Source organism: Xiphophorus maculatus, chromosome 12 (assembly GCF_002775205.1).
Source record: "Xiphophorus maculatus strain JP 163 A chromosome 12, X_maculatus-5.0-male, whole genome shotgun sequence".
Lineage (NCBI taxonomy): Eukaryota > Metazoa > Chordata > Actinopteri > Cyprinodontiformes > Poeciliidae > Xiphophorus > Xiphophorus maculatus.
The window spans coordinates 19,698,552-19,752,256 of NC_036454.1; the positions used below are offsets into that span (position 1 = coordinate 19,698,552).

Genomic DNA, 53,705 nt, shown 5'->3' on the forward strand with positions numbered 1-53,705 from the left:
ACTATGGAAATGATAGTCTTCAGAACTTTGATTCTAATCTGCTTTCCTATGATTATTTTTTAATATGATTGGTTTTCATTGCAGATACTCACTCAGAAGTTAGATAAATGCTGCATCAGGTGATTTCCCAGTACAGTGGCACTGGATCCAGTCTGAGCACATACTTTAGTTAGAGGACCAAACAACTCCTCCTTTTCTAACTGGATTTTTTTTCTGTGCAATATGATTTTTCTTATTTCTGAATTCTGTTTTTGACTGAAATTATAGCAGAGGTAGAATATTTATGAATCTGATGAAGAACTGTAAGACTTGGCTACATGAAAATCAAACAATGGAGGAAGTTTACCTTCACAGCACTAGATGATTTTCAGCAGGATAACAGCAGTATAAGAAATGATTTCAGTGTATTTTGAATGTTTACCATTTAATGTTTTAATTTTTTTCTTCCTTCTAAAGAAATCCAGATTTATGTAAATATGTAGCTACAATCAAAAAGTAATACTAGTATGCTTCAGTTCCCCACTCAAACAGGTGCATATCAATTCTCAAAGAAAAACATTGTATAGATTAATATAACAGAGACTGGTGTTGCCATGCCTTTCATTCTGTTAATTATGATAATTTTCCACTTACAGCTTGTGAAAAAACATTTAAATTCTTTAAAGGTCTGAACCCATTGAGTGGGTTCAGACTCAATGGGTTGTGGTGGCTGATCCAGGTCTGAACTTGATGCTGTTTCACAGTTTCAGCTTGATGGACTTTGGCATTGTCATCAGGGAAGAAACAATTGAATAAATGGAATAACCTGGTAATTCGGTATCTTATATTTGTCAGTCGATATCATAATGTTACTGAACCTTCAACTGCAACAACCTCAGATCATAGTACAACACCCACAAGCTTGCACAGTAGACACTAAGCATGATGGGTGCATGACTTCATTTGCCTCTCTTCTTACTCTGACACAACCATAATTCTGGGAGAGAGTGAATCTGGACTTTCTTAAATCGCTGCTATCTATCTATCTATCTATCTATCTATCTATCTATCTATCTATCTATCTATCTATCTATCTATCTATCTATCTATCTATCTATCTATCTATCTATCTATCTATCTATCTATCTATCTATCTATCTATCTATCTATCTATCTATCTATCTATCTATCTATCTATCTTTATGCTCCCTTGTAGTTTAAAGCCTTTTTCTCCAGTTAGCCTCACTGATTAGTGGTTTTTCTTGAGGCTACACAGCTGTTTATTGCCAATTCCTTAAGTTCCCATCACATTATCCATGTGGAAATGCTCTTACTTTCATTATTAACCATAGCATTGATGAGTTCTGCTGTTTCTTTTAATCCAATTGATGTCACCAAACATTTATAAGCGATCACCAATCACTGTCATTCCGAATTTTTTTCTACCACAATTATTTCTTAAAGAGGATGGTTCCTTATTGTCCTTCCAGTTTTTAAGAATGCATTACAGTTTTCACTCCGATTTTAGTTGTCTCTACAATCTCATCAGATGTTTATTCTGCTTGTTACTAAATGATTAGATCCTGAACAAAATTCTATTTTAGTCCAGGCAGTGTTTAACAGGATGTGGAAGCAGATTTTCATCTACTATTCTTTCTAACTTTTCAATATCTCATGATCACTATATCAGGCACACAGATATTCCTGGAATGAGCCCTCCTTGGCGTTTAATAGCCAATGATGGGGAGCATAAGATGACCCAGCCTCCCCTCCTCCCCTCTTGGAAAAGCACAGCGCAGAGTTTCCAGTGAATCACTGTGAAGCAGACGGTTACCCATCTTAGCTGATCAGTTTCAACTGATAAGCACGTTTTCCCGATCGACAAAATAAAATAAACTAAATCTGTATTGTTCACATGTCGTGGTCTACCAGCGACAGCAGTGCCGGGGGTGTTGTGGAGGATTGTGGCATTGGAACAACCAGACTGTTATGACTCGAAATGTAACCAGAGAAATGTCTGCACTACGCCGTTCGCAGGGCGCACCCTTTGGTTATGACTGCTGGACTTTCCAAATGGCACGAGATTTTCAGCATACTGATTATGATATATTTGGGGATCCTTTTAGGTAGTTTAAACAAGCATAAAAAAACCCAACAATGTTTCATTGAATGTATTTTGTGCTGCTTGCATGCTCGGAGTGAAGTGCGATCACCCAATAAAACAAGGACAACCTACAGAGGAGACCATTTGTGCCACATTAGTCTGACTAAGTGAGGAGCCGCTTCCTCTCCTGCACATGGTCAATTGGAGACTGTTCCCTCCTCCACAAGGTGTCTCATTCACTTTTTAAATGAGCTCCTCCTCTGTGACGAAATAACAGCGTGGCTTAGGCAAAATTGAACTTGTTTCTTGCCAACATTCACGGGATACCGTCGATGCGCTCAGACCAAGGAACACGCTGGAGTAGGACCGCGCATCACCTAAAGAGAGGAGTCAGGCTCACTGGGAAGAGGAGAAAGAGGTTTTACTGCCTCAACTTGGAGTGGACCTATCCAGGCACTGTTTTACGCACGCATGTGGTGCGCTGGGATTAGCTCGATCTAAGGATTTAGTATCTATAAACAATTTTCTTTGTTCAATGGAATAAAATTAATTTAAACGTAAGTATTTCCCCCCACTTTTTAGACTATCCTGCAAACGTTGTATAAGAAACTGGGCTCCTCTTATCTCTGTAGATGCTTTTCTAAACATATTACTTCGTATTGATAATGTAGTTCTGATAAAAGCAAATCAGTACGCATAAGACAACTTATCATGTTACAAATGTACCCAGTGATGCGTACTGTCCTCAGATAACTTCTCTGTCCCGCTTATTAAGGATTTAATTTAAAATATCAAATCATCCACTTTCAGGGCTTTAAAAAAAAATCATATCGTATTTTTCTTTTTTGTTCCACATTAAATGAGGTCTATTAATGAAAATGGCGCACTGGCAGTCTCACAATCAGTCCCTAAATAAATGACGTTGGCAGTCATACTGGCAGTCTTTCACAGTGAGGAGCATCCCTGCATAAGGGGCCACAGGCTTTAAAAATCTGTAAACAATTAAACCCCTCTGTGATGCTGCAGTAGGCTGCAGTAGGGGACCTCCTTTGAATTATTCTTATTAGGATTTTCTAGAAAACCAAGTTCAACCAGCTGAAACCCATTGTCTCAATAAGTATTATGACAAATATTGACATTTGTCAGAACCAGTGACTTAAATAAAAAGCCACAGATTTTGTTTTTTCAGTTTAAGGTGACTTTCAGCCTTCTATCATGTTGTATTTACTGATGGTGGTGATTTAGTAGTGCTAATTGCCTTTCGATAGAGGGTTCCCACAGTTTTCAGCTCTTACTGATACCCGACCCCTTGTGTTTATACTGTGGGGTGCTAATGAGGGCAGGGGGTCTGCTGCTCCTGCCCTCCTGTCTCCAAAACTCCTGGTTTGACCTCACAGGAAGTTTTACCTCTCAGCTTCACCACCCACATGTTCAGTGAAAACATGAAATTCTGTCTGTATATAGCTACAACGTCTGACTAAAGACTAACAAAAGGGTTAGCTAGTGATGCTTTCCACATTCTCACCATATTAAAAAAATGTCTTTTATGTAATACTATTTTTTATATACATATTTGTAGTATTAACTTATTTTTTTTAATCTAATATGATTAATCACTTTCACTGAAAATACTTATGATGACAAAAAACTCAACAACTCAGAAATTGTTTTCTAATGTAACATTTTTCTTTTTTTTTTCTCTTTTCAGATGATTCTAAATATTAAGCATATCCTGTGGTTATATTATCTGTGTGATGCTGCATATGCAACAAGTAAGTCCTCTTCTCTTACTCTTGGGCACTCTTCTGTTGACCCTCCCCCTGCTTTCTTTATGTATTTTGATCATGCATCCGCATAAAATCCCAATATTCTTCATCTTGTCTTTTTAAAGTGGACTCATTCATTTGTGTACCTACACACATGAAGCGTCAACATTAAACTGGCATGTGTTCAGTATGACATTTTTTATTATTATTTATTTTGGGAAAAGAGATAGTTACATGAGTGCTCTGGTTTATACATTTGGTCAATTCAACACCCATATCATATTAGAAGGAGCCACTGGTTTGAAGACAGAACAGCTGCTAACATCACACATGCTAATATGGCCTTCTATTAAAGCACATAAACTCATGCCTCTAGGGCTGCTTCACCAGTGTTTCCTAAGCATTCTCTACATTGTCCCTTGTGAATGCCAACTCCTTCTTTTCCTCCCCCTCAAAAACCTTCCAAAAAGAGAAAAAATGGTAATTTGGTTCCTCTCTGTAGAGCTTTGTGTGATACAGCCTACTGCTATTGATTTGTGTCTGGCATCTATTCCCACTTTTTAAAACACAAGACTTAAACATGAGTTCATGCGTATTAACAATGGAATAAATGTGATTGCAGTTGTGCAATTTTGCATTGTTAGCAAAAATGTTAATGTAAGACATATGAATGAACTTTTGCTTTGATCTTCTGCACTATGAGTGGTTATGTCATGGTAGTTGAGGGATTACTGACCTAACGGTTCAATTCATAATGTGTGTTAAAAAAGACTATGAAGAGTTAAAATATATATTTGTAGCCAGACCCAGATTTAGCATGATGTAAGACCCTGAATTGTTACTAAAAAGTTTAAGTTTTCGAGAAATGTCTTCATCAGTACAAATACATTGTTAAGGCCACCAAACAGATTCTATGTGGCCAAATAACATGAACAAACAAACAAAAAAAAAATCACAAAACAAAGGATGAAATTAAAGATTTGTATAAAGTGGAATGTCCTTATACTTATCTTTCTTTAAGTTCAGGGTTAGGATTTAGAGAAGTGTTGTGTTTTTCAACGCTGGTCTTCAAGACGCACTGTCCTGCAGGTCTTAGATCTTTCCCTGATTCAGCAAACATGATTTCAATTGGTGACTCCTTAACAGGCTTTTGGTGAACTACAATTATCCGGATCAGATTTGTTAAATCAGCTAAACATCTCTAAAGCATGCAGGGCAGTGTGCCTTGAGGACCAGGGTTGAAAAACACTGTTATGGAGGTAGGGCCATCAAATCTCCAGGAGTCCTGACTACTGCCCTGTTAAGCCACTGATAAAGTCTGGATTGGCCTGCAGCTGATTAGTCTCATGGCATCTTTATTTTAGCTAGTCCAACTTAGGTCAAAGGCAAAGAGGACTTCTACTGTATTACAACAATTTCAGAATCTAAAACATTAGTGGTTCATTAGTATTTCATAAATATTTAGAACTTTATCAAGTCTGCATTCAGTGGGTATTAACAAGTAAGGCAATGAATCTTTACATGGCATATGAAGTATGTGCCCAATAAAAAAAGAAATATGGTGTAAAAGGAAAATATTAAACAGTTAATAGTTAAACTGAACCCTCATACAAAATTGGAGATGACCATTTTAAAATATTTTCATAGTCAAAGTTTATGTTAATTTTATTTCTTGAACATTTAACCTGTCACTAAGTTTGCAGTGAGTGGTTATTACATAGAAAATGATGATTATCTACACAAGAAATTAAACTAGGAGGTGGTGTATCATCAATAATCTTCCTTTGCAAATTGTACATATGGAAGTAAAATGTGAAAAAGGCAAACTTATTGTAGAAGTCACATTATTTTGTTGATTTCTACTTTAAGATAGTTTTACATCAAAGTTACTGTGACTGAAATAGTTTTGCATGTTCAGTCATCAGTCCTTGTTTCACACATAAAGATCATTGGTGATTGGTGAGTATTTCTTGTGCAAATATTTAGCATATTCTATGTACAAAAAATCACCCAGTACCAATATTGTCATGAAATACTGTTTGAACAAACCATAAGTACTTTTTGAGATTGTTTTAAGATAATAGAAGTTAGCTTTATCTTGACCTCTTGGCTAGCCATTAGCATGAGCCTGAAATAATCTGGATTAATCCTAAACAAAGGAATTAGGAGAGATTACTTCAAGTAAAATGTTTACACATTCATACTTTACAACTTTTCATTATTTTTTTAGATATCCTTTTAACATTGTCTGATGTGTTGGTTGTCATATTGACATCATTCTAGTTTAGACTAATCTTAGTTTGTCCAAGCATTAGATGTCAAGAACTTACCAGAGCTCTAACATGAAATGATTTAGCCATGTGTCCTTGTTTTAGCAACATAGTTTAACTCCATTAAAACATTGTACATGCACTGCACTCAGTGGGGAATTTGTTCCCACACCCATCATTTTAAAGATGAGGTTGAACTTTCCAAGAGTCACTTTCAAAACATGATGCATGTTGTTTTTTCTTTTTTTTTTTATTAAGATGGGTGTAGTTGTCACACCCTTTCATTGCAACTGAGGCAGTGTGTGTTGTCTTCTATGTTCTGAGGAAAGAGTAAACAGAATATAATAGGATGGGAAGTAAAAGGTACTAATAACTACATTAACTCTTTTGCCTTTTTTGCCTTTCAGCATCCAACACATTATCAATAATCCAACCAATCTCTGGATCCCTCTCAGGGAAAGTAAATCTTCCCTGCTTCTTCTCCACAATCCCAACATCAGCGCCAGTCATAGGTACAAATAGAACAGCCAATTATGGCAAAGATTACTTACGAATCAAATGGACCAAAATAAAAGGACAGGAAAAGTCTACAGTGTTGGTGATGCAAAATGGGGTCATCAAGATGAACCCCATCTACAGGAACCGTGTGTCAGTGCCCAGTCACCCTGAGGATGTCGGTGACGCCTCCTTGACTATGGTCAAGCTGCGAGCTAGTGATGCTGGGACTTACAGTTGTGAAGCCACATACGGCATTGAAGATACGCATGATATTGTTAACCTTGATGTCAGTGGTAAGCTATTTATAGTTTCCTTGTTTTCGTGTTATGGAATTAGATGATTTAGATGAAAACCAAAATTTGCAGAAGTGAATTACTAAAAAAAGGTTAATAAGAGAGAAATTGAATACAAGTGGTGATAGAAATGTAAACAGGATGTGAGAGCAATGCTTTGGTAGCTGCAGCTACCTAGTAGTTACAGAGAGGTAACTACAACTTTAAGTTGTTCTTGCTTCAGAGAGAATGCCCTCCTTAAAAAAGATTTAATAGACTTTTATGAGTTAGTTTGTGATGAATTCCCTATAAAATATGTTAAGGTTTGTGGTTGTGAAAAAAGTGGAATATTCAGTATTTTACTTTATGGCTTTCTCTGTTTAAACCCAGTCAACAAAGATTTAATATGGGCAAACTTCCATATATTGTATACAAACTTTGGTGCACATTTCATGGGTGTCTTGTCATTACCTTGTGTCATCCCCCCCCCCCCAACACTGACAGTATTACCAAACAAACAGTGTATTTCACTACTGTGAAATACATGTGTTAATGCAGGTCACATGATAACATATCTTCACCTTGTTCAGTTGTTTTAATTTTATAGGCTTTTAGAAAATTAATGTGGGTGATACTGTATAACTTTTGTGGACGCATGGGTGGGGAGAAACTGGGATAGTTTTGGTTTACAATCTGCCTGACCTCTTTTCCAACAATTTGCAATGTTAATTGACACCATCAATCAAATCTGAAGCATCTGTTTACCGTCCACAAATATGGGGATTTCAGGGCCATGGCATCACATGCAGTTATCTTGTTCATTTGTGGTGAACAGTGTGAGTATTTCACATATCCTCTCGGCTTATTGCAAACCTCCTTGTTTCCAAAGACGCTAAGAGACTCATTTTTTTTACCCTCAGAGAGTGTTTTACAAGACACTTGCCAAAATTTACCACCCTGGATTTATGCTAACGAATTGCAGATGACTATCTTCAACTATGTATACAAAATTTGATTGTCTCTCATCTTTGAATGGTGCTTACTTTTTGTAACTTATTTGTTGCCAGGTGTTGTTTTTCACTATCGAGCAAGCCCCAGCAGGTACACCTTAAGTTATGAGAAAGCTGTCCAAACTTGCAAAGATATTGGAGCAAGCATAGCTACCTATTCCCAACTGAAAGCAGCTTATGAAGATGGATTTGACCAGTGTGATGCTGGCTGGATTGCTGACCAGACAGTGAGGTCAGCTTTATCACTCAACACTACTGTTGATACACATAATGAACATATGTACTGTATATACAGCAAATGTAAAAAATGTGCACATTACGACATTATGATTTTTAATACTAAGCCTTTTTCTATAGATACCCAATTACCAGACCAAGAGACGGCTGCCTTGGAAACCTTAAGATGATACCTGGTGTTAGGACATACGGAGTTAGAAACCCTTCAGAGACCTATGATGTATACTGTTACGTCGATAAACTTGACGGTAAGCTATTGGGGCAGTTTTGAGAGCGTGAGTTTAAAAAGGCTTCAGCTAAAACTCTTATTGTACCACGATTACCATCATGGTAATTGTACCACGTAATCCTTGTTTTTACACAATTTTCTGCACAAATAAGCTTCACATTTTGTAAAAGGAAGATTGCAGAGAAGCTTCTAATAACTGCACATGAAAGAATGGCTTTAGTGGTTTTTTTAAAAGTCCCCAACAAAAATATGATAATTAGATTTTTAACTGTGCCAAAGACAGATTTTTAACTGTCTTTGGCACTGCTCAGCAATTTTTTTTCTCTCTTCATCAACTAGTTTAGTATGTTACTGTTCTTGGATTAAATTGCACTACAGTATTTTACTGTGATTAATGTCCCTGTTGTCAAATAGAAATTCCAATCACCTCTCAGCATTTGCTCTTCTATCTGGGATTTGTTCAGGGCAATATTTTGAGCGCATGGTATTTAATATCACTTAATGAAGATTTGCAAACAGATATTAAACAAATAGAGGTAATATACTAGGTCTTCAGTTTAAGCTGCTGAAGACATATGCTACACTGTAAATAATAAACCAGAACCCTTCTTTATTAGCATGTGATCATTGTTGATAATGACTGTAGAATACTGCCAAAAACGCTTGCTGTATTACCCAGAGATTGTAGTTTCTGTTCCACATTTAACCAGACTTGTGTGACACACCAGTTTGATTATAAGTGAAACAATGCAATTACTCCTTATCGTGAAACTAAGCCCCAAATCAGCATTTTTTTTTACTGACAAACTGTCTAAATAGGTTATTTAGGATTCTATCTCTATGCCTCTGTGTGATTTTTAACATTTTCTTGTATGTGTAGTTCTGCATTATTTTGCCTAAACCGTCTCACTGCTGGCCTCATTTGGTCGAACGTCCGGACTAGATAAAGCTGTATACAAGTACAGTCCATGCTTTGCTTTTATAAAGTCTTCATTATTTTTTCTTTCTTTCAGGTGAAGTCTTTTATGCTCCTGCGGCGGGTAAGCTAACTTTTTTAGAGGCCACTGAGGAGTGCAAAAAACACAAAGCTGTCTTGGCGTCCACTGGCCAACTCCACGCTGCTTGGAGAATGGGACTGGACAGATGTGACTATGGCTGGCTCTCTGACGGGAGTGTACGACACCCTGTTGTGCATCCTAGAATTCCATGTGGCGGAGGCCTAATGGGTGTCAGGACTCTGTATCGCTACAGAAATCAGACCTGCTTTCCAGAACCTTCCATGAAGTTTGGAGCTTACTGCTTTAGAGGTAAAAACTATTTTTCCTTGAATTCTTGAAATTTAAACTGAATGTGCAGTGCATGTTTTTTTGACAGAATAATCAAATTTTTAGCACTGAAGCAAACGTTCATATAGCATGGAAAATTATCTCAGAAAAAACATTCAACCTTTCCCCCTTTTGTTTATTTTGCTGGGTTCATGCTCTTTGTTATAAAACACCAAGTACTAGAAAATATGAATAATTAATTTCTTTTCAAAGTTAAGAGAACAGTTTAAAGTTGCAGTGTGTATGTAATATTTGTTAAAATTGTCACTATGTTGTGACAATATAACATGAGACAGATAATCTGTGAAAAGATCAAACTTTATCACTTATTATTTATTTGTTATACTTTTGCCATCCTTGCCTGGCATTCGAGTGTTTCAGGAACTACATCAGAAAGCCAGGTTGATTAATTTCTAATAAGCATTGTGCTGCTTGTTGTAGATGCTAGTGGGGTCAGTGGACTACAATTACATAAAGAACTTTTCTTCTAATTGACAAAAAATGAGTAATGATATTTCTCAGGAGCTTGAGGTCAATGAACTGTCGTTTAAATTTATTATGCTTCATTACTTCCAGTTGTCCTAATTAAGGTTTATTTTTCATTTAAAAAGTCCACATGTGTAAATGATATCTTAATTAAATAAATATTAATTTAACTGTAATTTTAGTCATAATAAATGAAACCCAACTGTTTAACTTGAAAATGTTCAGGTTAAACTAGTTATGTCACAGGGGACCTAGGTTTACAGAGAGATTATCATGAGAATAGAAGCAAATGCAGAATTGGATCTTTACTAAAAATCACATTAATAATGGCCCTTTATGGTACGCTAAATGATATCAGAATGATAAAAACCCTAAAATTATGATAGTTTCAAAATTGCTAGGGTAGCACCCACAGATAGATAATAGAAGTAACTTAGAAAGGGCAGTAAAAGTGCCCAATGCTGCAGCCTTTTTAGACGCACTAACCGACCCTCCCCTTGCAGCTTTCATCTCTAATTTCCATTGTCAGTTTTGGTTCTGTCATTCTCACTTGTAGTTATCTGAGTAGACATTTGGATAATGGACAAAAACTACTGCTGGACTTCTAAATTCAGTCATCCTTGGTGACCTTTGACATGGCCTTTCCATCTTCACAAATGAAAGGCTGGACAGATAAGCTGACCACTGCCTGGTCATTTAATGCCTCTTGGGCCATGCTGACTCTCGCAGTGATAAGTCTTCATGGAGTTCAGAGGGCACACAAACATGCCACACTCACCTCCTGCTCTGTGTGTGTCATGTTAGCTCTCTCACCCAAGTTGTATTTACACCTTAGTGTAAGTGAGCTTTAAGTGCCACTTTTTGGCGGATCTCTGTCCTATCTGTCTTTACAGCCTGCAATACAGTCTCTGTAGGAAAATATTATCTAACCCAATGTCACGTAAACTACAGAAAAACACATAGGAGGGGGCGCTAGATGCAGTGAGAAAATGTAATGATTATTTGCTAAGTAGACTTTGGATTCCCCTGAAAGAAACAAGGGTCTCTATAACAGCAACAGTTGAAATGGATTTGTGATATAATGCAATATTTCTGAGAGCAGACCCTCATTTTCCTGTAATGGAAAATGTGTCTCACTCCTTATGTCACTTATGCTGTAGTTTCATGAGCAAAGGGCTGATGCGTAATGGTCAACAGCTGCCTTTTATGCAGTCTGTCAGTGCAACTAAGGGTGGCTTTAGATTGGTTTTTATTAGTATGAGTAAATGCAAGAGACTGGGAGTACAGAGGAGCAGGAAGCAAGAGGACCCTTTCGAAAATAATTTATGAACTAAGTGACTTATTAAAATGCTTATGCTTAACTTATCTGATTTGGTATTTGCTGCTCTACACTCAGCCAAAGAAAATGAAAGCAGTCATATATGACAGCTAGATTATAGTAACAGAACCAACAGAGGATGGCAAAGATGAAGAAACAGTAGCAAAACCACAAGACGTGATCCCTTCAACTATACATACAGCTTAATTCCTCTGTTACGCACATTGTGGCGCTTTTAGGCAAATCTGGAAATGTTTGGAGAAACTTTCAAAGTGCACATATGATAAAGACTGTTTGAATAATTACCTATTTTTCCACGAATATCCTGTTGTCATGTCATTCAAGACCATGAAAGCTGATTAAAAGTTCAAACTTAATGTCTTGAGTTATTAGCTCTGTATCCTTAGAAAAAATGGCTACTTATGACTGGTTGGAAATTGCAGTAAGAGTTAACAGAGGAAGTCGTCTTCACTGAAGTTTCTAGCAAACATTAGAAGTTGTGAACGCATATGTTAGCTGTTGCTGTTATTTACTTTTTGTTTCCCAACAATTGAAATGGTATTACAGCAACACTAGGAACTTAATCTTGCTACACCACTCTACAAAATAAATACAGTTTCACACATTTTCAATGTGAAGTATTTACTTTGTGCATGAAAAAAGGCTTATTTGGTGCAATATCAGTCACACAAACTCAAATCACATCAATGCTACATTTGCAGGACATCATAGTCTGAAAAATCTCTTACAATTGTTAGTCATCAAATTCCAATGCAAATTCTCAATACATTTGTTTACTGGCTTTCCAAAAGTTTTAATATTTTTTTTTTTTACATTTTTTGTGTTTTTTATTGTTTACTCTATAGGAGGGAGAGACACAATCAACCAGACTTTCCTTGTGGATGTATCTGTACAAGAAGTCATTACTACCACCACCACCACCACCAGATCCACCACTGTTTCCACCACATCATTCGACACAACAGCAGAGGCAGAGAAGTCTTCAGACTATGATCCCACATATGTTACATCAATGTTCTCTGTCAGTATGTCTCCTCCTCAGCCCACTCCCCCAGACCAAGATGCTCAATTAATCACAACAGTTGCACCAACAATTATAGAGGATTCTGATGATAAAGATAGTATAAGCGACATATACATAAATTACTCTAACAGCTTTGGTACTGTTGGACCTGTTCCTTCCCATGGTGAAGAGATCACTGAAATTCACATGACGAAAGAGACCACTGGTTCTACAGCATCCTTTGAAGATCCAGATTCCCACTCGGTGATTGAGATCAGCACAATCAAACCTGATGTACTTCTACCAGATGACTCTTTAAATACAGCAGGCAGGTTTGCAGAGGGGAAGACAGAGAAAACTATTGTGACTCATAGGATGATCACAGATATTTCCTCTAAAATCACAGATGCTCCTACAGAATCTACTGAAATGACCAGGAAAGGAGCATTTATTTCCTCTGAATCAACACCATTCATCGCAGCTCCTGGTTTCCAGTTAACAACACCAGGAGATTATGAAGATGGGACTATAACTGATATTTTTCTCCAGGCTACTCCACCATTCCAGCCATTCCCACAGATCATAGATCAAACTGCCATGGAAACATCAACCCCAACTACAAGTGGCACTACCTCTAGGTATAACACTGTGCCAGAAGATGAGATAAGCACCACAGAAATAACAGAGACCCTTGACATTGAAAGGCAAACAATACAAAAAACACAGGAAGCAGATTCTCTTGCTACATCTGGTGATCCAAATGTAGCTTCCAGGTTCCCGGTTGACAGCCGAGCGTTTACTGAAGAAGTGGCATTGTCAACAACTGAACACACCCTCAGTGAGTCCAGCAGTCGGAGAACAGAACATACTGCAGAAACTCTCACAGAGGATGACACTTTGGGAAGCAGTGGGGCAGAGAGATTTACATTCTCTTCTACGACATCAGCTGAAACCAGCACGCTCAAAATCACACCTTCAGTGGTCACGGAGGCACAGATTCAGAATATTTCAGGTAAGATTAGCATTTTCTTACATTTTTAAACAGAGGACAAATAAGGAGGGAGATGTAACAAAAGGGATGTAATACAATGTGTGTGTGTGCCAAGGTTGTCTTTGGTTTGAATATGGTCTTCTGCATAGATTATTTCTTTCCTCCAGTGGAATTAAGTGTATCATTTGAGACAAGCGCCACAGAAATAACAGAAATATTTGCAGTTACTTGCTTGAACAAAAGCAGTTTGTATTCATGGTAATGCATTTTCTGTAGGTGATTTGTTTCCTATGTTGTTTTGGCACATGATAGTATTCATAATGACTAGGCCCCTCTTTTACTGCCGAATTAGTTCTGACCAGTCGAGAAAAATAGCATGCAACATCTAGGGTTCCCTGTGGGTTCTGGTACTGGCTTTAGAGCAATAGATTCTTTGGACCTTGTGAATTGTTGTGTGGAGTCTTTGTGGATGGAATTGTTTCCCAAGGATGTCATTACAGCTTATCAAATGATAAGATGCAATAATTTGATAAGATCTTCTGACTTTGGAGTTATTTGCAGAGTCCCCTGCCATGTTCTTTTGAGGGCTGTCTTGCCATGCACTGCACCTGGTCCCTAAAAAGTAGTTTTCAGTACTTTGTAGTTTTTTTTTCCTATCACTATGTGTTTCTACATCTTCTCTTGTGGCATTCATTGGTACCATACAGGCAGAAAAGAAACAAAAAACCACTGACAAATGCAGTTTATATTTAAGCCCTTGTTTTATAAAATATAACATCAAAATAAATAAAACTTACAGTAGATAGGCTAGCCTTAATTAGGCACAACGACTTACACTTCAAACTAAAACATGTATGACTTCAACATTATGAAAATCATAATAATAGTAACTATTATTATATATGACTTTTACATTATGAAAGTCTTAATGCGACTTACTATACATTTCACACGAATAATGTGACTTTCATTCTATGAAAGTCACATTATGACTCATAGTCTTACATGTGAAAGAATGCAGGTTTATTTTGTGTTGTTTAACTACTTCTATGCATTTACATTATTCCCCTAACTGAGTGTGACCATCTGACTGACAGCCAACCTGGCAATAACTAAAGTGTGATGGCAGTCTACCGCCTTAAGCACAGTAAACACAGACGCCTGTCTTCATCTTAGACTGGACACCACCTCATAAGGTGATGTCATCACTAACTCACAGTCCCTGCCCTTTTTGTCAGTACAGCTGGAGGCTGCCTGACCAAAGGAAGTGATTATAGCTACTTTTGCTGCTCATGTGATTGACTGAGACTTTCTGGGTCTCATTCTGCCCTCCCAGTGTGTATGGAAAAAACATGCAGAAAAATTTGTGGTGACATTGAAAAGTTTGTCTGCATTGTAACAAAATAAAATCTCATTTGGGTTTAAAGAAAATCACTTCACTAATGTTTTATGGGCGTAAAAACATCACTTAGCAAATTTGTTGTGTGGCTCCAGATTATTGTGTTATAGTGAACTTTACGCTTGTGTTTTAGATTAATTGATGACAGCTAAATACACTGTTTACCAAGTGTTTTAGTTATTGCGACTTCTTAAATTATTGATCATCTATGTGTCAAAGAAAAAATTTACAGAATATTTCACAAAATCCCAAATAGTACATTCAGACTGTGTTTAAAGTTCTGTTTTAAATTGGCTGTTCTCACCTTGATAAACTGATTTTTACACATTTTGTGGAAAACACCAGAAATTTTGAACATGCATGTATTCCAACCCTCATATTTTCTGTTGCTAGACCTACTCTACAGATTGAAGTCTGCATTGTAAAGTATGTATTTAAATAATTCTGAGGATTAAAAATATTAGAATCAATAAATGCACTTTTTTTTTTTCAAACAATAGTTATATTATTACTCAAAACCTAAAAAGCATTACAATGCCTGCAGAGACAAAGGACATAGTATCCAAAGCCCTGCTTTTCTTTGTATAATGTATCTTCTGGAGGTGAGTGTGGAAAAAGCAAGAGATTACTCAGCTATTTATAGTCTTATAAAAATTACAAGGAGGATGGAGAAAAATAATCCAAATAGACTACTAAATTTAACTGTCATCTATATTACTTTCTCATCTACATTGTCAGTGCCTGATTGCTTGTCTTTACATTCTATTTTAATTCATTTGTTCTTTTCTGCAATAAAATTAAAAATTACAGGACTTGTTTTTCACACATTCCTGAAGAGGATCTAATTTTAAACAACCTGTGTCACTTTTTTCCCTCAAATTGAGGAATAGAGGAAATTGAGGAATTGAGGAAATTGAAGAATTTTACTCAAAAACAATATTTCTATGCTATAGTGAACTTTGCTATGGAAGAATTTATGTAAATAGTTGACTACATCTCTTGGCTTTTTAATAATAGCATTTCCACATTCAATGAAAGTAGGCTGCACTGGAATTTTTCTAAGCACACAATTTCGAGTTTTCCACAGTTGTTTGTGATCATTTTTAATTTGCGCTGTCAGTATAATTGACTTAGCTGTAAATGTAACTGACAGTCTGTGATATTCTGGGGTTGGAAAGAACAAGCAGAGGAAATGTGGAGACGAAATCTTTTAATGGTGGAACGCAGCAACAGAACAGCTACTACAGTACAGTTTTTCTGGCTAACCTAATCCTACTAAGAACTATACCTAGAACAGGTATATCTGTATTTCTACCACTAGGGGCAACAAACCACTCTATTACACAGTCATTACTCTCTTGAACCAGTTTTATTTTATTTTATTTTATTTTGTAAGTTGGTGGCATGCAGGCATCTGCTTGTTTAAGTGTAGAACAAGTATGTGTTTGAGTGGGTCAGTAAGGCCAGGAAATTGCTTAAGTTCCCAGGCGTGACCTTCTTTGTAACAGGTGTCTTTCAACATGGTTGAAAAGCTACAGGTGTTCTCATTTACAACTGATAATCTTTCTACACTGTCATTTGAGGAAAACAGAGATGAGGCAGTGGAACTGAAGGCATAGACAGCAAGAAAATAAGGAGAGTGATGGAGGACAGAGTTGTAAAAGTCATGTGTATTAATGGATTTGTGCATTTGTAAATCTGGTAGCAACTGATAGGCAATTCATGGAAAGTTGGATTGTACTACTAGACTTATTCATAGCTCTAGTTCTCTTTAACTTGCTCATTCAATAGATTTAGTTTAAAAACTTTAATTTACAGTTAATTTAAAAACTTTAAGTTGAAGTTTTTATTTTCTTGCATAGTGTTGATGACTTATGTTTTAGTTTATGTCCTTTGTGTTTTGGAGGATGTGTAGTCTTCCCATCCAGAAAATGTTATTTGGTATTGAAGACATACAGTACAGACCAAAAGTTTGGACACAACTGTGTGTCCAAACTTTTGGTCTGTATCCAATACAGACCAAAAGTTTGGACACACTTTCTCATTGAATTCAATGAGAAGGTGTGTCCAAACTTTTGGTCTGAACTGAGTACAGACCAAAAGTTTGGACACATAGTTGTGTCCAAACTTTTTGTCTGTACTGTATACCTTTGTTAGGCACTGTGCTGTTGGTGAAGGATACCATTGCTGTAAAGCAGTGGTCTCAAACAGCTGTCCTCAAGGCTGAGAGTCCTGCAACACATAGATCTCATTCTCTACAAAGCTCTAATAACCTAATATTGGAGCAGGGGGTGCTGAAGATTACAGAGATCTAAAAGGTGTAAATCACTGGCTCTTCACAACCACACTTTGAGACCTATTGCAACTTTAACAACAGGAATGTGGGTAAATGTGTCACTTTGTAGATATGTATTTCCCACCAAATAAATGTAACCAAACTGTTTTAGTTTTAAATATGCTACTAAAAGTGACATGTGTATTTGAAGAAATTTAAGCATAAAACCATATTTAAGCATTAAAATAAAAACAATAAAAAACTATATGAGATTGTTGTGCTATCTTCTATAATGGTAAACACATTTTAATAAGCCTCTTTTGCATTTTCAGAAAGTAGAACTTCTGGTGAAAACATCACTAAGTCTACTGAGACACCCATCACTAAAACCACGTCTGGCTCTTCTGCTTTCAATATTCTGTCCGTCTCGACATCAAGAAAAGCCGAAACAAGTGACACTTCAAAAACAGACGTTTCTTCAGCTTCAGCGCTCCAGAGCACAGAGGAACCAACATCAATGTCATCTGAAACATATCAGACTCTTGCTACACTGAAGTTGCAGGAAACGTCAGCAGTTCCAGTGGAAAGTTCAAAATCTCCAATTACAAGAGAAGATAGGACAAGTAAACCAACAAGTGAAATGTCTAGCAGAGACATTGCATCTTCTACTGGCTCATCATTGTTCAGCACTGAGAAGACAACAAATCTTCTACCTAAGGATGACGACAGTGTTCAAACAGGTCAGACAACAACACCTTCACTTTCCACAGTAACGGGCAGAACAGAAAGTTCTTCTGCCGCTTCTCCAGTAGATAGAGACTATACTAGAGGCCCTACCATTGACATGTACACACCAGTCTCTACTGTTGCAGGGTTATCGTCATCTGACATCGTCAATGAGACAACACAATCGCCTGAAGCTATGACGATTCAAGTAAGCACAGAACCCGAAACCTCTGGAGAAGGCTCTGCTGCTTTTGCTGACAAGTCAGTTGTGACCATTGCCATCGCATTCCCAACATCTGCTGTCTCTGATGGTAAACCCATGAGCCCATCAACGCTTTCTCCGATTACTCCGTTTGTCTCATCGTCCACAACTTTGCAAGATCAGTATGATGAACTGAATACAATGTTTGTATTGGTGGAGTCCATTCCTCTAATCAGTGAATCAAGTATTCAACCTGACACAGCTTCAAAGCTCATTGTGACAGATCCAGAAAGTGCTGGACAAACACATTCTAATGTTACTGATGAGTCAGTGAAGACAACAGCAGTTTACACAACAATAGGCACAAAGTCAGCTTCAGTCTCAGAATCATACACATCTGAAACAAGTGATGTGTCAAAAACTGCTGTTACGCCAGCCGTCTTACTCCGCAGCACAGCAAAACCAACATTGGAATCTACTGAAACAGAACAAACTTTTACCACATCCCATTCTCAAGCAAAATCTGAAACTTCATTTGACACGTCAAGCTCAGCCATAACTGATGGAAGGACCACAAATCCGTATACTAGTGGATACCCTGAAGAAATGTCCAGCAAACACATGGCATCTCCAACAGGTTCCTCGTTAATCAGTCCAGAGACCACAACAGCAGAACAAATTGATAGCTTTTCAACAGAACAAAGAACTCTCCCCTCAGTTTCATCCCTTACCGAAAAGCCAGAGAAAAGTGTTGGTGCTACTACAGAAGATATGGACGGTTCAGGAACTGTGAGTACAGACTTGTTCACATCATCTATAACCGTTATTGGTGGATCTTCCAGTCTCTACAGTATTGACACAACAACAGTAACAACATCTCCTGAATCAGAGTCTGCCTCTGTGAGAACAGAACAAGGTACTTCTGGTGAAAACATCACTAAGTCTACTGAGACACCCATCACTAAAACCACGTCTGGCTCTTCTGCTTTCAATATTCTGTCCGTCTCGACATCAAGAAAAGCCGAAACAAGTGACACTTCAAAAACAGATGTTTCTTCAGCTTCAGCGCTCCAGAGCACAGAGGAACCAACATCAATGTCATCTGAAACATATCAGACTCTTGCTACAGTGAAGTTGCAGGAAACGTCAGCAGTTCCAGAGGAAAGTTCAAAATCTCCAATTACAAGAGAAGATAGGACAAGTAAACCAACAAGTGAAATGTCTAGCAGAGACATTGCATCTTCTACTGGCTCATCATTGTTCAGCACTGAGAAGACAACAAATCTTCTACCTAAGGATGATGACAGTGTTCAAACAGGTCAGACAACGGCACCTTCACTTTCCACAGTAACGGGCAGAACAGAAAGTTCTTCTGCCGCTTCTCCAGTAGATAGAGACTATACTAGAGGCCAAACCATTGACATGTCCACACCAGTCTCTACTGTTGCAGGGTTATCGTCATCTGACATCGTCAATGAGACAACACAATCGCCTGAAGCTATGACGATTCAAGTAAGCACAGAACCCGAAACCTCTGGAGAAGGCTCTGCTGCTTTTGCTGACAAGTCAGTTGTGACCATTGCCATCGCATTCCCAACATCTGCTGTCTCTGATGGTAAACCCATGAGCCCATCAACGCTTTCTCCGATTACTCCGTTTGTCTCATCGTCCACAACTTTGCAAGATCAGTATGATGAACTGAATACAATGTTTGTATTGGTGGAGTCCATTCCTCTAATCAGTGAATCAAGTATTCAACCTGACACAGCTTCAAAGCTCATTGTGACAGATCCAGAAAGTGCTGGACAAACACATTCTAATGTTACTGATGAGTCAGTGAAGACAACAGCAGTTTACACAACAATAGGCACAAAGTCAGCTTCAGTCTCAGAATCATACACATCTGAAACAAGTGATGTGTCAAAAACTGCTGTTACGCCAGCCGTCTTACTCCGCAGCACAGCAAAACCAACATTGGAATCTACTGAAACAGAACAAACTTTTATCACATCCCATTCTCAAGCAAAATCTGAAACTTCATTTGAAACATCAAGTTCTGCCATTACAGATAGATGGAACACAAATCCATATACCAGTGGATACCCTGGAGAAATGTCCAGCAAACACATGGCATCTCCAACAGGTTCCTCGTTAATCAGTCCAGAAACCACAACAGCAGAACAAATTGATAGCTTTTCAACAGAACAAAGAACTCTCCCCTCAGTTTCATCATTTGAAGTCACTACAAGATTGTCCACTAATGAACCTAACTTTTCTTTTACCAGTGAAGAGGTGATATCACCAGAATCTGATTATTTCAATAAGGTGGAGTATTCAGCCTTCGAAGGATCTGCAGACATAGATGACACAATGCTTGAAATGCAAACAGAAGCTCAGCAACCCTTTGTCGAAATATCTTCCCTAGCAATCTCTGCAGCAAGCTTATCAGATGCAAAGCATGCCGAACTGACCACAAAATCTCACAATGATTATTTTGTTGCAACAGATGAGGCTGAAACAGATGAGACTGAAAGTCCATCTTTAACAAGTCTTTCTGGTACACAACCTGCCAAAAAACTTTTCTCCTCCACTCTAGCCCCACACATGACAAACAGAGAGACTCATTTTGCTGATCCGAGCATTGGAAATGGTTCTTTTGATGCCAACCCCAGTGAGTCAACATTTCAAGCAGTGTCTGATGCCACGTTTGGAGACATGTCAGATGAAACAGAAACCCTTGTTTCAATTAAAACAACATTTAGTGAGCAGATTTCCAAAAAAGGGGTTGAACATTTCTCAAATACAGAAAACCCCCTCAGTTTTGAACCAATAAAACATCCAGATACAAGAACAAAAAGTCCAGATAAAGATGGAGTGGCAATAGAAGAGGAAGCAACACAATCGTCTCATAAAACAGAGTATGTTATAAATGATCACACAGTTAATAGTTCTAGCAGTGACACTAATATAAAATATATCCTATCAAAATCCACACCATCTCCTGGTATTAGATATCATAGTAACAAAGAACAACAGGTTGTGATTGTTATGCCAAGTCACGACAAAACTGAGACTGGACAAACTAAACAAATGCCTACTATGATCTTGCATCCATCTGAACCATCAAGCAGTGCATCCATTCTATTCACAGAGGATACAAAAGATGAAGATAAACTTTTTTCTGGAGTCACATATAATTTGAGGCAAGAAAGTTCCACCTCCAAAGTCATCACAAAAGATAATATATTCTTTAATTTTGATACTATATCTGCAGTTTCCTCCTCTCCATTTTACCCAACTATCCGGACAGAGGAAGTTGGAGTTGATTCAGCAATTACAATAACACAAGAGATGAACTTAAGAGAAGAACCGGAAGGCTCAGGGGCTGTCAATGCTCCTTTTTTTACTCCTTCACCAGTAACTACAGATCCAGTTTCAGTCACTGACCTCTCAAGGTCTTTTTTGTTATCATCAACTCAAGCTACTACTGAGTCAACATATTCAAGTTCTAAAGAAATCCTTGGTGGACATACAGCCCAAACTACTACTTTTTCTGCTGGAAATGATCAAAACAGATCAATGACTTCATCAACAAAAACTAAAGTATCTTCAGTAACTGGAGTTTCAAGTAAACTTGTTTCCTCTAGCCCTTCTCTCAAAGAAATTTCAGCTTCAGCTTCATCTGACTATATAATTAAATTCCACTCAACTGTTTCACCTGTAGTAACACCTCAGAAGTCATTTGAACATGTGAGATCAGAGATCACAAACACATACCACCCACAACCAGAGAATTTCTCTGAAGAATTATCACAAGCCACAATTTACCCTATGTCCACAACTCATGAAAAACTTCTGGTTGAAGAATCAACCAGTTATCATCCTGGTAATTATTCTGTGAGTCAGGTTGATTATGGTTTGGCAAGTCATGTGACAGCTCTCCCAAAACAAATTTCTGATGCAAACGCTGGAAAACAAACATCCTCACAGAGTAGCTTTTACCCTGACAATGATCATCATGCCCCAGTCAGTGGTGCAGGAAACCAAAAACTTCTTCAATCTGTTTCTCAGTACAATGAAACCTCAGAATCAAACACTAGTGAAGTGGATATTTCCACACTGTCCAAAGCATCTACCAGTGAGTCTTCCCAGACTGTATTCAAGGCAACTGCTACAACAATATCAAGTATCCATGGAGAATTAACAACATCAACAACACAGTCACCAAACCAGGTAGAATTAGGTACATCTTTAGCCACACAACCTTCATCCTCTTCTGAGGAAGAAGAAAAACACAACAGGAAAACGTCAACATTTCCATTCCTTAATGAAAGAGATCCAGCAATAGAAGAAGGAACAACCCCCTCCGTCCAAATAAGACTGGATGTGGGCCACACAGTTGTTGGCGAGACAGTGGACATTTCTGGTACATTTAATTCAATTTTTTCTATCAATACAGCAAAGTATTTATGCTCATAGAACTTTGCCTAAGTCTTTATAATTTTTACTCAACAGGAATGTATTCATGTAAGGAGAACATTTGTCTGAATGGAGGATCTTGCTTCAAGAGTGGCAGCATCTATTCATGTAGCTGTTCTCCGGGTTACACTGGTCATCAGTGTGAAACGGGTATGACATTGATCAATACTAGAAATTTTCTACCACATACACTGTACATTTTTACTCTTGTTTTGACTGTGTTGTTCCACAGACATTGATGAGTGCCAGTCAAATCCATGCCGTAATGGAGGCACATGTGTTGATGGGCTGGCTTCCTTTACATGTGTGTGTCTCCCAAGCTACTCTGGGCTTTACTGTGAGAAAGGTAAGTTCACTTTGTATTGGTTTTCTCCTTCCTAACAAAGTCAGTTTATTAGAAATGCAACTTCCTCATATTGTTGTGTATATTGAGGTTTTTATGACATGATGGATTAATTAATTTTTGAACAGCTTCTTTATATGGTCATATTTTGGGACTTACCATAAACTACGTATGATCCTAATACCATATGAACAAACCAGAAATTAAGTTAGTCTAATTCTAGATCTACCACTGATTGATGGTGAACGATGCCGACTCATGTTTTGTTGTGTATATTTGCCAATCTATAACCTCCCTTCGGTGTCAGATAGTTGAATTTAGATAAAAAGATCTTGGAAAAAAATCATATCTTTAAGCTTAGCTTTTTATCCCCATATAGAGGATTGCTTATGAAGCTATTTGTTTGGCAGTTAGTAATTTTGAATCGTGAGATTAAGGAGTCTTAAAAATGCATGCAACAAATTCCGCATTTTTTCTCTGAAAATTCCACATTACATTTAATTTCAATTGCAGCGAGTTGACTAACATTACTATAAACCTTAATTTAACCAGAATAACAATGAACGATGTCCAGGCTGACGTTATTTTTTTGAGTCTTATAGCCATGTTTACACTCAATAGAACAATATGAGTATTCACTGCTTGTTTAAGGCCAATTTTACAGCCAGATCTACTTGGTCCCATTTAAACAAACTGAAATTATTTCCTTTAATAGTGTGATTTAGGTAGATGTGATATGAATCATGCTGTGGATCAAACAATCTAAAACTGGTCACCTGAACGTGGACCCTGGTTCACTTGTGCGTGAACACTGATGCTGTTTGTTTCCTTTTAGTGCAGTTACCAGTCAACCAAGGATAGTGAAAGTGACCCAAAGGGATGAGCAGACTTTGCTCTTATATTTTATAATCATGTGTGATCTGGAAAATGTTTTAAATCTTTCACAGCATCTGTGTTACCCAGCATTATGTCATAGTACGTCTTTTTTTTGGCTAGAACTATAATATCTAATTTCGGATATCTAAAATGCAATTTGAAATTAGAGATAGATGTATTGTTTTGATTAAATGTTAAAATGCCTTGCCACAGTAGCTTGAAATTTATTCAGTCCAGCATCTTCCAAAGGTTTCCCAGATTTTAACTACATGAAATCATCAAGCAGTTTTGTCTAACTTTAAGAGTGACCCACATCAGAAAAACTTGAATTTTTATTTATTTATTTTTACTTAATCCTCCTTTAGTCCCCAACCCTCACATACAGAATTTCTTGAGTAAAAGTGCCTTAAGAAACTTAAGGCCTAACAGTAAATGTTCAAAGAGCTTTTAATATTTAAAATATAGAAGTTTGCTGAGCCAATGCTAAGTTCAGGCAAAGGTATGATGTGCACAGATTTTACTCATCATGTTTTGCTCATCATATTTTCTTCCCTTCCTTTTTCTCTGTGTCCCTGCAAGATTACCATAACTGTTCAACAACACAAACTTGATAAGTTTGTTCCTAGATCAGAAATGTGTCAGAATGACCACATCATGTGATGGCACACTAAGCTGGTTCTCTTTACTGATGACTGCTTTGCACTTCAGGACTTTCTTTATTCCTTATTTCTGCTCACAACGACCCCTTGCTCTCACGTTACGTTAATTTACACCAGGACTAGTCATTACATCAGAATTATAACTCAGCTTGCCTTGATTTTTTTCAGGAATTAGAGCCCATTTAGACAAGCTCTTTAGATCAGTGACTGGTCCCCAACATTTTGGATTGTCTTGACCCTTTTATCGCAGCCTGTGGGGTTTTCCTTGACTGGGAGCAAGAACGCAGCCTGTTGAATGTGACAGCTAGCCAATCAGAAAGCGCAATGACGTAAACACGGAAGGGAATCCCAAACACTTGACAAGCCAACCGAGAATCCGGTGGACATCAGAGACGACATGTGGAAACAGCATTTCGTACAAGGAACATAAACAGAAATGATAACGGGAGGAACTGGAGCGAAACTGGTACCGCAGTTATAAACCCGGTAACTTTTCAGCTTTCATTAACCCGACATAGTTCTAACGATAAGGCCATTCATTCAGTCGGGGCTCCACGCTGACACTAGCTCGCTTAAAATGAGTCCACAAACTATCGCTGCTGCTTCTACATCGTCATCCGTGTTTGTCTATTCTAAATTCACGCATGGTATGTTGGGGTTTTACGAGATTTTCTTCTGGAATCGGGATGTTTGTGAGTGGAATCGGTTCATGTGTGGTGTGGTGCTCCCGCTGTGTGGGCTGGACACACGAACCGACCGAACCTGTTGGACTTTTATCAGCTCTGTGTGGTGATAGAGGTTTGGGAAATCGGCTGACATTTCTAAAATCGTGCCGTGTGAACCAGACTTAAGACTCACAAGCTCTTCTCGTCTCGACCACTGCCCTAACGCTCTCTGACTCTGGTTGCTATGGTAACGTTTACACCTTCAAAATAAGATACAGATGCGCCACAAAAAAAACGAACATTTTACTTGCATGAAAATTTTAACTCACGATAACGAAAAAATTAATGGGAGCCCTGAGTTTTTTCTCTGTAATGAGATGGTCCCATGTGGGCGTGATGAGAGAGACCCGACGTGTTGAATATGCACAGCTTGCTTGGTCTCTACGTGGCGAAGCAGTTTGAAGGCATCATTTCCTCATTGGCGAGCCGGTCACCATATCATGCAGAGCGGGCTTGGAATGTGGGAATAATAATGCGGGATAAATTCATTCTCTTGTCTCTTCTCTGGGTCTTTTCCCCTTCGCAAAGAAACTTCTGTTTCTTACTCATTTTGCTGCTTGTGTAACCTCAATGTTGGCGCGCAAGAAGTAACCAAGAGAATCCGGTTAAAGGATTTTCAAAATAAAAGATCCTCCAGACTCAGATAATGCATAAAACGGAAACATTTAATTATTTCCTGTGCGACCCGGTACCAATTGGTCCACGGACCTTTTCTCACTTAGTTAAAATGGAAAGCAAAATTTTGACTTTTTCAACATACTGGGTTTCCATTTAAATCTTCACAACACATGTTGGACAAGGAAAAAACAATTAGAAAACATCTATGACTGATTTCTCCTAACTAGCCTACACCCTAAATTTTGTGTGGATACGCCCTCCTTGATTTCCACCCACCCATATTATGTATCCAGAGTCAGCTGTATGGAGATATTTTGCCAAATGAAAAGAGGGAACAACTAGTTCATGAAATAACAACAAAGTAGGCTACGCTTGTAATACCTTTGGGGGTTTTCAACTCTATCTATCCAAAACTCTATTGACAACTCAACACTTGCAACACCAGCTGATCTTTGAGGCTAAGTTGTAATCAATATTTGATTTTGTGATTTTTCATGTAGGACTTGTAAAGAAATACTTTGACAGAAATCATATGGCATGCTTGTTTCAGTTTATACGAGATTGTTCACACTTCGCTTGAATAGTTAATTTCCTGTTTCCCTTTACCACTGCCTAACAGAGTTCATTTTAACTTACAAACAGTATCAGGGACAACTTGATTCTTAAATGGCCATAGTTGGCTTTATCTATATATTCCTCTTTGTAAATTATGCAGTGTTACAAGTGTTTTCATGTTTTCAAGTTCCAAGAGAGATTAGTGTTTTGTTGAAATAGGCTATTAAGTTACAAATCCTTTAGTTCCTGCACACTTAAACTTCATCTCATCTTCTCTTCCATCAGATACTGAAATATGTGACTATGGTTGGCACAAGTTTCAAGGCCATTGCTACAAATTCTTCCCCCAGAGGAAAGGTTGGGACTCTGCAGAGCGAGAGTGCCGCATTCAGGGAGCTCATCTCACCAGCATCCTTTCCCATGAAGAACAACAGTTTGTCAACCGTAAGCAACACATTTTTTAATAGAAAGTCCCTAAGTCCAGGAACATGCTTTGCTTCATCATAATGTTTGCTGTTCATGAGAAAAGGGAAACAACACCAGGTATTTGATAAGTGCACACACAAAAAAAAGCCCAAACAGTAGCAGAACATATGGTGCAGGAAATAAAACAGACTGTAAAAAGGCCTGTGATATCTTTATTTATTTATTTTTTACATTTTGTAACTGCACATTCTGAAAATTAGAAAATAAAAAATTGTAATCGGCTGTTTTTCCATCCTAAATGGCAGGTCTTGGACAGGATTACCAGTGGGTTGGCCTGAATGATAAGATGTTTGACAATGACTTCCGCTGGACTGATGGCAGCCCTGTGGTAAGACACTGCCTTCTGACATATATCATTCTCCCTAAACATGGCAGCGTAAATATTTGGAAGTGATACAGATGACGGAGGCTGTGATCTAGGGAGAGTTGCTCCTTTAAGTGAGCTCTGGTTCCTTTCTCATGACTCTCACTCTCCTCCAGCTTGTATCAATACACCCCTGTGACTATTCTGGTAATAAACCTGATGTAGATTAGGCTGTAAAGCACCTCTAAATCACATAATGAGTGTAAGTCCATTCTATGGAAATCAGTTGGTCCATAAGGGAAATTGAAAAACGTAGGCAAGGAAGGCTGCTTATCTTTCATGAAAGCACTGTTTACAAAACAGCTTAATCAGTGTGTTACAAAAGTATTCATGTTGAAATGTTTTACATTTTGTGAGTTGGAATCCCAAACCACACAATGTACTATTCTAGAATTGGGTTTCCTTTATAGAAACAGATCAAAAATATGTGGACATTATATATTTTGTATAGGAATTATTCTGCATATTATCTTCAGTTATTGGATTTTGCTTATGACTAACTATAATTGGGACTAATGTAAATGTCTTACCTCATTGTATTTTTTAGTTAACACTGGGACTTTTATGGTAAAAACGACCAGTTTTTACCATAAAAGTCATCCATTGGTGCACTTTGATTTACAAAATTCTTGGCTCTTTGGCCAAGAATTTGTGTTCGTCTTTATATATTATGTCACGTAAACACATAAGGGAGATGGATGCAGGTCAGAGTTGATGTCAAGATGGATGGAGCTACATACAGGGCAATCTTGGAAGAAAACTTAAGAGGCTGCAAAAGTTTAAAACCAGGGTAGAATATAATTTTCTATGAGAACAGTGATCTTAAACCTACAGCCATATATACAATATGATAATATAATATGTGGATAGAATTTTAAACATAGCTTGTGGTATACACATTTTTTTCATTCCACAATGTGAATTTTATGGAGCAGTGGGCTTAATAAAGCCAATGTTGAAACAAACTGTAAGTACTCAAATAGGCTGTTTTCTACAAGCCAGAATATAAATGCAGATTACTCTTTTCAGATGTAAAATTGGGGTGAAACTCTGTGGTACATTATTTTGGGCTATAACAAAAAATCACTAATGCACATTGAAGTTTATGTTTCTAATTGACAATGACAATGCAAAATGTTGAAAATGCATTTTTGCTGCAATTCCAGATACTTTACAGAATAAAACCTAATTACTGTCTCCATTAATGTTGTGTGGACTAATATGATGATCCCACAAAAGTAGAGGTGCAGAGGAAGCTGAAAGAAAGCCTAAGGGTTAATAGGTAAACAGTGACCAATTTAGAGGTGATGAGGTTGTGAATGAGGTTGTGTGAAGGGGTCTGGCAGGCGTGGACTTTTATGGTTCCGCTTTATCCTTTCTCCCTCCTGAGAGAACCCACCAAGCAGGCAGACACATGGGGGAAGGGCCACCAAACAGACACACAGATGGACAGCACCTGTGCTCAAACTTAGGTTAAAAAAAATTTGTCTCGAAGCACCCCAAGGGCTTAGGTGGGTGGTCAACTCAACTGAATCCAAATAAATAGAATATTTTTAAACTGTGAAATCGTACTTACTGGTGAAAAGCTTAGAACAAATCTGCTAATGCTAAGAAAGAGAACAGAAAAGATACTTGTTGAAATATCTCAGAATGCATGTTTAGATCGGGTTGGGGAGTTTGCTTGAATATTTTAATTGAGATGCAGACTTGTCAGGCAGTTGACGGGTCAACCATTTGTTGGTCTGAGGTGAGCAGAGCAGGAAGTCAGAGTATGTTTGTTAACCATAATGACAGAGCACCAGAGCCTAGAGGGATGATGGCAAGAGATTGTGTGAAGAGTGGGGGGTCGTCACAGCTTTGAAGAAAGTGTTTGAACCTTGGACATGCTGAAAGACTACAGTTAGTATCAACTGCAGCCTGACTGGCCCTCAGCATCACAGCTGTGTGTATACTGCCTGGACACTCATATGCACATGTAGTGATTTTTGTTGGCAGGGGCACACTTTAAATCATAGGCATGCAAGCTGCTTGATGAAAAGTGTTCACAAAAACATGTATAGTGCAATAACATGGATGCCAAACATACCATGGCGATAAAGTCACAATGTGATGATATGTGGTTGTAGATCTAACAGTTTTTTTTATACATTGTGCCAAATTTGTAAAGCAAACTGGCTTTGCTGAGTCTAGGAGGTTCAAGTCAACACTGAGTTTACCCAGAGAGATCCAGCTTCCCCCTCTTGTGGACATTGACCAAATTGCAGTGGCTACAAACTACTGCTTAGAAAGGACAGTTTTTATTGGTGAAAAGAGTGTGCATGCCTGTTTATAATCATACATCTGCAATCTTGGTGGGTATGAAGCCGTGTTTTTTACTAACCAAGCCTACTCTTTCTCATAAGTTTACATTAGGAACATAAAGACAGCACACTTTTTACATGAGATTTGCGATTAAATGTGCCATCACGGAGCAAAATCTTTAGCACAGACTTGTAGATCATGGGAGATTAAATGTGATATTCTCTGTTCAATTTTTAGCAATATGAAAACTGGAGGCCCAACCAGCCTGACAGCTTCTTTTCATCTGGAGAAGACTGTGTGGTGATGATTTGGCATGAGGGTGGCCAGTGGAACGATGTCCCTTGCAACTATCACCTAACCTTCACATGCAAGAAAGGCACAGGTAATGAAAGAAAACTTTTTATATTTTATATCACACAACTTGCTAAAAAATGAAAACAATAATGTATCATGTCATTGAGTTTGATTCCCTGAAAGCAAAAAAAAAGTAATACATAATCTTCTTGCTACCCATATAACAAAATATTGATCTTTCTCAGCTTTACGGGTGCATCTCTAAAACATTTTCTAGTTTATTGAGATGCACCAGTGGACATGTTATCTATAAAATTTAGTTATTATTTTGATACCTTACTCACAAAATACAAAATGGTTGAGTGGTCTTTTGGAGTAACACTGGGAGCCTGACAAATTAATATTTGCCAGCTGACTGGTCAAATTAGCCACTGTGGTAACTACCGTACAGCCAGCTATTTAAGAGACATGTTACTTGTAACTTGCTTTTTGCAACTAATCTTACATTGTTATGGGTTATGGCTTCTTTATTTTCTGTTTTCTTTTGGAAAAGTGTTGGAACTTTCTCTACTCAGCTAGCCATCAGTGTGTAGCAGCATAACCTATGTGCATTTATTTGCACAGATTACATCCTTATGCTGCAAGGATTTTAAAAAATATGTTACATACACTTATTTCCTTCATTGTTTCCTTATTAAAGTAATGTCACTCTTTGTTTTTCTAGTGGCCTGCAGCCAGCCCCCTGTGGTTGAAAATGCACGTACCTTTGGTAGAAAGCGTGAGAGGTATGAAATCAACACACTGGTGAGGTACCAGTGTCGAAATGGGTTCATTCAGAGACATGTTCCAACCATCCGCTGCCGTGGCGATGGACGGTGGGACACACCTAAAATCACCTGTATAAGCCGTAAGTATAATTATTATTCCTGTAAATGAAACAATTTGCTCAAGATTTTGAAATTGTCTTATTTTCAGGAAATAAAAACATTTTCTCTTTCAGCGTCGAGCTATCAGAGGTCCTTCATGAGGAGACATCAACCCCATGCTCTATACAGTATCAATAATTTCAAAAAATGGCAGGATCAGACCTTGCGCCACCACCATCAGCGCAACAGGGGAAGGAGAGACAGAACAATACAAAAGAGGACAAAGCAATGATTTCCAAGAGAAATCAAGAACACTTGCTTGATGGTTGGAAGAAAGGAAGACCATAAAAAAAGTGCATTAAAAAGAGCTCATCAACAGAAACCGAGGATAAACTGCAAGTTTCTTGTATTTACAATGACGAAAATATCTTATAAAGTGCCTTTGAAATAATTTTAGTTGACAATTCATTTCAAGAGAGACTGCTAAATTTATAGTGAGGACAAACTCTTTCAGCTGGCTTCTGGAAGCACAATGAGCTGTCTAATTTGATATTCTTTTATGTTTTATTTTTTTTATTTTATGTTGACTAATTATATGAAACATTCATTGTTGCTGTCTGATGCATCAACTGTTCTATTTAAAGCCAATGCAAGTGTCCAACATATATAGAAAGAACATAATACAGCTTATGTCACATAAAAAGAATTTATTTTGTCATCCTGTTTAATGCTGGAATGCATGAATGCATTCGCATAAATATGTTTTCTCAATTTAATCAAAGATACTACATGTCATGAGTTGTAGTTTTTTCTCAGATTGCAAATAGGACTAATAATTAGCACAGTGCACAAGATTTTTGTTTTTTAATATAAAAAAAACTTTTTTCTTTACGAATTTAGACTAAAAAGGCTTGAAAAACATTGCTTGAAAGTATTTTCACAGGCAATAACAACAAATAGCCTTTTTCTCACCAGGGAAAATCTATTTGGTGGCAGCTTTCAAAGGTTCGAATTACCAGCTTTCCCTGTTTTCTTCTCATAAGCAACATTTATGTACATGTATGTATCGACAGAATCTTTCAAATATTACTGGCCTGACTTTTGTATGATACAGTTTTGAAAGGTTCCTCTCTGAGTACTTATTGACAAAACCTTTAAACACAGACATAAACTGATGTCATTCTATTTCAAAATGAGTGAAAAACCACCATGTGTAGCTCAAGCAGCCTGGATTTCTATTCAGCTCACAATCCTTTGGTACAGCATGTTTACATTACTGTTCTGCTGTTAATTGTAACACATGAAAAATAATCTTTTTCATGTGTTTTGGTTGTGTTTTACCATAAAAAAATGTTTTTCTTTTAAAGTTTTCTTTTACTTTTTGTTTTAACTGTGCTTCACTGCTTTTGCTGCACATCAAATCAACCATTGAGAGAATGTATTTTTGTGAAACACTCAGAGACTTGAACACTAAAGCTGTTAGGGTGGAAGAGATACAAATAATTTATTTTCAAGCTGCTTTTTATCTCCTCGTGTGTTTTTTACTGACAAGTAAAATGTGTTGATGTCACTGGTCCCAGCAGTGCTCTTTTTATGTGTATGTTCAATAGAAGACAAGACATGCTCAGAATGTCTAAACCTGATGCAATAAAGACAGAAATTTACTCATTTTATGCAGTTTAATCAGTTTATATGTCCTTTAGCATCTCTTAATACCACAGTGAACCAAGAGACATGGAGGGCACGATAAGCAATAATTTTGTTCTGAAATAGTGACTAAAACTATTTTTACATGTGAATGGCTGTGTCTCTGCAACAGTTCTATTGGAGCAATGTTGCTTTATTTGGTCTGCCTGTGAATGTTTAAGTGCGTTTTGCCCTATTGTGCACATAATATCATTTTATATTTATATAACAACTTATTTTTGTTTCTACTTTACAATGTGAATGTTTGAGATGTATGTGAATTGTTTTATTTTTAAAAGAGTAAACTGTTTTCCCTTCTTTTACTTACCAAAGAACCAAATAAATATATGGATGTGTGATATTTAGTTTGGTCCTTTACAATGTGTTTTAACATTGATGGTATCTACTGTACTTCTTACTGCCTTCTTGAAATATGAATTAGATACATGCTGGCCCTGCAGAGGTTTCACCACCAGGTAGTGCTATTTGACTGAAATCCTTGGGCTTCTTCTCTGTTTGCATAGCACATAGGGATTTAAATTTCATTTGAATCAAAAACAGTAACATAAATGGTAGTTTTTACAGCAATTCAGTGTAATTCAAATCAAAGTGTATTTTAGAAGAAGGTTCAAATCTACGATCCTTTCTGTTATACAGAGAGGAATTAGAATGACCTTAGTGGGACAGAAAAGCCTTGTCTTGAATAAAGAGTTCCTGCTCTTTCATAAACAAAGCAATTTTTAGGTTTTCAGTTTCTTTTCTGGCACAGCACACTGTTACTGCTGAATTAACATTTAACCGGTTGATGCAAACTGTTGGTAAATTAACAGATGTTTATAGCTTTGAAAGCTCAGTTTGCTCCCAAACAAGCCTTGACTTGTGATCAAAGACTCCTCCAAGGTTCCTGAGAGAGTATTAGACTGGTAATCGTGTCATGAAATGCTGACGTCACAGTGGAAAATCTTACACCCCTTAGCCTGTGGAAGACTCTTCAGGGTTTATCAAGATTTCCAATTTTCTTTTAGAAAGGGAATGCACTCAGACCATGTTGGTGTAGACATGCAACACAGATATAAGCCTCATCTAACATGTCAATACTGTCATTCATGATTACATTTTGGGAAGTGTTGCTTCAGCAAGCTAGCTGAAAAGCTTGCAACACATTTTATTGATTAATACCAAGGAATGCAACTAAATAAAAACAGATTGTTTTACTCTTGCAGTTCATCATTATTCACTCGTCTGCTCAAACCAGATGACAATAATCTCACATGTATACAAAAGTTGTAAGTATTTTCTAAATCATTTCAAAATACTTTTTAAAAACATTTTTAAAAGTGTAGTATTTGGCATGTCAGTGCACTACAACATATTCAGATTTTGTGACTTTGCCACAGGAATCCATAATGTATTTTAGTGTATGAGTGTTAGTTGTTAACAGGTTCTACAAACTGAGCTGCAGCTTCTCCAGAATGACCATGGACCTTTAGGCTACTTCTCTCATTACGACTCACTACTACCTACTAATTAACTTCGGAAAGCAATTGGTGGTACTAGATTTTCAAATCAAACTATCAAACTAAAAGAAAAATATAAATATTATCCATTTTTTGTGTTTTTATTGGTGACGTTCAAACTATTTTCCTCCATTCACACTTCAACACCACTTGTTGTTGCTATCTCTCATATTGAACTTTATGTTTGCAATGTGACTATATTTAAAGTGTGAATACTTTTGCAAAAAAAATTGTATATCACATATATAACCCTCTGATTTGTTACTTTTAATTCCTGCATTAGAACATAAGACATGTTAATATACTTTTCAGTCAAGAAAACCCTGGAAAAAGCATTTCTAAAAGTTGTATTTTTATTTTTAATTGTAACATTGTGAAACGGTACATGGTGTCATACAAAAATATCTTCATATTTTGTATGTCAAATTGTGAGCAAATAAACATCTGCTGTAAGTATGATATCTCAGTAATCAAAGTTATAAAAAAAAGTAAAAAGAAAAAAAAGATAAACAAAATTTTCACTTGTCTTAATTACAACTACAGATTTTAATAACTACTGATTGCTACCTTTATCACACAGTTAGGTGTTTTAAGTTTAGTTCTATACCAGATCAAAGGAGGATTATATGCACTTTTCTTGCACAATGAGTAGGAAAAAGCAAAATCTTTATATAATAAAAAAGAAAGATCTGCAAGTAAGTCTAGAATTTGTACTATTTCTTTTCAAGAAACAGTGTAAAGTTATCAAAAAGAAAAGAACAAATGTAAAAAAAAAAAAGTACAATCCTTATGTTAGATAATGGAAACAATGCATTGGAGTTAAACATCATAACATGTGGACATTTGTAATTTCTTCCTAATCAAACTGAAATGCAGAACGTATATATAAAAAAGAAGAAACATCCATCGAATCTCTTTGTGGTTGACTTGCTCACAGCTTTTCTGGTCAAAGATAAATTTTTGAGGTTTTGTAAATACATGTATGTTAATGTATATTAGAAAACAGCTTCAAACCTGGCAATGAATCTAACTGGTTCCTTCTTGCAGTAATCTGTGAACCAATAGCTCAACAGCTATAGTCTCGTTGTGTTTATCACATTGAAATCAATTTATTTTGTTGATATGTATGCTTATGCAAAATTAAAAATAGCATTGCTCAAGACACATTTGAAAGCAGCACACATTCTTTGAGCATAATTGCAGCCAAACCTTGAACATTACACATTTTGTGGAGGACATACATTTTAAATTTTGCCGTTTACTAAACAGTCTTAACCAAGAGTGAACAGATAGAAATAAACAGAAAATACTGTATACCCTAATTGCTTGTTGCATTCTATTGTTTATTGCATACTGATTTAAATTGCATGATACTAACATAGCAACTGTTATGTCATCAGAAAGGTAAGAAATTTGGACTAGTTAAAATCCAAATGAATCTGCTTTAAAATGTTTTTTTATGGCTGTTGTTGCTGCTCTTTGGTGTCTGTGGTTCACCTGCATGTTTTTCATTCTCTCACTTTGCAGCCTTGAAGCAGTAGACACCATAAGACTTAACCTTTTTGTCTGGGAATCCAACAAAGCGCACTGCAGCCTCTGTGGGACTGCAGTTCTTGCGGGGCCTGGAAATAGGGTAGCGCACACTTCCATCAGCCAACCAGCCAGCATCACAGCGATCGTAGCCCTCAAGCTTCCAGGCAGCATACATCTGGCCAACCTTTGCAATCTCTGCATCGTCGTCTCGGCATGCCTGCACAGCCTCGTCAAAGCTCAGTCTTTCTGGCTGGACCAACCAATAGAAATAACCTGGTAGCAGACAGAAAAAAAAAAAAAGAAAAAAGCTGCTCAGAAGAATATCTTTTAATGTAGTTACATGCCTTAAGAGGAAAGATGTTTTTCTGTATGAGAACTGAAATTTAATATATAAAGCCTATACTGTAACTTGAAAATAAAATGGAGAAAAAAAGCCTACCTTTGAGTAGGGAAACAAAACAGAACACATCAAAGCGGCTCATCTGCTTGTTTCTCAAGCCATAGTTTCTGAGACCAGGTCTGCTGTTGACGCCGCCGCAGGGTTGTCTGGGTTTGGTGATTGGATACTGTACTGTACCGTCATTCAGCCAACCAGCATTACACCAGTCCAGACCGCCTTTCCAGGCCTTCAGCAGCTGATCAAAGGAGGCAATTATAGCATCCTGACTTTCACAGGACCGGACAGCCTCATCAAAATTTAGGTTGTAGCGCCCACGATGGGGAGAGTATGGGAATACAACACCTAAAAGACATAGAAAATGATGCAGCAGAATATCCAAACCCTAGATTATTATGTAATTGGAACAACAGAACACATATTGTTTAGTCAGAGTTAAATGTTTATGATTATTTCTAATTTATTTGCAGACTCAGTCAAGTCTGCACAAATCTTATCACTTTAGAACCAATTTCTTTCAAACATGCATGCTTAAAAGCTTATTAAGTAGCAATTAGCAATACATTAGGACACCCGAGATTGGTGTCCAGCAGTTGATCAATCTAGTACAAACCTCAAAATATAATTTATTTGTATGAAGTTAAAAAAGAATTTGTGTGTGACAAATCACAAGTAACAAAATAGAAAAGATTTAAATGTATTTCTTTCAAAAGGTTCAACACGGTTCCTCCAATACTGTGAAACCCTACAATTCTCAACTATATAATGCTGATTTGCTGGCTTTCTTTGGAGTGGATTTGTTCTAAACCTCAACTATATTGTTGGAGGTAATTGTACCTCCAAGTCTGCTTGAAAATATTAGCATTGAGCTGTATGCTTCATTGCACATCGGAGGCATACTTATTAAATTACTTTTGTCACCTGGGTCAAAGTATAAGAATAGTAAGTTGATTTAAAATGGGTTTTGCTTCAACATTATTTTGGTCTAAAAGTCTGTTCTTTATTGTCCAAAATAATCAAGGAAAGACTAAGACATCAGTTCCTCTATGTTAACAGTCCTATGTTTCAATTGGCTTTGGAGTCTTCATTCAAATCTGGGAGTGACTTCAAACCCCATTTAGCTGTTGCTTTTCTCCAATGTCCTTGTGAGGTTGGAGTTAAATCTGAGAATAATGTTACATTGCACAAAACCATGTTCCAGTTGGAAGCTAATTAGCCAGTGGGATTTGGTTAGAATGTGGTGGCCACTTACCAGACTTACTATGACAGATAACATAAACCAGTTTTATATTAAATCCAAAACCCAGAAGAAATGTAAGGTGTAGAAAAGATATAATCCTACAGTAAGATTCTAGACATGAATTATAAATTATAAGCGGAATAGTCATTTATTTACTGTTGATTAAGTGAATTAGTGTGCTGCTAAAACAGTATTTACCTCCAATGAGACCATTTTCGACCTCTAAGATTACATCTTGTATAATGTCTTCCATCCCATCCATGATCTCACAGCGGTACCTTCCCATGTCCTCCATAGAGACGTCAAGTAACACCAAGGAGGCATCACCTTTTTCTAGGTCTAACAAAAAGGCACGGTTTTCAAAGTTTCCATAAGTCCTCTTGTGTAAACCCAAGGATACAAGCACATCCTCATTTTGGGATTGATCTTCTCCCACTTTGATCCATGTGACTTTCAGACTTCCATAGAAAAATGTTTGCTCTGCCTGAAGTCTGCAGGGCAGGGTGACGTTTCCACCCAGATCAGTCTTGACTAAAAAAGAGGAAAACATACGAAATAAACCAATATGTTCATGATACTTTCACTTTTAAAGTGTAAATGCAACTGCACTGTGAGCATTGTTAAATTAAGAACTATGCCAGCCTGTGGAGGAGTTTAAAGCATCTCACCAAGCCTGTGTTTAACCATAATTTGAAGTAGAGTGGATGGTACAAGCTACCAAACCAACCAAAAACATGATCATCTATCTCAACTGAAAGGCTGTACAAGGACACCTTTAATCAGAGAAGCAGTCTGGAGATCCACACTTTTGGAAGAAATCTGTAAGGAGTCCAAATTAGGCACAGCCACCAAACAGCAAAGGGTAAAAGAAAACACTCGAAAGAAGATGCTCTGGTGGGATAGTGACAATGTCATGTTAATATAAAATGTAATATAAAAAGATAATAACACAGCACATTCCCTTAAACATTATTCCCAAACGGAAATATGGTCAATTCATGTAAGACCTTTTCTGTGGGCCTGAACTATCGGAATCCCAAACAGATATCTACCACCTAAATAATGTTTGCAGTGCCGATGTGAATTATTGATGCTTCATCCAATCAGATTTCTGTGTGCTCTCCGGGGCAACCTAATTTGCCCAAGGCCTTCAGAATAGGTAGAACAGGCCCACATAAACAATATGGCAGATTAACTGTTAAACCAATCAGCTTTCAAATTTGCCAATCTGGGGTATCTAGAAGGCTCACAATGATGTAAGAAGATTGTTGCACACCAATAAAACATGTTTTACAAACTATCCTTAAACATAGCACACACATAAAACATATTTTACAAACTCTCCTAGACTACAACATGATCCCTTCTTGCATACAAAACAACCTCTACTTGTGTACAAAACACATTGCATCAAGTTTCTGCCAAAAGTCGTATGATGCTCTGCATGGAACTGGGCATTTTCCACTCCTGTACATTAGAGGGTGTCAATGAAACATTGTTGCAAATGTTGTTTGCAACATTTTGGCAGGAAATTAACTCCTCACAATTAAACCCATGAATCCGGCCCACTGCAGTGGTTCAGATATTGTTGTTTGGAGTTTGTATGGTGTGGACTTTGCTCAGAATGACATAAGTCACGAGCCAATCAAGGTACGCAGTCTGCTACCATTCAGATAAGATAAGATAAGATAAGATAAATCTTTATTGTCATTGTCACAAGGACAACGAAATTCAAAAGGTGCCATCAGTCAGTGCACATGCCCCAAAACAAAAAATAACTGTCTCACAATTCACACACAACGCAAGAATCAACGAACAACTGGCAAAAAAATATATAAATAAAATAAAAAATAAAAATAAGAACAGCCACATTCTCACATACATAATTTAAGATGATTAATGGTTGTTTTTGATTGCATTTAGTTTTGTTATTGCTATCGGGTAGAAACTGTCTCTGAGACGGTTGATTCTTGTTCTGGTTGCTCTGTATCTCCTGCCTGAAGGCAGCAGTGTGAACAGAGAAATTCAAATTGTTAACATGCAATACACAGTTTGGTGCAACTTGTACTACCAATGAAGTGGTCACAAAAAATGGAAAGAACCTTGCAGGTTCTGCTTAGGGTGTTAAATCTGGCCTGGGCAGACGGTGGCAGAACCCCAGTGGAGTAGCAGCTTTAGAGGTTTTGAAGGAGTTGATACAGGAGCAAAGCTTGTCAATCAAGCAAAACAATCATCGTAGGCATACAGTTAGAGATAAATTCCCTCCATCAAATCTCACTGAGACACATAATACTGTGTGTGGAAAACACAGTATTAACACAAACAATTGTTATAATCACAATGAAGTGACTGTAATTACTTCATTGTGATTATAATTCAATCAAGTAACTGTGTTACTTTCAGCTGTTATAAAAATGCTCTCTCTATAAAATATAACTTAAAAGAAATTTGATTTCATAATGTTATGCTTTGAAACTGGGCCTCTGTCTCTTTAAGAAACTCTTGCTCTTTCTGACACCCAAAACATAGGAAGTTACTGCAACGTTACTGCTCTACTAGCCCTTTTTACAACATTTTCACCAGTGTTTCATTGAGCGGTAGCTAGTATAGTGATCTTTGCAAGATGAGCAGTTCCACAAGCTGGTTGCTTATTGCTGCTGGCTAGTCTGAATGAACTGAGTGGATTTGTGTATACTGTAATACAGAAATTTGGAATCTTGGAAACTGCAGCTCAAAGGAGGAGCTGTGCCTTGAAGGAGGTGCTCGATCCCCCTCAAACATTTTGCACAGCTGAATGGCCACCACAGGAAATTTAGAGGACTTCTCAAATATGCATTGAAGAAGGAAAGCAACATTCTAGGTATGTTTTTGATGAGATAATAACATCATATCATGATATAAAGCTAAAGAATTTTGATTTTACATAATATGAGCCCTTTAAAGTTGATAGAGACCTACCACTTAAGACTTGCTGGGGTTATGCAAAATATTAAATCAAATACAGACCGAACTATGAATACATATATTGAATATATAACATTGAAATTCTGCTTTAATTTTACAATCATGCACTTTGTTTTCATCTGTCATGTAAAAATCCCAATAAAATAGATTGGAGTTTGTGATTGTAATGTGACAAAACGTGAAAAAGTTTGAGAGAAAAACTTTTGCCTGGTACTTCACAAACACACTGTCAATTGTTCAAAGATAAAAATGTAGAGCCATGGCGTGCTGTGGTGGCGTAGGGGATAGCGCGACCCACGTTTGGAGGCCTTGAGTCCTCGACACGGCCGTCGCGAGTTCGATTTCCGGACCCGGCGATATTTGCCACATGTCTTCCCCTCTCTCCTTCCCCCTTTCCTGTGAGCCTACTTTCATATAAGGGACACTGGAGCCCGCAAAAAAGACCCCCTGGAGGGGAGGAAAAAACAAAAAAAATGTAGAGCCACACAGTGCACATGTTTGAAGACTTCTCTTGCCCATAAGTATTACATTCTGGAGTATAAGTTTTACTGGGTTTCAGGCAGTCTGCAGTCCCTGGAATCAATCCTCTTCTTCAGTCTCCTTCCTGAGGCTGTCAGCTTTGGCAAGTGCAAGCTTTTGTTTCCTCAGCATTAGCTTTCAAAATGAAAACCTTTCCTTTCATGCACTCCATCTGATTTATGTTAAGTGTATTAAACATCTAATGAAGAACAGAAATATTTTCCTCGGGGCACTGCTTCCAATCCTCACTGTCCAACCAACGCCACTCCTTAAGCTCCAAATCATGTCATCTGTGTCTCACCATGGGTTCCCGTCATCTCCTTGGCCTCGCTGTTTAGACCTCACAGGGCTTGCTTACGTATGAAGACCCCAGCCAGCAAGTGTTGTCCGAACCCAAGATATTACAAACAACAGATGAACAGATGTCATGAACCTCTGACTTCACTCCCTCTCAAACAATTATATGCACATAAGGCTTTACAAGATTGTATCATTCAGTCTTGCAAATCCAAGACAGATGATAGATCTGTGCATGCTGTATTGATTGTAATAATTGTGTTTGTCTAGTTTTTCTTTGGTATAAACAATACCTATCTATAAAATGACAGGTTTTATTTTTTTCTGGGAAAAGGATTCACTGTATCAATACTTTCACAAAATGATTTAACATCCCTCTTCTTACCAGCCTGATCCTCTTGCCAACCCAACCCAACCTTCACCCCTAAACTCCCACTTCACATATACACCCACACACAAATAGTGTCTGTGTCTGATTAGTTTTGTTCTCTGTTTCTGCTTGAAGATGCCAGAATCTGTCTTGATGTTTCGTACCAAAACCATGTCTGGAATACTGGCTCTTTACAGCGAAAGGAACCTTGTCCCCCTGGATATCACAGGAAAGAAAAGAAGTTATTGGCTGTCTGCCTTAAGCTCTGCTCAATTCAAAAGCTTTTCTCAGCATACACACACATGCAGACCAAGTGGTAGGAATAAACTTCCAAAATACCCCACATCCAAACTTTGCTAGCTTCTTATGTTTTGTGTCACTGTTTGTTTTTATTTCCCAGCTTTCTGACTGCGTGGCATCATTGATGTGTTTCACATGGGTCTCATTAACCTTGCTTTCCTTCATGTTACCCGTCTCTCTTAGGCAACAAAGGTACACCAGTTAGTCCAATCATTGCCTTAGAAAGGTATGTTAGAATCAACTTACCTTGTCTCCAAACACAACTAACTCGCCAAAGTCGCTTGTGCCCTGCTGCAGATGTTTAAAGTTTGGGATTTAACCCAACATAAAACCAAACTGCAATTTTTCATGTTTTTATAACAACATATTCTTAAATTAAGTGTCTGCCCTAAGCATGTTTGTCTTTTTTTTTCTTTGTTCTTGTTTTTATGTCTGTCCTGAATTTCAGTCTCATCTCTTGAATTGAAACTCATATAATCTATCCTAATACAATTAATCTATTCCAGTATAGTCATACAGCAGTGACATTTGAGATCTTTGGTAATAAATGCAACTTTACAAGATTCAAGCAAAAGCACAGATGAAAAAAAATAATATCTAGGACAATCCAACTTATCACATTTTAAAACTTTTTTTCATCCTAAGCTTGTGTTTATTAGTAACTGCTTCTTTTACCAAACTGCAACACCTTCCAAGTAGTCAGCAGAATGCCAAGCATTTTATGAGCTATGAAGAGCCTTGCAGCTGCTTATTACTGGTGTTTTTCAAAGAAGTTCAATGTTTACAAGCTGGACGAAGATTGCTTTTGGCCTTTTTGCAAGTTAGAAATGACTCAACTCCTCCTGCCTCCTAAATTCTCTGCATGGGTAGCCGTGGCAAGTCGAGTGACTGAAGACATGAGCAATCCAGACTAACTAACTGGCTCATCAAAGCTCTACAAAAAAATGACGTTAGTTAGCATCACCTCACCTAAAGTGATGCCACTAACTGTACTGCCAAGACAAAACTTGAGGAAATTAGAGAAGACAAAGGGCTTCTTTGTACTGTGTTAGTTGATGCACTGTTCAGTCCAAATCAGAAAACCAGCTTCTACATCTGGTTTGTAAGTCTGAAACATGAGATGTAAGCAGCATTATAGTACCACTAATGTGAGTCTTAGACTGGGGTGAAAACATGCTCTACTGCAGTCATACAAATTTAAAAGTACCTTCTAGGCATAATTCTAGGAAAAATATATTGACACCCTCATTAACTTATTTCTAAGTAAATAGATTTTTAATTAGCATGACATTTTCACACTAAGTAATCCACAAGATAATAAGAGATTATTCAATTAATTAGCTGCTGAAGCTCCTGAAGTTGGTTACAGATGTATTATTATATTTCTAAATGTTTAAGTTAAGTCACATTAGGCAAATAGAAAATTTAAACAACATAATTTCACCATAAACCACCAAAAAGTCAGTGCTGCTCAAGGCCTCTGGCAGAGGAATCAAAAGAAGAGTTGGAAGAGTTGTCTGAGGGCTGAGAACCACTTGAAGAGAGTCTCAGAAAGGTCTGGCCTCTTTTTTTGTAAACAATAAGCAATGCACTCCAGCATTCCGTCACATAAACACATTGCATGAGACTCCACAAGAAAGAGCAAGATAAGACTTGCTTAAATGGTGCTGCAGAACAGTTGGACAGCCCAAGACCTAAACAGAATTTTTCACACAACATTTCTATAGAGTTAATGGCATTGCACATTATTTCCAAATGTGAATATAAATAGAGGTGGAAACATAATTGTATGCAAAGAAGAACAGGCAAAAAAAGCACATTTTACTGGTACACTTAATATAACTGAAAGAAGGATGAATTGAGAAAGATGCTTGGACATTCTTTGTAAGAATCTGAAAATGAAACAAGGCAGAATGATGATTTCAAACAGGGCTTGCCAAAGGCCATATGGAACTTTGATCGCTTTTTCAGTAAAACTAGGAAAATAGAGCATATCGTGCCAAGTCCTTATACTGGATCCCCATTGTTCTGAGAGGAGACTTTAAAATACTTTTGTTAGTTTGTAAATCCTTGAATGGCTTAGCTCCAAAATACATTGTCGTGATTATTAACTTTCCAGACAGGTTTTCTGATTCTAGCCTAATCTGCATCCTCACAACCAAACATGGAGAAGCAGCATTCAACGTTTATACTTCACTAATCTGGAACAAACTTCCAGAAAACTGCAAAACTGCTGAAACACTGAGTTCCTTTAAATGGAGGCTAAAACCCCACCTGTTTAGAGTTGCTTTTAATTAATGTCAACTGGAATACAGTACTGATCAATATATTTAATGTATTTGATGATGACATCTCACAAATATAATGTTTATTGCTTTTTTCATTATTGTTTACTGTATTTTTAATACATAATACAGAAAATATATTCGTAAGAATGGGTATAAATCTCATTTCAACAATCCATATGGCAGCTTTCTCAACATGTTATTCTCAAGACATTTTAAAGCTGTAGTATTTTAAAAATTTCAGTGTTTTCAATAATTATTCCCTATGTTCTTTCACTTTTGTACATATAGAGTATTTTAATTTATAGACCAAATTTTGGTGGTTTCTTTATAAGTACGGTCGTTATGGTGGTTGGTACTGGCATCTGGTTTGAGTTTCATGTCAGGAGTCCCTGTTAAAACTATATTTACAGAGAAAACCTTGATGTGTTTAATACTTACTTTCCCCACTGTTGAAACAGGCTGAAGGGAGTTATGTCTTTGAGGCTTTGGTACCAGACAGAGACGGGGACTTTAAAAGTAATTCCACACTCTCTGCTGCTACCAAGGTCACCCCTGTAGAGAATGCTACTCTGATCACGCAAGGCACATTTGCTTGTAAAACAATAGCCTGTAGGGGGTAAATTCATTCTTCTTGCAGGAGAAGTGTAGCCATTCTTTGGCCAACTTAACCCTCTAAAGTCAATTGCAGTCTAAATAGTTTTATTTCAGATAGAAATGTGTGGTCAATAGAACAAACCATTTTTAAGATGTAGATGCTAATGGAAACACAGCAAAGAACTAAGTGAACTAATGTGTGTAGGAATAAAGTAATCAAGACCTACTCGCATTTTATTACCAAGCACAATTCTCTTTCACTCTGTAAAATGGTTGCATTAGCACATAATTGGAACCATATGTTTCTTTTCAACGCTAAACTCTTTATTACCAACAATGCCAAGTTCCAAGTCAAACTCTTTTCCTGTATTCTAAAGCTGCAATATTATCATTTTGGAGTAGAATGACCAAATCTGGCCCAAATTTCCCCCTTTAAAAAAGCATCCAAGTTTGTAGATCACACATCTTTATGTTTATATGAGCGTAAGTGTGCAGTGTGCCACACCCTTTGGTCAGATAAGCAACTCATGAGATGACTTACAACATCCCAGAGCTTTGCTGTCCTCTGCTGCCAGCCAATTTGTGCTAGAGCGGAGAAAGGATTATTACCAAGCACAGCTGGGACAAACATAGCCGGCCAACTCCTCCCCACTAATTCCAATAGCATTTCCAGTGCTCTGTCCTGCAGAGCAAGCGCAAACATATTGTCTCTATGTGCACAATATGTGTGATTATGAGCTCACATGTGCAGTCAACACTTATTAGAGTTGGTTGTAGAATTTCACTACAATCAAATGAATATAAATGCAGAACATTAAATGTGGTTCCATCATCTCATTTCTGAGCCTAAACACAAATTGAACCCACCCATAGCCCAGTTCCAGCCAAGCCCGTTTTTTCCCACCAAGTCCTAGCAACTGGGCCGTGGCTCGGTAACCAAAAGCTACAGTAAGCATTAGACTTAACAGACTATTACCTCACAGGGAAAGACATAGTCATCTGGCTAGCGTTCAGCGCGGGACTCTATACATTTGGCTGTGGGTCGTTAATCTTCCCTCTACTCTTGTCAGGCTGCCTGTTGCCTTGGCTCTTTTCCAAGAAATCCCAATGCTGCAGTGAGTCAGAGGGTGTGAGGAAGCAGACAACACCCCAATGAACAGATAGGGAGCTCTTACTATAAAAAATATGGCCCACAGATTACTTACTGAGCTGGCTTCAGATGAACAACTGCTATTGCACAATAAAGAACTAGGAGTCATTTAATAATATTTAGGTACATGTATGCACATGGACAAAATGCTATGACTTCACAGGCCTGTGAGAGAAATTTAAAGTGGATAAAAAAGGCCTAATCCCCATATAGAGTGAAACTCTTCTGGCCTGCTCCTTTGCTGCTTGGAAAACAGACAACTGAGAAATCCTTAGTTTCCCACTTACTGAGTCAGCTTGCTGGCTGCTAAAGAAGCATTGAATATCACTCAGCAAAAGGGAGTTTCTCACTTCCCCTGTTTCTCTTTGCAGTACAAAAGTAGTTGCCCAGTTTTGTAGCTCAGAGTTTCATCTGTAAACTCAAGGTGTCTTCCTGCAAGGAGTGAGTTACACATTTCTAGTGAGTTCAACCCCTGTCAATTTGTAACTCCACTACAAACATACACATTACCATTTTAACTCTAGCAACTCTGCTCTACCCATGAAGGAACTACTCTTACCTATGTAATGAGCCCTGGCATGTATTATGAGATGAAATAATCACACAGTGCTCAAGTCTTAATTCAAATTTGTAATTTAATTAAATACTATTTTCTTAAAATGAATACACAAAATTTCTATGTTTTTGTTCCTGCCCTGATCGCCATATGGGCAAATTGACTCCCATGGAAAACAAAATAAAAGTGAGCTTTTATTTTCATTATACAAATGTAGTTTTGGACTCCCAGAACTACATTTCCATGCTGAAGACAGTCAGCAGATTATAGACGTTTTAAAATTAAAATCAATTGTCAAAGACAATACAAAAAAAATCCCCTGAATAGGATGCCAGGTTCTAAATTTCTCTTACAAATTTGCTCCAAAATTACCATGGTACAAAGTGACAAAGAGGCAGAATGACCAGCCACCTTTTGTGAATATATATATATATATATATATATATATATATATATATATATATATATATATATTTATTTATTTATTTATTTATTTATTTATCTATATCATTTGTCCACAGCAAATGATAAAATATGGTGAATATGGTGAAATAAAACAGACACATTTATTATTTTACTGTTTAGCATTTCAATGACCAAAAATAACAACCTCCACTAGCTCAGTTTCAGAGGTCTAGTTAAGGTTCAGTACCTGGTATTAGCAGAGAAATTCTCATTCAGCAGAATGACAATCGTTGCAGTGAATGACAGGATAATTTATTCACCAGCCACTGGGTAACGTGGTGGTCTGTATGCAAGTCAGTGAGTCAATGGTGAGTCACAGTATGTGGGGGTGTGTGGGTTACCCCAGAGACTAATCTGTTACACACTTCTACAATGGCCATGTTGTTACACAAGCTTATAGTGTGGTACCATTTTACAGAGATTTCTCATCTACCTGCACTTCTTCTATAAATGCAGGTTTGAACAAAAATAAATACATGAAATATCTACAATTAAAACAAAGCCATTGCATTTGCAAAATGTCTGTGCCATCTTAAACTCACCTGATATAAAGGAGGCAGGAGTTGCAGTCTGACAGTATGCACTGCCAGCCAGGGCCAGGGAAATCATTGTGATGCACAGGAGGCTTATCATTTTCTCTCAATTGTCCTCAGTTTTTGCAAAGTAAAAGAGTTCTTCAAAAAAAATCTTAAGATGTACTTTCAAAAATCTAATTTTCTGAAAATTATTTTTCTATTTTATCTACCTGTTTCCTTTTCAGCAGCAGCTGTCTGCAGTGCTACTGGAAATTTTGGGCTCCTCGGAGGTCCAGACAAATGCCTTTTATTGTAGCCTCACATGGCAGAGACCACTCCTCCTAAACCTCAGCCCATCACCCTGCATAGCTCTTTACCGGCTCCCTTTTGGCACATCTTGTATTAAAAAAATCCCCTCCTTTCCCCCGTGGAGAAACAGAGAAACAGCTACGCATTGTGAACCAGCTGAAAATGATCCAAAGAAAGAGGCATGCAAAATAATAAACCTTGAAAAGTTCTTGTGTAAAAGTAAATATAGTTAGGTAATAAAAGCAATCTGTTATTCCCACCAAATCTTGCTCTCTGGTCTGAGTTAGTTTGCATGAAATATTTTTGCAACCTCCAGATCAGTATTTTTACTATTAAACCAAAAGCCTCTCACAAAAGTTATTGATATCAACATATGGAAATTTCAGCTTTTGCACGTTTATTGCGACAGTATCAGTTACTTCATTTCTCAAAGACTAAAAGAAAGACCTGAAGCAATTGAGATATTAAATGTAGGAGCCTTTTATACTTTTGTCTACTGCACTGATATGGAAAAAGAACAGAGGTAAAAGTATCATATAATGCAATATTGGTTTTAAATTACTAACAGCACATTGATTGTGTTTTTGATTATCTTTATAATTGCAGTAAGTAACTTTTATAAACAAGATAGATTTTACACATTTTTTTTAAATAACCATTTTCTGGCAGTATAACCTGAGACAGATCATTTGTGAGAAAATCGAGCTCATCTACCTCCTCTCTGTGGTCCTACTGCAATCTACCGAAATACACTTATCCCAGTTAGAAACGACCAATCAAAGGCAAGAGGAAGGTCTCACTGCTGTCAATCACTCTCATATACCAGCTGCTCAAAGTGCTAATGGTGGAGAAACAATTCATTGAAAATGGTTTAACTTCTGTCACTGATGGCCAACTAGTAAAGAAAATTCATGGCAGGCTCTGGTTTTGGGAAAAATCTGCATCATAGCAGGTGGGTGTGAGCAGCACACACACAAGGATGATTGACAGCTCTTAGACCCTACTTCTGGAACTCATTGTTTTTTTCTGACTGAGAGGTGTATTTCTGCAGATGGGTTGAGAACCGCAGGGAGGCAGAGGAGATTTTTTGTTTTCACTGATTTTTGTCTCATATTATACTGTCAAGACATAGAGTCAGTTTTAAAAATGTATTAAAAACATGCTACTTATAAAAGCTACATACTACAGTTATAAATGGTAATTTACAGCTTTAAGCAAATAAATCCCTGCATATGTCTAGATGCTAACACACACAACTTAACAGAGATGTCCATTTGTTTCAGTTTGACCAGTTTCACCCACTTTCAACTCCCTTATTTGCTCACAAAACCCTGTAATTAGGATTGACTTATTTTCATGCCTTGATTTCTTTTAGCTTTTAATTTGATATTTGCACTTAAAAAATTAAGATTCAAAAGATTAATAGAACAATCAACTGTAGCTATTTATTATTGAGCTTATATTATTTCAGTATATTTATAATTAAAATGTCTTCATTGAGACCTGCACGTTGGCATCTCTATGTTGACCTGCAATGGATTGATGATCTCTCTTCCCAGGACATACCATGCCTCTTACCCTTTGACCTCTGGAGATAGGTACCGGTTTCTTGTTTGCGTGCATAAACATGGTGAATAGAACTGAAAAGTATCTTTGAAAATTATGTAAATATATACTCAAACCCTTCGGAGTCAGAGGATCATAAAAGTGATAATTAAAATTCATCCTGAAAGTTGTACTTTTGTCTTAAACATAATTGTTTTATTGATTGTTTTCACTTAATTCTCCTTTCTTTTTTCTCCTTCTACCGTCTTCATTCATGAACATCTTGGACCAAGAACATAATTCACCGCCTTCCTAAAATAAATGTCTACTTTTGGCAAAAAATAATATAAGACATTATTTTAGGAAGGTCAGCTACCAACCAAAATCAGTACACTAGTAGTAAATTCTCTGACTATGGAGAGTCTAAACAAAGACGCCAATTGCTCAAGGAAGACAAACTTGCACTGGGAATATAGACCATAGACTTTCAGCCATACATGAGCATTTGGGCATGTGTGGTCTTGGCTGAACATTTTACCAATGCAGTGGTCTCTGAAAGAGGGCTATGCTGCAAAAGGAACAGTGTACGGATTTTGCTTCTCTGCACTTCACCATACTGAAGTTATTACAGCTCCATGCTGAAGTTATTACGGCTGGGACAACCTAAATTATTTTCCTTTCTTTTACTCTATGTTTCCTCTGCCCCATCTGTCAGTACTTTGGTCTGAGAGCAGATGACAGCATGACTCATGTTGTGCCCTAATGTATTCTCCATAAACATGTGTCCAAACTTACAAGTTAAATCCTCAAACTCCAGGTAGAGGGGAAAAACTAAAGGGACCAATCAATGTTCACAACTCAACAAGACTGCCACATGGACACTGTACATGGCTGAACGATGCTCATGCTTGACAGTGATGGGAATATGCCAGACTTTGTCCAAAAGACCATGTGTTTCAAAAGCAGCTGCAATCATCTATTGTACTGCATCTGGATTTCTGAGGGATATCAAAAGCAATGCATCTTTTGGCAGTTTTGTTGTAAATGTTGATCAAATGGTCTCTCCATTCCCTTGCAGCAATTGATCATGTTAAAACACCATAATCTGGCCAAAATATGTTGAAATTAATTGACATCTTGCTTTACAATATCAGCTTGACAAAAGAAATAAAAGACAAATAGACAATGACCCACTTAAAGGGGTTCAGTATAGCAGAAACATCAACAAAACATATTAGATAACATTGTACTTGAACATGAAAGAATTTGTCAATTGTACTTGAACACGAAAAAAAATTGTCAAATCAATTCTACAATGTGCTCACGTTTTGCTATCTTTGTTGGATTTTGGCTCAGCCATATCCCACAATGTCTGTTTTCTTCTGATTGAATGTGAGTGGTGAAATGTTAGATAATGCTTCTGATTATCAGCCAACTGCTAACAAGCTGATGTAACAACGCTGCTCAGATTGTTTTTACTCCATGGGACTGAGAAAGACAGACAAGCTGGTGGGCAGATTTGCGTTTGAATGTGGTGCTTTTCCATGTCTGAAAAGTTGGATTCAGACATTTAGAATCAGTATTTCCATCCTTATGCTTACATTCAGTTTACAACAAACTCCACCTTGACCCCTCAGTGAGGAGTCAACTATATATGTTGTGGGGCCATATGGAGGTGTTTCTCACTGCCATGAGGGCTGTGAGTTGTCTAGTCCCAGGACACAAGGTTTGACCACCAAGTGTCCCCCCTGGCCTGTGTCCTGGATGATGTCCTGGTCTGATGATTTCCAATGAAGTAAACCAAGAAGTTGTCCTATTTCAGTGTGATCTTTGATTTACTTTTAGAATGAAACTCCCCTATAACAGGAAAAACATTCAGTAGGACTTTGCTTAGTTGCTGTGACCTAATGAGGGTTTAAGAAGCCAGAAATTCAGAAGCACTGATCCAGCTATTTTTATCTTAAAGAAAAAGTAAATAAAGTACATTGGCAGAAACTGGGATAGTGTGTCAGATGGTTGACCTAGAGGTTAGGTTTAAATCCCAAACCAATCACAACAACAAGTCTAAAGCAACTAGAAGTCATATGACGAAAGATATTTATGTCCACTTACTATGAAATAATATTACAGAATGTTTAAATTGTTCCTGTGCTGTGCCCTTCAGATTATCTATATCAGGATGGCAGAAATCATCCCTGATGCTTTTTATATATGTTAGCTCTCTATATAACAGCTAACATATAGAAACATAAAACATGTAGCTGGAGCAAAAATAAAGATGTAAATACAAAACAGCAACATTATTTATGCATACCCATAAGGATATGGTTATGATAAGGGTGTGGTTATGACTGTGCAAATCTAAGCAGGTCAGAAGTCCTAATGTGAGAGTCTTGGGTTTGTGTCTTACTTGTTTACAAGCTTCAAGGACATGAGCACATTCACAGCTGGCTTTCTGCTGGCTCAATTTCCTGCCTCAGGCCAGGTGGTATAATTCTTGTTAACATGCATAAGCTCTTTGGGACCTTGAATGCTGAATGGCTGTGACGTGTAGCATCTGAAGTGACTGTCAAGACCCCTGGGAGTCCTCATATATAAACTCCCACATTACAGTGGACAGGAAAAAGTCAGAACTGAAAAGGCACAAGTCATCTGATGTTAAACACATTTCACTTCAGCCACTGCCAAACATGTGTTTCTCGTTAAAGGCAACAGAACCACACGTAAATGAACTTGGAAACATTTCTGAGGATGAAGTAGAGACACAGGGCTGTTTGCTCCTGGTAATTAAGCATCAAATTTAGTAAATGGGATTTTTCGGGGTCTTAGTGGGATTAGAAACAAGAAGAGATTAGTAGACCAGACCACTTGTGTCTTTATGATTATGTTGACAATTTTCTATGTTTTTAAACTTAGGTGCATTAGTCTAGTAGGACAGGATGTTTATGTATACCACCCTTATTAAACTGCATTTAAAAACATAAGCCAAACACTGGATTAAGACCATGATTAAATCCAATCATGGTCAATTTTTTTTCACAAAAAATGGACTTTGTTCTACAGGCCGAAAAATAGAAATGTTAGATGAATAGTACATATCAATGGTGCTTTACAAAACTATCCCCACTCCTTGAAAATGCCCACATTTTATCATTTTACACCTACAATCCTTAATGTAATTTATGCGGCTTCATGTCCTAGACTAACGCAGTTTAGAGCATGATTGTGAGATGGTAGACAAATTACACATGCTTTTATTCATTTATCTATCTATTTATTTACAAATACAATATTCAGAGTTTGACACATATGTGTATCCAACTCTGTTTAAGCTACTGTCATGTCGTAAAAAAATCCCTTCAAAAGTCACATCTGCATTTAATGAAGTGAATCTGTGTGCAATTTTATTTTGATGTAATTACAGTTTCTCTGTGAAGGACTATGGCAACAGCATCATTAATACCAAGGCACATACCAGAATAAGGCATAAATTGTAGAGAAATTTAAAGGAGGGTTAAGTTCAAGCATGATATGCAAAGCTTTGAAGAACTTATAAAGGAGAGTATCATTCAGTCAGTCATCCGAAAACGTAAATATTATGGCAAAACTGCAAACTAAGGGACATGGTCATCCAAAAAAACTGACAGACAGTAAAGCAGCTAAGAGGCCCATAGTAACTTATTATTCAAAGACTCTATTTTATAATGGCCTTGAGAAGAAAGAACTTATCTACACTAGTTTTACTGTCCAGTTTGTCTGCTTGGGCAAGAATTGTGCTGAAGTAAGCATTTCCTAAAACTGGATTATTTTCCTGGGACAAAAAAAAGCTACATTCTGCTGCTTTTCTTGTTCATCAGTGGTTTTCATTTATGGTTTTCCTATAACCCTGTTTTGAACAAACCAGGATTCCTCAAACCATTCTCTCGTCAGCAGAAGAAGGAATAGCCAGAATTTTGTGTTGTGGCAAAATAGATGTGAAGTCTGGAAAAATATGTTTTCTGGAACAAAATTACTTTGACAACTGTGCAACCACAGGAAGAGGATTATGTCATAGCTCTATACTAGCAACGACTACAATTCTACATGAAAGTAAAACGGTAAAAGTTAATCCCGTAAATTTATAGTCAGCTTAAATGTTTAGTGAAGATCTTTAAATATTTTCATAAGATAACCAGAACTATGTATTGTGCTGTTAGACATGTGTTTCTGGGTCACACTTTGTTCCTTCTGCGTCCATCTGGCTCTGATCTGGCTGCTTGCTGCCAAGCTTTCACCAGGGGGTACGTGGGCAACTCCCATATCAGCAACAGCTGCAAGGGGCTGAGAAAGACTTGCCCCCATAACACAATTGTAACAATTGCACAATTTATAAAACTTTCATAATAATTTTTTGCTTTAAAGGTGGTGGTTCACTGAAGGGTTCCTTGGAAAAGTATTTATACGCAGTTTTCTTTATCAGATTTTGTCTCATATAACCACAAACCTCACAACATCTTCTTGAAATTTTATGGCTCATGTAAAAGCCACACTATTTTGAAGTGAAATAGCATGGGATTGAGAAAAACAAACAGTGTATATAACAAAAGACTTACAAACAAAAATGTGTGCAACCTTTGAAGTCATTTGAAGTCATTGTCTTGATGGAAGTGAATCATCCCTGTTTCAAGTCTTTTGCAACTTCTAACATGTTTTCTTCCAGAATTTCTCTCCATTTAGCTGCACTGATTTTCCCTTTTTAAGACTATGTTTGCCGCTATTGGCACTTATTCAAAAGTAATCTGAC

The 53,705-nt window shown here is 37.3% G+C and overlaps 2 protein-coding genes across 2 annotated transcripts; one reads left to right on the forward strand and one right to left on the reverse strand.

Annotated features, from left to right (window-relative positions):
* Window positions 1-3,791: 3,791 nt before the first annotated feature.
* On the forward strand, window positions 3,792-32,722 carry LOC102236204 (versican core protein-like). Its single transcript, XM_023343324.1, has 14 exons — window positions 3,792-3,855; window positions 6,527-6,910; window positions 7,957-8,131; window positions 8,257-8,384; window positions 9,379-9,672; window positions 12,361-13,530; window positions 17,516-22,537; window positions 22,627-22,740; window positions 22,823-22,936; window positions 26,652-26,810; window positions 27,098-27,180; window positions 29,755-29,899; window positions 30,536-30,718; window positions 30,812-32,722. The coding sequence occupies exons 1-14, from the start codon at window positions 3,792-3,794 to the stop codon at window positions 30,967-30,969; spliced, it is 8,193 nt and encodes a 2,730-aa protein (XP_023199092.1). The 3' UTR covers window positions 30,970-32,722.
* A 1,493-nt stretch (window positions 32,723-34,215) lies between these two features.
* Window positions 34,216-47,359, reverse strand: LOC102235695 (hyaluronan and proteoglycan link protein 1-like). The gene is made up of 4 exons (XM_014474713.2): window positions 47,096-47,359; window positions 37,249-37,581; window positions 35,853-36,155; window positions 34,216-35,686 (listed from the first exon to the last, which is right to left on the reverse strand). Exons 1-4 carry the CDS (start codon window positions 47,184-47,186, stop codon window positions 35,397-35,399), a joined length of 1,017 nt encoding a protein of 338 aa, XP_014330199.1. The 5' UTR covers window positions 47,187-47,359; the 3' UTR covers window positions 34,216-35,396.
* Between the last annotated feature and the right edge of the window lie 6,346 nt (window positions 47,360-53,705).

What these genes read in the sequence shown, in the direction of transcription:
- LOC102236204 (XM_023343324.1), top strand. Translation starts at nt 3,792, where the DNA reads ATGATTCTAAATATTAAGCATATCCTGTGGTTATATTATCTGTGTGAT. An exon ending in TGATGCTGCATATGCAACAA is followed by an intron (nt 3,856 to 6,526) that starts GTAAGTCCTCTT and finishes TTTGCCTTTCAG; the next exon opens with CATCCAACACATTATCAATA. An exon ending in TGGAGCTTACTGCTTTAGAG is followed by an intron (nt 9,673 to 12,360) that starts GTAAAAACTATT and finishes TTTACTCTATAG; the next exon opens with GAGGGAGAGACACAATCAAC.
- LOC102235695 (XM_014474713.2), bottom strand. Translation starts at nt 47,186, where the DNA reads ATGATAAGCCTCCTGTGCATCACAATGATTTCCCTGGCCCTGGCTGGC. An exon ending in TCCTGCCTCCTTTATATCAG is followed by an intron (nt 37,582 to 47,095) that starts GTGAGTTTAAGA and finishes CCTCTTTTTTAG; the next exon opens with TCAAGACTGATCTGGGTGGA. An exon ending in TTTTGTTTCCCTACTCAAAG is followed by an intron (nt 35,687 to 35,852) that starts GTAGGCTTTTTT and finishes GTCTGCTACCAG; the next exon opens with GTTATTTCTATTGGTTGGTC.